This window comes from Vipera ursinii, assembly GCF_947247035.1.
Source record: "Vipera ursinii genome assembly, chromosome: 4".
Classification (NCBI taxonomy): Eukaryota; Metazoa; Chordata; class Lepidosauria; order Squamata; family Viperidae; genus Vipera; species Vipera ursinii.
This window is the reverse complement of record NC_139514.1, coordinates 104,508,453-104,580,541: the sequence shown is the minus strand read 5'-3', so window position 1 is coordinate 104,580,541 and position 72,089 is coordinate 104,508,453. Positions and strand designations below refer to the sequence as shown.

General features: G+C 38.3%; 1 protein-coding gene across 1 annotated transcript; it reads right to left on the bottom strand.

Moving 5' to 3' along the window:
* Positions 1-43,753: 43,753 nt before the first annotated feature.
* Positions 43,754-46,354, bottom strand: SLITRK1 (SLIT and NTRK like family member 1; the record flags this gene model as incomplete). Its single annotated transcript, XM_083363082.1, has 1 exon — positions 43,754-46,354. The coding sequence occupies exon 1, from the start codon at positions 45,827-45,829 to the stop codon at positions 43,754-43,756; it is 2,076 nt and encodes a 691-aa protein (XP_083219208.1). The 5' UTR covers positions 45,830-46,354.
* Positions 46,355-72,089: the final 25,735 nt, after the last annotated feature.

Below are 72,089 nucleotides of genomic sequence, written 5' to 3'. Positions count from 1 at the left end.
TATAAATTGGGAAATATTTTTTTTTAATATATTGTATTCGGATATTGCCTTCTGGATGAGTCCAGAGCCAATTTTTTGAAGCAGCTTAATAACATCTTTAGCTGCTCCACTTTTACCATAGGTATATATATTTTTGCAATGGATATGATCTAGCATGCTTCATTGATAATGTGGTTAATAATATGATCAGAGATTGGAATCATGTCAACTCCATTTTAGCTTGCTAAAAGCATGTATCTCCCCTATGAAAGCTGGATATTACCCTCCATCTCAGCATTTTAGTTTGTCTTCTCCAGAGGTTCTGCAGACAGCGAAATGCTGTGAACATAGTATACTTAGACTTCAGCAAGGCCTTTGATAAAGTAGACCATAACCTACTACTTGGTAAACTAGAAAAATGTGGGATAGATAGCATCACCACCAGATGGATTTGTAACTGGTTGACAAACCATACTCAATGAGTTGTCCTATATTTACGTAGATGAAGTAAGCAGTGGGGTACCACAAGGTTCTGTCTTAGGCCCGGTACTCTTCAATATCTTCATAAATAACTTTGATGAGGGAATAGAAGGGGGACTCATCAAATTTGCAGATAACACTAAGATGGCAGAAATAGCCTAAACCCCAGAAGACAAGCTCAGGATCCAAATAGATATTGACAGACATGAACAATGGGCCCTATCCAATAACATGAAATTTAATGTGGAGAAAAGCAAGGTTTTATACTTAGCCAAGTACAAGTACAGATTAGGTGAAACCTGGCTCAAAAACAGTAACTTGGAAGTCCTAGTGGATGATCACTTAAATATGAGCCAGCAGTGTGTGGCAGCAGCCCAAAAAGCTAATGCAATCCTTGGTTGCATAAACAGAGGCATAGAATCAAAATAACATGAAGTATTAGTACCACTTTATAAAGCCTTGGTAAGACCACACCTGGAATACTGCATCCAGTTTTGGTTACCACGTTACAAAAAAGATGTTGAGACTTTGGAAAAAGTGCAAAGAAGACCAACTAGGATTATTAAATGTCTGGAGACTAAAACATATGAAGAATGGCTGCACGATTTGGCTAGTCTAGAGAAAAATAAGGACTAGGGGAACAGTATATAGCAGTATTCCAGTCTTTGAGAGGCTGCCACAAATAGGAGAGGGGCAACTTATTTTTCCAAAGCACCAGAGGGCAGGACAAGAAACAATAGATGGAAACTAATCAAGGAGAGAAGATTTCTCCTGGAATTAAGGAGAAAATTCCTAACAGTGAGGACAATTAAGTAGTGGAATAGCTTGGCTTCAGAAGTTGTGGGTGCTTCATTAGTTTTTAAGAAGACAGTAGACAGTCACTTGTCTGAAATGGTATAGAGTCTCCTGCTTGAGCAAGGGGTTGGATTAGAAGACCTCCAAGACCCCTTCCAGCTCTATTCTGATTGATGATTGATTCATAACATTTCTTGTGAGGTGTCCTTGGTGCTCTCTGAACCTGGTGGTTTTCTTGCAGATGCTTCATTATCAAACAGTGCTCTGATTATGTTAACCTAGTTTGGGTAATGAAACATCTTCAAGAAAACAAGAGAGAACCAAGGACTCCTCATCTCAACCCTGAGCTACAAATATTCTCCTTTATTGAATTTGTGGTACATATATTAAGATGGTGTTTTATTTATTTTTTTTATTTTTTTCCCTGCTGGCCTATACTCAGAGAAGAAAAAGGTTGAGAATTTACAAATCACTCTCCTTAATTGTATCTTACTTCCAAGGAAATATATTTAGGTTATGATGTAGTAGCTGAAATATTAATATAGTGTTATCTAGTTAACAGTAAAGTAAGATCATCTTTGAGTGTATCAAAAATGCATGCTTATGGTCCATATTTTGGCACTCATATACTGATTTTACACATCTATTTTTCCTGTCTATTCATCCAAACAGGATTCACAGTTTAACAGCTACTGCTGCTCAGTGCTAACTTTGTCTGGATTTCTGGTCTTCTCTACTGTTGCTTCTCACTCAGGGGGTGTCTTTTAGAAGTGAGTATCAACAGGAACAAGAAAAAACAACAACAGTTTCCAGTCAACCCAATTTTTCAGCAGTGCTGTATATTACATCCAAAGGATTGATAGCCAAGGCCTCCTTCTTATGGGCTTTACAACATATGAGATGGGCCTACTATTTAGTTGTAGCCTTGAAATGAGACCTCTGTGTCATTTTAATTTTTGTTATTTGTTATGAATCATCTTGGGAAATCAGTTCTATTCATTACTTGCACAAAGGAGATATGTGGTGATTGCTGGAATCTCCTTGCCAGGGCATTCACATAGTCTTGTCACTTCTATGCAACCAAATATTATTAGCATTGTCTTTTTAGTTTAGGCTTCAAGTGAGCCCAATCACTTGGTATCCCTGTGAAGCCACTTTTCATGCTACTAACACCTGATAAGGGGCTATTTTATTCCTAATTTAGAAAATGATATAATACCAATGTAGGACAGTAGTTAATGTGACCAATAAAACTGCCATAGTTGGCAGGATCATTTTGAGCTAATCTCTCTCTCCCAGTCCATCCTATCTTGCAGTTTTCTTGATGGGGTTTATAATGAAAGGATGTTATAACTGCTGGTTAAACATTCAAAGGAGCACTATATGCTCATTGATTCCATTAACAATTGTATAACTGTAATTGTGCATATTATTTTTAGGAAAAATTGAGAGCGTCCAAACTTTGTGAAATCAATTTTAAACTAACCTAAATCATCTTCCCAGTATTCAAATAGGAATGTAATTTCCCTGTTTTCATCATTCTTTTTTAATGTAACTTTATTATATTAAAAAAAATGGTAATGAGCAGGGAAAAAAGGTTTGTGGGGAAAAAAGGAAAAGTCAAGAAAAAAAACAAGATAATGTTGAATAGAATTATATAGGATTATAGGAATTGTAGAGATAGAGGTCATATAAAGGTTACGTAGGGGCCGTGTGCAGCAAACTGCCTTGCCTTCAGTACCTGTTTACCTCATGTCTATGAGCTCACCCTAATTAGCACCACCAGGCACTGCCAGGAACCATCAAGATATGTGAGACTCTACCCTGGCTGGGATGTTCTTAAAGATTGACAAGGAGAATACACCAATAATGATGCTGTTGCTTCATGCTTTTTGCTGCTTGTTAAAACTGTATAAAAGTAATAAACTGGTTTCTGAATCCCACAGCTGGCACCCAAACAGGGACATCCCTCCGGGGGAGCAACTCCCAAAATACTTACCTTCATCTGGAATAGACCCCAAGGTGCACCTTCATCCTACGGGACCCCTCAAAGGTAAGTATGGGTTGCAATCTATCTCACCAAACAGCAACAGCATGTACAGGAACTTCAATTCCTGCTGCAAAAGTCAGGGCTTACAGCACCTGAGGCAGAAATAAGGAAGCTGGTTGGAGAGATAGGGAAACATTGTCCCTGGTATCTGGAGCGCAGGACACTCTGTTTACAGGACTGGGCAAAGATAGGGCATACTTTACATCTTGAACCCAGGGGTCCAGTTCAGATATCACATCTATGGTTTCAATGCCGTCTTACAGTGGAGAAATTTGGCTCTGATGCTTTGGCGGGACAACAATTGACCACAAAACTTCCACCTGATTACGATCAAATAATTTTTTCCCCCAAAATCATCTTCAATTGAACCTTCAGTTCCTCATGAAGAGGTTAATTCTTCTGCTTCTTCATGGCCATTGTATACCCCCATGAGGCAAATTTTAGAGGAACAATTAGCAAAAGGGGGAGGAATGTAGAAGAAATTGCTGACGGGTATGGTCGCTTTCCTCCAGTTGATGCTCAGATTGTTTTACCAGCTGCCACTTTACAGGTTTCTTCTGAATGCGCTTACCGAGCATTTTGAAAAGTGCATGTTTCTGGCAAGCCTCATCAAGCCTTTTCTAACATTAGGCAGAAGGCTACTGAGCTGTATCCTGATTTTGTTAACAGATTACAGGATATAGGAACAGCCTCTTATCAAACCAATTTATTGGCAGCCACTTTATCGCAAGGTAGCAAGCATCAAGGAAAGTGTTATAACTGTGGTAAACCTGGTCATTATAAAAGGGATTGTCGAAATCCAGGGGTGGGGGGGTATGTCTGCAGCATCCCGCAGCCCTTTCTATCAGAGGTTGAAACCAAAAGCAAGTTATTTTTTTCTGTCTTTTTCTTTTAATCTGGCTCTTTGGACTATTCGATTCCTTTTGTCGGAGGTGAGGACACTTCCCACTTAACACCTGCAAAAGACCCCAGGTTCAATATTCTTTTTAGTCTTTCCCCACTGTCTTTTGAAGTTGGTGGGATAAATTGTAAGTAACCATAAATGTTCCCCTCCTTTTAATTAAAAGGGGAGGCCTGTTTTGGCTTCAAACTCCATATTGATGTATGTTTTGTTTTGTTATATACATATATTTGGACATTTGGAACATTAAGCTTGGACTTGGAATGGTGAGAAAAATGGGAGATGGTTAAAGGACCCTATAAAACCATGTTTGGTTGGAATCACCTCCTGATTTTTCTCGCTTCTTGCAGATCAAGCCGTATGTCTAAATGAATGTTGTTTTACTAGTATTTGTGTATATATGTCTGTCTATGTTGTTCTGTGTTTTTCCAAGACTTGGAAAAGGGTTAAAAACCCCTCTAATAACAATAAAAAGGCCTTATTTAAAAACAAACAAACAAAAAGAGATTTGGAACAAGGAGCTCATTGGCTTGTGAACAGCTCCCTGAAATTATAATAGTGATTGGTTTGCCTGGAGAAAGTATGAAATGAAATTTTTGTATGTGAAATTGTTTATGCCAGCAGTTGGAATGGACGTGAATGAGTCAATTTGCTGATGTGTAAATGTGTGTGTGTGTTATCCCTCAAACCCACCTACCACCCCCACCTCTGTCCCAGGCTGTCAAAGGAACAGTAAATTGCTGGTTTTATTGTTGTAAAAGAAAAAGAAAACAGATGGCAAGTGTTTGCATATGAAGAGTTATATGGGGGATCTGTGAGTGAATTTATGGAAATTGCATGTGAAGGAGAGCAAGCTATTTTTTTTAGTAGTGAGATTTTTGTACAATTCCTTTTACCTTTTCTTTTCCCCTCCAGTCTCTTTCTCCCCCCCCCCTCCCGGCTTTAAGAGAGAGAGAGAGAGAAGAAGGGGGGCTGGTTGTTTTAACTGTTTTTTTTTTCTCTGCTTCGAATTCTGGTCTGAGGAAGGGGGGTGGAAGTGAAATTTAATACCCACTCTTGCAGTTTCAGCTTGCAGGTTTTTTTTTCTGGAAAGAGGAGACAGTACTTGTTGGACAATTCTTTTTTGAAATCTTTGAGTTTTAAAAGAAATTACTCTGTGTTGTTTTGTTTAGATTTGTAAATTTTAACCTACTTGACGGAAGTTTGTTTCCATCTGATTGGAATCTGATTAAATTGGAATTTGATTAACTATATTGAAAGCAATACTAAAGTTTAATATAAAACTGTTTCAGTAACTCAGAATATCTCATTCAGGATTTTTTTTGTCGAGTTGTTTTTTGTTTTCTTTTTTCTTTTAATGTTTTAAATGTTTTAATGTTTCTTCAGTCACTCTTTTTTCCATCAAAATGCTAGGGGGCTGGCAGAAGCTTGCCATATTCCACTTGACCAAGCCAAGCAAATTGTTTCATCCTTTCTTTTAATGTTTTTGTGTCTGGGCAGGACACATTGATGGATGATGATATCTGGAAGGTGTCCTACACTGCAATACAGTCATCCCCGTAACGCTCAGAATTGTCTGCTTCTATTTTAGCTTTTCATACCTTTTCTCGACAGCCTTTTAATTTAATTTCTGACTCTCATTATGTGTGTCAACTTATTTTTAATCTTCCAGGTGCTTACATCACACCCAGGATTGACCCCAATCTCATGGCTCTGTTTTTAACTTTGCAGCAACTGCTACAAGACGGAAAGCATTTATACTTTGTTTCTCACATACACAGTCATTCGTCTCTTCCTGGACCTCTTTCTGAAAGCAACAGTCATGCTGATGCTGCTGTTCATGTTTTACCCACCTTGTTTTCAGATCCTTTCTTCAGTCACTCTTTTTTCCATCAAAATGCTAGGGGGCTGGCAGAAGCTTGCCATATTCCACTTGACCAAGCCAAGCAAATTGTTTCATCCTGTCCCCAATGTTCTGGGGCATCCCCCTCGGGGGACATGGGATTTAATCGCCATGGTTTTGCCTCTAATCAACTATGGCAAATGGATGTCACCCATGTTCCCTCTTTGGCTCCCTGGAAGTATATTCATTTATCTATTGATACCTATTTAGGAGCACTTTGGGCCACACCTCAATGAGGGGAAAGAGCTAATCATGTTATTTCTCATCTTTTTAAAGCCATTACTGCCTTGGGCAAACCCTCCTCTCTAAAAACTGATAACGGTCTGGCCTATTCTTCATTGGCCTTTTTGCAATTTTGTACAACCTGGAATATTGTTCTTACTCATGGGCTACCCTACAATTCCACAGGTCAAGCCATCATGGAACATGTTAATTAGTCCTTTAAGGACTGTCTTCACAAACAAATAGAAAAGAAGGGCTCTCGGGTCTCCATTCATAATTTGACTGCTTATCAGAGACACTTTCAACAGAAAACAAGCTTGCCTCCCCCTCTAGTATATTATCAGGCATTACCAGACAAAACATGGTTAGGGCCGGTCCCTCTGATTCCTTGGGAAGGAAGATATGCTGCTGTGCTTGCTCCTACAGGACCCTTGTGGATTCCAGCACATTGCCTCTGCCTAGCTAAGGATGTTGTTGTACCAGTCCCCGAATCCAGTTCCAGAAATGGCCAAGATGACTCTACAGATGGCGCAGCGGCCAATACTGTCTCACAGGACCAGCCGTCCAGTAATGTGGGGAGATGTGAAAAACCTGACCACCTAAGAGCAGGCAGTGCTGCAACAGCAACATGTGGAGCAAACCCCCGAGAATTTATGCGCTGCCATTTTTGCGGTTTTAACTGCCAATTCCTTAGCCATTATTTGTTTATGTTTGATTATTAATTGCTGCCCTTTAGTGACAGCAGCTGTCATCTCACCCAAACACTCACTTGAGCAGCAAATGAAGCAAAACCTATGGGTGCAGCTAGCTAACATCACACAAAATGAAGTTTTTTGCTTATCTGAATCATATGACATGGAAAATTTGCTTTCTACATGTCTGGTCCCTGTTTGTACCCCTTCTGCAGCAATTCAAAACTTCATTGGCTTGAGCAAATTTCTATTGAATAAAATTTTTAACTATGGGACTATATCTAGTTAGGGGTTGACTGCCTATGATCCACCCCCTGATGAAATTGCTTTGCACACACCGATAGTAGCAGTCCCTGAGAATATAACGTGCGCAAAAATAGTTAATTGTACAGTACATCTTCAAGTAAAAAACCTCACTGTTTTTGTATTAGTTCACCTGTTTTAAACTGTACAGCTTTTGAGGAGACTTCCTTTAATTTTGCTCATGTTTGGCTCCCGCAAGAATGGTTTTTTACATGTGGTCAAGAAACTTTTAATTACATTCCTGCTAATATTAGTGAAGCACAGTGTTGTCTCAGCCACTTGATTCCTGTTTTGCTTTCCAAACAGCAAATTCACTCAAACCGTTCTCAATGTGGAGTCACTCTAGATAGCACTTGTGACTCTGAAACAGCTTTACTTAATAAAGCAGAATACATAGCATTGGCTATATCTATAGTGGGTGTGCCAGCGCTTGCTGCTCATGCTCATCTTAACATTAATGCTGTTGCATGTAATTTGGCAAAAACAATGCTATATCTACAGCTATTTCAGCAATCAACCACGAGCTGCAAGCTTTGCAAAAGGCTATTTTACAAAATTGTGCTGCTATTGATTATTTGCTTCTGCGCCAGCATTTGGGTTGTGAAAGTTTTGAAGGAATGTGTTGTTTCAACATTTCAGATGAATCACGAACCATCCAGCACCAGCTCAATATTTTTCACAATTTGGCCTCTGATTTTAAAATTGATACTTTAGGATCTTGGTGGGAAAACCTTTGGGCTTGGCTGCCCACAGGATTATTGGGAAAGGTCCTACGTTATTTAGTCATTGCTATTTTGATTGGTGGGTGCTGTTTTGTTCAGTGTCGTCCTTCCTTTTGCAACATATATATCACAGCTTTTTGCCCTAAACCCCCTCCCACACTGCCTCAGGGTCAGGTATATGCCCTGTATAAGCAATTGCAAGGATGTTCCTCTCCTGATTATGACCCTTTCACTAATCCCTTTTACAAATACCTTGTCTAACAAAAAAGAAAAGAGTGAGATGTAGAGATAGAGGTCATACAAAGGTTACGTAGGGGCCATGTGCAGCAAACTGCCATGCCTTCAGTACCTGTTTACCTCATGTCTATGAGCTCACCCTAATTAGCACCACCAGGCACTGCCAGGAACCATCAAGATATGTGAGACTCTACCCTGGCTGTGATGTTTTTAAAGATTGACAAGGAGAATACACCAATAACGATGCTGTTGCTTTATGCTTTTTGTTGCTTGTTAAAACTGTACAAAAGTAATAAACTCTGCGTAAGCAGACAGAAATTTTGGGACACCTTGCTATGTCTGGTTTCTGAATCCCACAAGGAATATTGTAGATTAATGTTAACTTTAGAGAAAGAGTATGATGTATTTTTTAATGTTTATCTGTCATTATTTTTTTCCATTTTCTTTCCTTTTTTCAGTTTCATAATACTGATTAAGAAGATAAACAATCTGGATCAAAACTGATCACAATAAGCATTTGGAGATAAATACGCTTTGAAGAGCATGGCTATATACTTTTGTGTAAATGGATTTATATGCTGGCCATATGCAAAACTAGTAGTAATATGTTGAAAGATACATATATTGTAATCTCAACCACAGTTATTTTGGAATGATACTTCTTATATCTGATAATGATGTGTAGGAATGCACTGATTTACCTATACCTATTGTTTTAGAATAAGGGACGCGGTGGCTCAGTGGGTTAGGATGCTGAGCTTGTCGATCAGAAGGTCGGCAGTTTGGTGGGTCAAATCCCGAGTGCCGCATAACAGAGTGAGCACCTGTTACTTGTCCCAGCTTCTGCCAACCTAGAAGTTCGAAAGCACGTAAAAATGCAAGTAGAAAAATAGGGACCACTAACAGCGTTCTGTGCACCTTTGGTGTCTAGTCATGCCAGCCACACGACCACGGAGACGTCCTCAGACAAGTGCTGGCTCTTTGGCTTTGAAACAGAGATGAGCACCAGCCCCTAGAGTTGGAAATGATTAGCACGCATGTGTGGGGGAACCTTTACCTTTACCTTATTGTTTTAGAACAGACCTGGACATGTTATGGCCTGTGGACCACAAATGGCCTTTTGACTGTCCTTTTCTAGCCCATGATGTCAGGAGCATCAGTCGGGGAGGGCTTTGGTGGTGTCAGCCACAGAGCATTGGTGTGGCAGGGCATTGGTGGGGAAGGCAATGGGATGGCAAGGCAGTGGAAGTAGTCCTTCACCACAGTCCTAGTTTCTCATGTGACCCCTTGGAAAAATTAATTGCCCCCTTTTGTTTTAGACATTCTCTACTAAGGGTACCATTTTCTGGAATTCATTCAGAATCGGCTACCTATTTAACAGATGGTTGGTTCTGAATAATCCCATATTCAGTTTAATTGGATTTCATGTCAACTCATTGATCCAGGTCACTAAATGCATGATTGCATATATCATCACAAAGGACAGCCAGCCAGTATCCTGACTTGTAACTGGATGTGATCTATTTTGTGCAAACTATGTTCATCTTGTTATCTATATTTCCTATTACTCATCAAACCAGGCTGTTGACATTGCCCCATTAATTTGGTGGCTTAATTCATTCTTGTCTCAGGACCTCAGGGTTGTATTTTTTACTACAGTATTATAATATATAATATTCTTCAGGTAGCAGGAAATATATTTGCATTTCAATTTTAATTGCAGTCTGCTTTTCCCTCTCCTTTCTGGTGATTTATTTTGCATTTTGTTAACAAGACACTGTTAAAAATTCTTGACATTAATAAACATTCATTTTGCATAACCTGCCTGCATGTGCTTGAAAATATGAAGTGCACCAGTTAGTTTTTTAAAGTAGGTAGAGCAGGTTAAGGTGGATAAGAGATAAGAAATACCAGTATGGTACAATAAAAAAAATAAGTCCATAGAATCCAGCAGACATTATTCACAAATATCATCCAGCTTGGCTCACTACTCTATTGGAAATAATTGTTGGAAATTTTTGTTTTCTTTTCATGCCTCTAAGGCTTAAATAAGTTCTCCTCACTTAGGCACGTTGAATCTTCTCTACCGTGTTTATTACTCTGTTCAAGTGAAGTTGACTATTTGGTTTAGATAATTTTAACAATGTTACTAAAGGAACTTCATAAGTAGATGCATTCAGAATAATTTGTCTAGGTGGAGACACAAAAGTCTAGTTGCCTCCTGAAAAAGCACCTTTACTTGACATTAAAGGTCAGTGTGATGTACTGGTTAAAGGTTTTGGGGATTCCAAGTCTTCAAGATCACCCTAAAACATGATACTTACAGACTGACTTTGAGTACTCACATTCTGTCAGTCCAGCTTACCCCAATGGTTGCTATTGTGTGGACAAAATGCAGGGAGATTGTCGTGCAAATTGCTAGGAGTTGCCCTGGGCTTCTAGACAGAAACACTACACAATACAACTATGTTACGTTTAAAATAAATCTAATATGCCAGATTCTATTAAGCTTCTCTCTCTCTCTCTCTCTCTCTCTCTCTCTCTCTCTCTCTCTCTCTCTCTCTCTCTCTCTCTCTCTCTCTTTCTCTCTCTCTCTCCCTCTCCCTCTCCCTCTCTCCTTCTCCCTCTCTCCCTCTCCCTCTCCCTCTCCCTCTCCCTCTCTCCCTCTCCCTCTCCCTCTCCCTCTCCCTCTCTCCCTCTCCCTCTCCCTCTCCCTCTCCCTCTCCCTCTCTCCCTCCCTCCCTCCCTCCCTCCCTCCCTCCCTCCCTCTCTCTCTCTCTCTCTCTCTCTCTCTCTCTCTCTCTTAGGATGTTATATACATTTTAGCAGCTATGACTAAATTTTCAAGTATCCTGGCATATGTTTCTCTGTGGTTTCTCCCCCTCCACCCTCTTGCATAGTAGGGACAATTTCTGCTTCTATTTCTTTCAACTCTATTTCTTTGTGATCTAGATCAGGATATGAGTTCACTATGGTGTTTTATGAGTTTTGCAATATTGAGGGGGAAAATAGATGAAGAAAACCAGCATATCAAGAAGATGACTATACCCTTACTTTTTACATTGGTATCTACCTTATTAAATTGAGAAAATGTTAAATCATTTGATGTATTCCTTCAATCTACAATGTTATTAAAAATTCACAGCTTCTATGAGACTATGTGCTTTGGACACATTAACTAAGAATTCCATCTTGTTTGATGTACATCAATTGAGCAATCACAATAAAAGAAATGTTACTCAGCTTTGTTTAAACACTGCTTTAACCTTTCTAAAATGTTATGTTAACTTACACCTTGACTATGTAAACAGTATGTATACCTTTTAAGTTTAAAGTTTAGAATTAATCAATTTAGTGAAATAAACCTGCAATATATCTGTATTTTGATCATATAAATTAATAGCAATATGCATTTTGTTCATTAAATGGGCATAATGCATATTCACAAAATCTCAGAACCCAGCACAAACTGAAAATCTCCAAAATTGGAGATACAATTAAAACAATGTTAATTCTGGAGAAAAAAAGGTAGACAGCAGTATTTTTATGGAGGAGGAGGAGGAGGAGGAGGAGGAGGAGGAGGAGGAGGAGGAGGAGGAGGAGGAGGAGGAGTTCTACACTCTGGCTGATGTCATCTTTGATGGTGTCCAGCCACTGTGTTCTTTGACAACCTGTTAACTCTTCCAAACATAATTGCTTTCTTCAATGAATTCCCCTGCATGACATGGCCAAAATAAGTGAGACTGTCAGGACCCACCCCAAACCACATCTTAGGAAGGCAAAACTCTTGGAGCCAATTCTAGTCCAAAAAGAAATCTTTACTATGACATGCTTGGCTGTGGGAAAACAAGACAGGGTCTAATATTGTTCTACAAATTGAAACCTTATAAAGAGTTCCCTGTTCAACCCCCCTTCCCTAACCCCATTTGGTCAACCCCCCATCATTTACCTCATGTCATCCCTTTCGTGGGAAAAGGAACTTTGGATTTTATAGTTATTGCTTTTTTTTTTCCTTCAAAAGGAGACACAAGCCAGATGCCACCTATCCTAGCCCTCCCTTTTGTTCCCTCAGTTCAAAAAGCTTCTCTGAATCTTTGAAATGCCTAAGGCAGGCTGAATCCACATTCGTTCCTTCCTCCTCGGGAGATGGCAGAATCCATGGAATAATGTTTTAAACATACATTTATGAATATGATATAAATGGATTCTGACAGTGACACTGTTTTGTGATTTTGCCTTCCAGTGATAGTCTGGTGTTATAAACTCCAGTATTTGCTTGTTAGGTACTTTTGTTGTCCAAGGAATATACAACATAGATAAGTTTTGGATGTGTTCAACTCATTATTAATTAGACTTACTGTATAGCAATAGAAATAGCACTTACACTTATACACTGTTTCATAGTGTTTTACAGCTGTCTTTAAGTGGTTTATAGAGTCAGCATATTGTCCCCAACAGTCTGGGTCCTCATTTTACCAATCTTGGAAAGATGGAAGGCTGAGTCAATCTTGAGCCAGTGAGAATCGAACTTCTGGCAGTCAGCATAACTAGCCTTCAATAATGCATTTTAACCACTGCACCACCACAGCTCAGCATGGAAGTATGAACTCTTCTTACACAGAGATTATAACCAAATTACTGTAAGATTGTACAGAAGAACCTTAGCCTGTTTCAAACAGGTGGAGATTGAATAGACTACTATTATTGCAGGAAAATTTTAAATGGAAGTACCAACATAAGTCAAAGAATTTTCAAACCAATTAAACAGCTGATGCTACTTCTATACACAGAAAGTGATTCTAGCAGAACAATTGTTTGTATCTTTGACAGCAAATAGAAAGAAAATTGTATAAGAACCAAATAATGTACTGATGAATGAATTGAAGCAATTACAATTAAGACATAAACAGAACTTCGGTTTAATTTAAAGCATAGATTAAAGCAATTGGCATTCAGTTACATTTAATGAAAGTAAATGAAATTTATGAAAGTATGGATTCTGGCAAAAATAAATACTTTGAGAAATATTTGAAAAAGTGTTGACTTATCAGTTGTAAAAAGAACATCAGAAAAGAAGTATTACTTTAATTTTGGATAGTTTCCACTCCAGAAGAGATGATGAGCTTATTTGTTTTGCCTTATTTATAAATCTATATTTTTTTATCCTGCTTTATTAATTTTACAAATATTCGTCTTTGAAAAAAGTCACTTAGCTGACTTTCATGCCTAAGGCAGGACTAGAACTCAGTCTCCAGATTTGTAGCTTTGTGCCTTAACTATTAGGCAAATAGACATCAGGTGTGGAAAAGATCTAAGTATTCTTGAATAGAGAAGACAGATAAAATGATATACAAATCAATGAAAGGCAGAGGATGGAACGAAAGAAGCAATGGGGAAAAACATAAAATTGAATAAATCCCATAAGACTAGACGGTTTTTATGCAATGTAAGATTTTAAAAGATATCTTAATGAGAGCATTCACTTAGGTAATGAATGAGATACATCATCAAGTACTACTGCCATCTTGGCAAGAGGCTTTTATCTCTTTGATTTACAAATGGGAGAATGATCCTATACAGTAGGCCTAAAACTTTTAGAGCTTTACTTGAAAGAGGTTAAATGTCTGCTTAGCTGATCTAATATGTCCAGATCAGAATCAGTTTGACCTGAACAGATACATGAGAGACAGCATTAAATATATATTTTAAATGCTGCTGATATTTTTTTTCAAAAGAATTACTATTTTATTTCATTTTTTTTTTACATAGAGACAAGTTAAGATAAATGTGGAATGGCCTTTCCTTATCATGATTCTGAAGAAGATGGATTGCGGCTTGAATTTTCTTACAGGGATACTTAAAAGTATATTATAATAAGCAAGAAGCCAAGATAATGCTAAATAGAATTTTATCAGAAAAAAAGTATTATAACAAAAGTGACAAGGTTTCTTCTTTTCTCTTTCCTTTACAGGTATTTGAGCTATTAGCTATTGTGATACAGGAAATAAAATAATAATTGTCCAGGCATTACAATTGCAAAACCCAATATAAATTGAAATTATATAATAATAATGAACTTAGATTTTCTCACCCCCCAAAATTTTTTTCTAAAAATAAATAAGAGAACAGATATAGCAGTAAGGTTCAGGATCAGAATCTCAAATTAGAAGAATGAGATACAAATAATCACTTGGAATTTATCAGAAGAGAAACATCAACAGCAAATAATGTACAATATGTAAGATAAGGAAAGAAAATTTTCAAGAAAAAGAAAAAAGAAAGGAAAAGAAACTTGAGAGGAAGGAAAATTGGGAAGAAGAAGGTAAGAGTTGATTTCATATATTTGTTATGCTATCCTGTGCATACATAGAAACACATACTGGCTTTATAAATTGTATTTTCACATTCTCATAGTATAAGTTCACATTAGATATCATAATGTAGTGTCCAGAATAAAATAAAATTCCTCCTTAATTTAACTACTGGTTGTGTAGTTTATAGCTCCTATAAATATAGAAGGGTGGCCACCTTCCTATATTTATATATAGTAATGTTTAACAGGAAGTTTTATTCTTGATATGGAAATCACACCTAATTCTTTCTATAGAATGCAAAGTTGTAGAAGTATGCATGCATGTCAAAAATAACTGCATTTTAATAGTGTCTGATCTCAATTAGTCATTGTTTGTTTTTTGTATATATTTTATTGGTATTTTTTAACATAACATAAATCATTCAGTAATTTGTAAACAGTATGTTGTCTGGGTAACATTTATAAGACAATCTTTAACAATTGATTTCTATAATCTATATTCCATATGTTAATTTCAGTTGATTTCCCCTTTCCCCAAAGTAATCTTTCTTTGCAAAACATTAGATTAAAACAATTCTCATTATTTTGATAAACAATTAAGTATATAGTTTTTCCAATAATCCTATTTGTCATTTTAGTTGCCTTATCGTAAATCCTGTTACCGTGCTTATTTCAACTTATTTCTCCCCCCAAATTCTAAATATTCTTACTAGTGACAATTTTCTCAACAATTAACTACATTTACCTTGGTGGATTTAATTCTATTTTTTCCATATAAGCCCTCTCATACTTTTATATTTCTTAATCAATAAGTAAAAAAGTAGAAAGAGAAAAGAAAAGAGGAGAGAGACAAAAAAAGAGGAAAAAAGAAGAAAGAAAAAAGACAAAAAGACAAAAGCACTGAGATACAAAAAATAACATACAATGTAAAATATATATCCCTCCTAAATTAATATATATTTATTCCCTCAATTTCTTATTCTTTTTGACCATAGCTGAGAATGTATTTAATCTATTTAAACTTTAAGCATTCCATTCAGTAGATCTAATCATTTAATCCTTTAACTGTCATTCAAAACACATTTTTATGCTTTTCTTATCATATTTAAATAACTAAAATGTTTGCTTTGTTTAAATCATTTCATTTTTTTACAGAAAGGAAAAATAAAAAAAAACATATTGTATTAATTATAAAAAATATATTAAAAAATTCTTCCCTCTAAGAGTAATATATTCCAAAGTTTTTCCATTTCTTTAGCCATATTCAAACAAATGTTTCTTATTGTATTAGTTAACAACAAAAAAAATCATCTCTCTACGAGTAATATATTCCACAGTTTTTCCATTTTTAGCCATATTCAAACAAATGTTTCTTTTTTAAGTATTCTCTCTGATAAGTTCCATCATCTATTTTCTTGATTTTCATTTTAATGTTTTTTCTCTGGCTATTGCCTTTCTTAATCAGTATGTTTTGCTGCATCATTCATTTCCCTGTAAAGTATTTTTTTCTCATTCTTTTCCTTATCTTCAAAGTTGCTTGGATGTGTTGAAATATTTCCCATTTGAATTAAATCATGATTTTCTTTTATTTTATACAGTTCCATCTTTAAGTCTCTATCCTCAGACTTATGTTCAGTCATCTCTACTGCATTTTTCTGGGAAATTTCTTGGAGTGAAATTAAGTTGGAGATAAGTTGATTCATACTCTCAAGGTTGTTCTGTATTTCTTTGTAGTTTAAAATCATTGTCCTTTGAAATTGTTGCTGCTTACCATATGTTTCCTTTTGTAAAGTATTCATTGCTTCAGATTTGTTACTCTCACTTTGTTTACACAGCTGCATTTCTAAAGAACTTTGAGGGTCAGAGAAAAAAAATCCTCACCCACCAGTAGGTGTCAGCGTTTGCTCATTTTTCAGGTCTTTCTAGTCTTTTTTTCTCTCTCTAAAGGGTAAGTTTTGCCGATTCTGGTAACCAAAAGGAGGGAGTAGAATCCCCCTCCCTTTTTTTCTGGAGATCTCTTATTTTTGGGACTTTCTTCTTTAGGAAAATAGGTAGGATAGAGAAAATCATTATTCTTACCCAGATTCAAGCATGCTGTTTAAAATCCCCTTAGTTTAAAAGCTTATGACTTCCATTGTTTTCAGCTGTGACTGGACATGGAGTTAGCCAGCCTTTTCTTCTGTTGATTTCTGGGAGGCTTCTCCTGGACCGTTCGGGGAGACCGTCATCTCTCTTAAGTCCCTGGGATTTCCTTCCTTCATTCCACCTCTTCAGGGTGGGTTCTGGCCCCTTAGGGTCCCCAACAAAAAGAAATTTCAGCCAAAGAGTTCGGCATTCAGAACCTTCCGACTGCTCCGCTGGAAAACAGGAACCGGAAGCCCTCAATTAGTCATTGTTAGTATAATGCTGCACATGCACTTGTACTATAACAAAATTCTGGGCTCTATTAACATAAGGCTTTAAAATATCCAATCTTGTTGCTTTGTCATAAGGATAGATATTTAAATTTTGCAGGAGTTGCATTCTGATTGATGATTCTTACCATATTGACTATTTTTGCCAATTAATGAATGATAATGAATAATTGTCAAAATGTTTTGATAAAGAAATTAAAATTATAGTGTTGATATAACATTACTTTGAAAATTCTTCTCAGTTTTATAAAATATGTAAACTTCTATTTATTCCTTTTTGTTTCTCTTATTTCTTCATGCTTGTGATAGAAAGTATCTCTTTACAATAAAGTGAAACTAAAGAAAACTTTTAAAAGAAAATGTGTTCAGTGGTCTAATACTTTCCTTGTGTGATGAAGTTGCCAGTTCACTCCATGAAGATCTCTGAAAATCTGTCATTGAATAAGTTGAAGAATTGTTGCCCATCAATAATGAACTATGTCCAGAACAACCACAGATATATGATTTGTATTGTTTTCTATCAGCACCATACTATGGTGTTCCCACAATTTTGCCTTCTGGGGTTCCAGTCATTCTCTTGTAGATTCACTATGCATCCATTTTGCAATTTATGATGTTGAAATTCTTCAAGGCTGTAGAATGGATCATTTTATCTTTCACAGTAACTCTTAACTTACTCAGACTCCCATCAACTCATCTCAGAGTCTCCAGCAGATTTCCGAGGCAACCTTGAAAATGACACCAACCTTAATCCCTTCCAGTCAGTTTCTACTCATTGTAATAATCCTTGCAAAATTGCCCAGTTTTCTCTGCTGATATTTATTTATTTATTTATTTAGTTATATTTATATACCGCCCTATTCCCTGAGGACTCAGGGCGGTTTACAGGGAATTAAAAATCCAAAATACAAAAATTAAGAACCAAATTAAAAAATATTAAATTGACCCTGTACTCAATTAAAAAGAACCCCAAATTAAAAATTTCTCCTCAGTCTGGGCCCGAGAGCTCGAAGAGCCAGGTCTTCAGGCCCCGGCGGAATGATCGGAGGTCGGGGGCAGTTCTCAGCTCCACCGGCAGCTGGTTCCAGAGGGCAGGCACTCCCACCGAGAAGGCCCTATCCCTGGGTGTCACCCGCCGGCAATCTCTTACCGGCAGGACCCTGAGCAGACCCTCCCTGTGGGAGCGCATTGGGCGAAGGGCGTTTGATGCCGGCAGCAGGTGTTCCCTCAGATATCCCGGACCCAGGCCATGTAGGGCTTTATAGGTGATAACCAGCACCTTGAATTTCACCCGGAGGGCAACCGGAAGCCAATGCAGCTCACGGAGTAGAGGTGTTACATGGGAGTATTGGGAAACCCCCATTACAACTCGCGCGGCCGCATTCTGCACCAGTTGAAGCCTCCGAGTGGTCTTCAAGGGCAGCCCCATGTAGAGAGCGTTACAGTAGTCCAAACGGGAGGTCACAAGCGCGTGAGTAACTGTGCGTAGGGCGTCTCGGTCCAGATAGGGATGCAACTGGCGCACCAGGCGAACCTGAGCAAAAGCCCCCCTGGTCACGGCTCCTATATGGTCTTCGAAATTGAGCCGTGAATCCAGGAGGACGCCCAAGTTGCGAGCCCTATCGACGGGGGGTAACACCTCACCCCCCATCATTAAGGATGGAATAACTTGGTTAACCCGAGATGCCGATATGCACAGCCACTCAGTCTTGGCGGGATTGAGACGAAGCCTGTTTCTCCCCATCCAGACCTGAACCGCCTCCAGGCACCGGGACATCACGGAGAGGGCATCACTGGGTTGGTTCGGGGTGGAAAGAAAAAGTTGGGTATCATCAGCGTACTGATGATACCCCACCCCAAAACCACGAATGATCTCGCCCAGCGGCTTCATATAGATGTTGAACAGGAGAGGCGAGAGAACCGACCCCTGAGGAACTCCACAAATGAGAGACCTCGGGGCAGATCTCTGCCCTCCTGTCAACACCGACTGCGAGCGGCCCTGGAGGTAGGAGGAGAACCACCGTAGAACGGTGCCTCCCACTCCCAGCCCCCTGAGATGCCGCAGTAGGATACCATGGTCGATGGTATCGAACGCCGCTGAGATCTAATAGGACCAGGACAGAGGAGCAACCCCTGTCCCTAGCCCTCCAGAGATCATTCACCAGCGCGACCAATGCTGTCTCTGTGCTGTGTCCGGGCCTGAAGCCCGATTGGTACGGGTCCAGATAATCAGTTTCCTCCAGGAACAGAGGGAGCTGATGCGCCACCACGCTCTCAACAACCTTTGCCAGAAAGCGAAGGTTGGAGACTGGACGGTAGTTGTTTAAAACAGCCGGGTCCAAAGCAGGCTTCTTGAGAAGGGGTCTCACCACCGCCTCCTTCAAGGCGGCAGGAAAGACACCCTCCTTCAAGGAAGCAGTTATTACTGCATGGAACCAGCCTCGTGTTCCTTCCCGAGCCGCATAAGATAGCCAGGAGGGGCACGGATCCAACAAACAGGTGGTGGTGCTCAGTCTCCCCATGATCCTGTCCACATCATCAGGGGAAACAGGGTCGAACTCATTCCAGATAACGTGCTCAAGACCGCCTGATTCCTCCACATTAGACTCTGCCCAGTCAGAGTCCAAGCCGGTCCGGATCCGAGCGATTTTGTCCGCCAGATGATATCCAATGAGCCCTGAATCTTGGCTTCACCCACCATTCAAGTTCTGGACTTTAGATAGACATTACTATGTCTCTATCTTCCCCAATCCCATGTATGAACATACATGGAAAGGTTATGCAAACAATTATAATCATAGTAAAACCTTCTAAGTAAAGTATGTAGCCAACTGTGCAGCTTTCAATAGGAATTTATATGGAATGATATTTGAAACCCCAAACAACTTTCTCTTTGTACAAGTAGTTCAGAATGTTTGGTTTGTTTTTCAAACAAATAGATAAATGCACTTAGAGAATCAAGGACTGGGAATATGGGGGGAGAAATATTTTATTTTTTCTCCTTTCTTTCTGGAGTAGAGGCAAGAGGATTTTGTCAGTGAACTGTCCTAAAGCATCAACTAAATTATTATTTTTGCACTCTTCTGTTGACCATCGCCAGAGAGCATTAAATATCCTACCTGTTCTCAGCATTCCAAAGTCGGCAGGAAGACAATTGCACAACTGACTTTAAAACGCTTTAATGGAATTGGTGAATGGAAATGGTGCCATAGAGAAGTGTCATTAATCATTATCCTCATTAAACCAAAATAGCAAGTATATATGATGCACCTTGCTGGTTTGTTTTTATCCTTTTCAATTGCACCCAACTAATGTATACATGTATGTAGTGAAGACAAGGTAAGATTCTTGCATTTACTGCAAGTTAAAGTAGGAAAATATCATTAATGCAGTTCTCTGGCAGACGTGAAATACTGACTCATACTGAAATACTGCCAAGCAGCACTAAATTCTTATTAGCATTTCTCTCTGGGTTTCCCTATCCTCGATATTATTTTTCTTCTTGGCAACTAACATTCTACCATTTCTTCTCTTTATAAATGCAAAGCTAGCCTCTGGCACTGAACCCCTTCTTCTGTAGAATGTCTCCATTCATCCCTCTATGCCAAAGTTTTGTTTAAAATTTTAAAGTTGTCACTGAAGTCAATCTTGCTCAATCATTGTCAACCATTACTTGTTAATCAACTTCCAAAGTTCAGAGAAGATGGGATTGGTTCATCACTGTGATATTAGTTTCACAATATCAGATGTGCTTCTGATAGCCTAACCAATTATAATTTTTTTTTTAAAAAAATGCAATGTTAAACCCATAAATATTTCAAGATAGTTTTGAACCAGTTTTAGGTTCACAGAGATAGTTGATGATCCCTGACTCTCGGGGGGAAAAAGGTACAAAATGAGGAGGGAAAATATAATTAAGACTTACCTGAAATACAAAGATGAATGTTTATGTAGTGCATGCTTCCCACGATAGATATGTGACAACTATAATGTTCATTGTATCAACATCTCAAAAATGGATTGTCATAATTAATCACATTTCCACACATGAACACAAAAAGAGAAAAACTTGGTATGGTTACATGATGGAGTTTCACCATTTGTATGAATGTTGTTGTTGTTGTTGTTGCACTTTAAGCTAGTGTTGTCTTCTGGGGCCTGCATGGACTAGTCCCTGAAGTTTTCTTAGCAAGATTTTCAGAAAAGTGTTGATATTGTCTTCCTCCTATGGCTGAGAGACAATGACTGCTCCAAGGTCATCCAGCTGGATTCATGCCTAAAATAGGACTAGAATTCCCAGTCTCCCAGTTTCTAAACTGATGCCTTAATCTGCTATATTAAACTGAGTGTTATCTGTGTGAATTGGAGAAGTATATTTAATATATGATTACTTTTTCTCCTACTTATATATCGTCATAAAGCAATCAGACTGAAGTGACAATGACAAATTCTCTTTGTCTTTATGAATTAAATGAAATAGTGATATGTCATTTAATTCATGTATTTTTTATAATATATATTCACATATCTTTTATGATTTAAGGAGGAGATCACTTTGGTAGTGAGCTGCAGTGTAGCCTTTTTAGATTAAAAAAAAATCTAATTCAATATTTGATTCTGATCATATTTTTCAGTCCATATATTTGGTGGGTATTTTAAAGGGGTGGCATTCATGGAAAGGGATGTCAGAAGGCAGCTGAATGCATTCCTCCATTAAAATGAACAGGTATGGAAACAGCACTGCTGAAATTCAGCCATTTTGTCACCAAATGTTTGTGGTGCAATCTACAGAGGCCATATTCAGCCAATGATCTGAATGCTGCTTCTGTGCTCTGCCTTCTCCCTAACCCAGGGGTCCTCAACCTTGGCAACTTTAAGACTTGTGGACTTCAACTCCAAGAATTCCTTCAGCTGGGAGTTGAAGTCCACGAGTCTTACAGTTGCCAAGGTTGAGGACCCCTGCCCTAACTGATGGAAATGTTCAATAATTTTAAACTATTTAAAAGATTTCACAGACAACCTTAACCTCGCCCCTTCTACTACTTTCTAATCAGTTTCACAATCCCCGTTTATACAAAGAACAAAAATCTGTCTGGCCTGATTTTTCTTTTTAATTTAAGCAGCATGCAGAGAACTTCTGCCTCACCCTGCCTTCCAGCCTCTGAGCTCAAATGAGTCATTTGTCCACTCACGCACAGGTACAGATACAAGTAGGAGTCCTGACCTGCAACTTGCTACTTTGGTTGCAGAATTTGCTGCCTTCAGTATGAATTCATTTTCCATGAAAAGCCTGCAGCATATATTGAATAATGAAGGAGTACGGTCTCAGTTCATTTTCCCCTTTCTGTATATGGGATAAGGGGATTTCTATCTCTTCCGAAGTCCCTCTTTAGTTGTTCAGCTGGAAAAATACAGAGCCCACGCTGATGTCTATTAGTGTTCCAAGGTCACAGAAATGAATAGTTTGGAGAAAGTGGGGAATGAAAGTGATATTGTGTGCCCAGTCCCTATTACCCTAAAAGCTCCAAAGAGTTCTACAACACCTTCCTTACTTATATTTAAGATGGTGTGAGCCTTTTCACTCTTTGTACGATATAAAGGATTATTCCTCAGACAAACAACCGAAAGTCAATTTCTCCTCCTCTTTCTCTTCATGTAATGCACTATAAGCCATTTCCTAAACAGACACAAACACTTACTGCTTTCCTCATTTTGTTCCATGTGGGTAAGTGCAAGCAGGCAAAAAAAGAGAAAGCACTTGTCCTTTTTTCCTTTCCTGTCCATAAAATTCAAATAAGGCGAATTTCTACAGAGCTTACAGATTCAATCCTCAAAAGAAGAACTGTGAGTTTATGAACAGATGCCCTTCTTCAACTGACAATTGCTCCTTGCAGATATATACTATCTAATGTATACATGACATGCTTTGGGAGCTTCTCATTCCTATTCTATTTACTTTAATGGAACTGCGTGAACACAATGCTACCCAATCAATGTCAACATTGACATTGTCAGTAGAAGGATTCTTATTTCTTTCTTCTCTTTTGAAACATTTGAAAAACTTTACTTTAGAAGATGGCTGAACTTTATGTACTTAAGATAACCTGGCTCCTACTTTTCTAATAAAACAGATAATCAATCATTTGATATTTTTTTTAAAAAAACTACAAAGAAATAAAATCACAAGAAAAATAAAAAAAATGTCTTTCTTTGAGGAAAAAATAAATTTAACCTAGGATTTTTAACCTATGCATCTCAGCGATATGAGATGTTCATAGATGGGGGCTCAATAAAGACCATATTTAGTTTATGCTAAACTAACAATCATTTGATATTTAAAAAAAACTACAAAGAAATAAAATCACTAGAAAAATAAAAAAATAATGTCTTTCTTTGAGGAAAAAATAAATTTAACCTAGGATTTTTAACCTATGCATCTCAGCGATATGAGATGTTCATAGATGGGGGCTCAATAAAGACCATATTTAGTTTATGCTAAACTAACAATCATTTGATATTTAAAAAAAACTACAAAGAAATAAAATCACTAGAAAAATAAAAAAATAATGTCTTTCTTTGAGGAAAAAATAAATTTAACCTAGGATTTTTAACCTATGCATCTCAGCGATATGAGATGTTCATAGATGGGGGCTCAATAAAGACCATATTTAGTTTATGCTAAACTAACAATCATTTGATATTTAAAAAAAAAAACTACAAAGAAATAAAATCACTAGAAAAATAAAAAAAAATAATGTCTTTCTTTGAGGAAAAAATAAATTTAACCTAGGATTTTTAACCTATGCATCTCAGCGATATGAGATGTTCATAGATGGGGGCTCAATAAATACCATATTTAGTTTATGCTAAACTAACAATCATTTGATATTAAAAAAAAAACTACAAAGAAATAAAATCACTAGAAAAATAAAAAAAATAATGTCTTTCTTTGAGGAAAAAATAAATTTAACCTAGGATTTTTAACCTATGCATCTCAGCGATATGAGATGTTCATAGATGGGGGCTCAATAAAGACCATATTTAGTTTATGCTAAACTAAATATTCAGTCACAGTTTTGTTCCATACAGTATTAACCTTGTGAACTCTAAAGCTTCCTCCTTCCATGGTGTATTCAAGATGGGCAGTGATTAATATTTATATGTTACTTATATACAAGGGTGTGGGTCTATACATATGTTGCATATGGTATGTTTAAATGTGTGTTATGTATGTGTACACTTTGAGAGCAAACAACAAAATTTCATTTTTAATGTGTGCCATTGTGCCCACAGTAAAAGATGACAATAAAGGTTATCTATCAAAATAATGTAAAAATGTCAGCAATTTATGGCCTGTGGTAGCTGACAGCAAGTAGAATTTTCCACAGCTCTGTGCTGTTATCTGGTGGTTCTTTTTTTTTCCTTTCAATCCAAATATGAAATCAGTTAAATTAATCAAATCAAATTAATCAAATATAGCCTTAGTGAAATGAGCATCAAAAAGTATCCTGGAGTATGAACAGTCATGCTAAGATGTCTTAAAATTAAAATCCCTAAATATTTCAGATTTAGCATGTGTTCAAACAAACTTGTTTCCTCTTGAGAGAAAAGAAGAATTATTCTTTGGAGTTAGCATTTACAGCAGGTTGGCCTGAAAATAAGTTCCCAAAGTTCATGTTTTCCATTTATTCTAATCCTTTTATCCTTTCAATTCAAGTCACTGAGTTTGAAAAAGCACAATTCAGCCTTTTGTAAAATCTGGTAATCCTGTATAAACCAAAATCTCAGCTTGCATGGCATGCTTCCAAAATATATTGAGTTGCATTAATTCTTCTAAAACTTTTTAAAATAAATTTTAACATACCCACTCAGGCACAGAAGCAAACCTTGCAGTTTTTTTGGTTTTTTTTTTAGTCTCAATGAATAGCATTCATATTTCAATAGTTTGCAAGAGAGAGTTTAAAAAGGCTGAAGTAATTCTGTGTTTAAGAGCTTAGAGACAAAAGAGCTTCTTTTCTTGTCAATTATAATATTTGAAAAGAAAATGATGTTAATTTCTTTAACAATTTAAACACAATTCTTTTTGACAGCTGGTTACTTTGCTACCCAACAGAGACAACAACAGTTAGGGATGATGGACTGTTATAAAACCAATCCATTTTACTACATCCTCAACAGCATGGATTTTTCTTCTTCTTTGGCAACACTTGCTCAGATTTAATATTTTACATATCCAGGTAGAATGTAAAATTATGTCAGGGGACTACACATCCTATCCAGTCTCAGAGACTAAGTAGGGTTGAACCAAGTTATAACTTCAGTGAGATATTGCCAGAAAATTTCACATCTTCTACACTAAACAGGGATGCATTTTCTTTTTTTTTCCCCTTTTTCTTAAGGCTGTGTAGAATGCAAATTACATCCATGTTGTTGTCATAGATGTCTCCAGGAGTCATGTTCAGCCTAGTAGCAATGTTATGCCCTTAGCATCAAATTGTGATTTGATCTTTGCACCATCACGTTTTGAAGCATCCAAGTAAATGTGTATCAATGGACTGGGAAATTTAACTTTATTTTACCAGTGTTAGTCTATTATTGATCCACAGGAAGCTAAAAAAAAAAATCTCAGATTCATTCTCCTACAATTCAGTGTAGAATTTCTTTGCAATGCTATTGGTAGTAAAGTATTCTAGATCTCTGATTGCTTCAGTAAATATTAATAAGCCATAAGGCTATAACAAATTTACCAATCTCTGTTTTGTCATAGTACAAAGGCACTTGGGCAATTTACCTTATTCACAGTTCTAAGTTCAAAGAATTTGAATTTGTCCCAGTAAGTGAGAATAAAGAATGAGAGCCATTTGAATTTATTGTACGTTTGTAATTAGGACTACATATAAACCAGAATAGCAAGAGGAGAATCTGGCAAGGAACATCTAATTGGTTGCAGATTAAGATAAATTCTAAACTTTCATGGGCAAAACATGGCAGAATCTGATGATTATTGGGGATTTTAGATTGCTAACTACAGTGTTTAGGCTTTATGAATTTTAGAGGAGGCCTGGATTTCTTTGAAAGCTGGAAGGTGGAGATACTTTAGCTAAACGTTGAGGGGGAGGAAAAAATAAGAGATGGGATTTACAATTTTTGTGAAGAGTTCTTCCATTCTCCCTATAATTCAAGCACTGGCATGTATCAGCAAAACACTGCCTGGATGATTTTACGAGGAAGACACCATTCATTATTCAGGATTTGTTTTGTACAATGGGCTACAGTATTTGAAATAGATTTAAAAAATGAAGAGAGGGACAAAAGAGAGAAACCCAGTCAGGCAATCTCTTCCTTTTTTTTATCCCATTGGCTTTACAAAAAAGAAGAGTATAATAATATGCTATTAAAGAGTTGTTTCTCCAAATAGGAACGCTACCTGGCAATTTATTTGGGGATGGTGACAATTATAATCCAACATACTTGGAGTGTGTTGGGGTGGAATGGTGGCTTAGTAGTTAAGACACTGGGCTTGTCAGCCTGAAAGTTGGCAGCCCAGGTTCAAGACCTGAATGCCATACAACGGGGTGTCCTCACCACAGGTCCTGCCAACCTAGCAGTTTAAAAGTACTCTGAGATGTTGTGGTGGCCATATGACCTTGGAAATGTCTTGAAACATTTCAATGACCTTGAAATGGAGGTTAGCACTCCCCCCTATAGTCAGCAATGACTAGCAGAATTAAAAGATGTTTATCACTGTCTACTCTGTTTATCCCAAAACTTATAATTTATGTAACAACATATTAGCATGTCCAGGAACTTGATAGATATAAGGAAATCAGAATGATACATAGCCCCCTTATTAGATCAATTGATTGGAACTATATTTTTACTGGATTAGAAAAATCCAGTATAACCATTATGTCTATAGGAGATTCAAATAATTCAAAATCAGCAAATACTTTAGAAAATATTCAGGGCAATGAGGAAAAAAAAGTCATACACTTTTTTCCCACTGCACCATAAACAGGCAGATGGTTTTTGGTGAATTGTGAGGATTTGCGTTCTTCCTTTCCAATAACTGTAAACCTGCTTGGGAAAAAAATGAGATGCTGTCTAAAATCATATATACTGTACTGTATGTATTCAGTATTTGCAAATATGCAAAAATATATCTCAGTGATGTTAATATGTTTTCTTCCAATTCCATATAGACTTGGGTTATTCAGTATTAAGGAATGAAATAGCAATTACACTGTGAAGAACTTGATTATTGATAATTGGCATATAATCAACAACCACTGGCAATGAAACATGGAACAACATACTAGTAATATTGCAATCTATCTTCTAAATTGACAGTTATGCTGCTGTCCTATCATTCACCCAAAATATTTCTTCTTCCTGAAATAAAGTAGACCATGATGTTTCTTCTTATTCCATAGACAGAAGGTAGTTTATAACTTGATATGATTAAGGCCTCAAACAATAAAAAATAGCATATATATGTCCCTGCTCAAAGTGGTGGAGAGAATTGAATATAGCAGCTGGATCATCATCTTCATGCTACAGGATAAAAGTTAATATAAAAAGGAAGAGGCTGATTGAGGACAGTGAATACCCTGCATGGTGTTTGAAAGACAACCTTCAAGATAACCCCCCCAAAAAAAAGAGGGAGGGGAGATACTAATGCAAAGAAGGTAAAAACCCAAAATAATTTAAATAAGAAGGAAGTGCTTTCAACAGAGGAGGGTATAAGTTGACTTAATGAGGAAAGGACCCTTGGAATGACAAAACAATCCCATTTAGAATTATAAATGGGGTAGTGCAGACATGTCAAACACAAGGCCCGGGGGCCGGATCCGGCCCGCAAAGTGGTTTCATGCGGCCCGCGAAGCCATCCTGGAAACAGTGAGGGAACGGCCCCCACTGCCTTGGCCCTGACCCAGAGACCCTCCTTCTGCCAGAGACCCTCAGATTGTCCCACTCTTGCCCAGGCCCCCATAGGCACCCTTGATGCGAACAATATAGAGCTGGCCACGCCCACCCAATAGGTCATACGCACTCTAGCCACACCTACCCAGTAGGCCACGCCCACCCAGGCCACACCCACCCGGCCCCCTGAGGGCAACCGCAATGCTGATGTGGCCCTCAATGAAATTGAGTTTGACACCCCTGGGGTAGTGGGTTGAATCTCCTTTGATAAGGACAGTAGTAGTTGCAGCGGCATTTAACAACAGAAAAAAAAATATCAATCAATAAAACCAGCAAGAGCCATGGCATGGAAATAAGAAATATTTTGTGGACACATATCCAGGTTGCAAAAACACATGATCTTCTGACTAAATAGCTCCATATGGTAGAAACATCTTTCCAGACATCCTCCGGTTGATTATACGTGTTCCAAGCTGGATGTATGCCTTGAAACCTTATCCAATATCCTGGAAAAGCAAAAACCACTATCTCGCTATGCCAAGCTGAGCTGCATTTCAGCCAATGTTCAAAATGTTTGCACATGTATGCACATACCCTAATAGAATAAAGTATATTAATGTTAGATTTGTTTCCTAAACTAAAATATTCAGAGCAACAAGAACAGCTAATCATAATCATTATATATGATCATGGAAGAGAATTGGTCCCAGAAAAGAAGCTAGGGGAGGTATATTGAGATAAACTTAAAATAAAAAATAAAAACCAAAGAGTTCTAACTATGGTTCACTTGAATTACTGCTTATTACCTTAATATGCCAACTAATCTTCAAGATTTACTTGATTATGTTGGTCCATGGTGCTACCCTTGATGCGAACAATGTAGAGCTGGCCACCCTCACCCAGTAGGCCATACGCACTCTAACCACGCCCACCCAGTAGGCCACGCCCACCCTGGCCATACCCACCCGGCTGATGCGGCCCTCAATGAAATTGAGTTTGACACCCCTGCCTTAGCCATTCATCATAGAGTTTAACCTGGGGACTCTTTACAATCTTTGTTGCTGTTCTCTGCACTCTTTCTAGGGACCTCAGCATCTTTCTTTCTTTCTTTCTTTCTTTCTTTCTTTCTTTCTTTCTTTCTTTCTTTCTTTCTTTCTTTCTTTCTTTCTTTCTTTTTTGCATCATGGTGACCAGAACTAGAATATTTGACTTTTTGAAGCCTTACACTGCTGATTTCATCATATGCCCCAAAAATTTAATTTCACATTTTACAAAACAAGAGTGGGGAAAATAGATACAAGGCTTCCTTTTTTGTTGTTCTTCTCCCTTTTCTTAATGAAAGTCTAAGACACAATTACCTATAGACGTATTAGGATTTCAGCTTCTAGAATAAGCAAGAAGCCTTCAGCGTGATCTGTGCATTAAAATTCTAACATTCTAAGAAGACAAAGGAAAATTAGTAACTTTGTTAACAGATAATTCTCACATCCCTCTAACCATGTTAATTATTTTTTAAAAGACATATGCTACTGATATTACCCTCTCATTTCTGGCCCACAGATTGAAATTCTTTAAAAATAGAGTTTTCTTCCTTTTCCTATTATAGTTCGATGGTGACTGATGGCTCTGAAGGTAGAGACTGGGAACCAGCTGCTCCAGATGCTCTGTTTTTTTTTTCCTGGTCACTAACACTGTTCCCATGGCACTATTCTCATAACCACTTAGAACCAAAGCTCAGGAAAGATAAGGCACTTGGCTTCCACAGAGGCATTTGTCCACATAATGTCTACCCAGCACTTTTGAAAGTCCCATTCACCCATTACATACCTGGAGTAGAAAGTTCTTTTTGAAGAGCACTAGATATGTGATTATAAAAGTATGACCAGCATTTGTATTCTCATATGAGTATGAAAAAGAGAGGCAGAAGCAGACAATAAGAAAAACAGACACACAAACCTTGATCGACATACCTGGGAAAGATTTGGAGATTCCCATGGGAATAGTTAATTTGACTGATATAAGATACGAAAGATTCTAAAGATCTTTCTTTAGAAAGATAAAGTAGCTATTCTCAGGATGCTAGAGGATAGGAAAAAAACCAATTAAGGGCATTATCGATACCATGTTGTATGTGGCTAGAAATAGAATTGCTCAGTTAAAAGCTTGAGGATATTAGGAAGTACGTTTAGAATTCATCAAAGGATGTAAAAAAATTTCTGGTGGAAAAAGAAATATCTCTGAATTTTCACTTTCACTAGGCCAATTTACATGTGAAAGAAACTCTGAAAGAAACCAAAGAAGTCATTTTGCTTAATGAAAGTTTTAATTTGGAAACCGCTGGCTTTGTCCAAAGGTTGTCAAGTGTATATTGAGATGGCTTGCATATTCCTGTTTCATTTCTTCATAGAGCTGATAAACCTCAGCCATCTATTTTGAAGCTCTTTAAATTTGCCATCAGAAATGACATTTTACAAAAGACCTGAGTGATTTGAGTAATTAAATAGGTAAAAGGTAAAGGTAAAATCTTGATGTTATGCATTTTTCCCCAGATTACATATAAAACACGTTCAAGACAGCAAGAAATGTTGGTGGAGAGGTGGGTTTTCAATATTTCATGAGGTTGTAAGATGTCTGTTTGCAAAAATAAAATAAAAAATAAAAAATGAAAATATAATCATGTGGAGGCTGTAAAATACTAGTTGATGAACTAATTAATCAGCTAAGTTCATATTGAAGAAGAAAAGTTTTTTTTTAAAAAAAACATATTGTACAGTAACGATTAAATTTATATTCATCCCTTAAATACACAATTATTTATTACATCTGTCTGTCCATGATGATAGAAAAAGATTATAAATTGCTCATTTTGTATGTTGTTTTTTTCCTTCTCCTATTTTGTTTTTGCAGGTTTTTTTTTCCTGTAAATCTGCTTTTCATGTAAAATGTATATACTTCAATAGATAGAAATGTAATACAAAATAATTAATGTAATATCTTCCATTAACATTTTAGCACGACATTAATGCAATTATCAAAAGACAAATTCAAATGCTTTAAGGAAAGGTTACAATTCAGTTTCTGAAATTGGAGTAGATTTCTGTCCAGATGGTTCTAAAGTGGATTGTTAACAAACATTTACTGTATGTTAATGAAAGTATAAGCATGAAATGGGATTTTCCCCCTTCAAATTATTATTATTTTTTGTTCTTTTAATTCTAAGGACGCTTAGATTTTTCACCCCCTGCATTCACTCTGCATTTTAAAGATCATTTTATTTGTAAAATATATAATTATGGAAGAATCTCTATCTCTTATATTCTTTTTACAAACTTTTAATTCTTTAATTCGGGATAGAACTGGAGTGACTGAATGGAGTTGAGAATTTACTGACTGGATGCCCTTCTGACACCTACATGGAGTTTACAGCAGATATTTCAACTTTGTGCCCTATAGAGAAACATCTGCCACTGCCTAGGATTGCACTCTCAACCCTCTGAGTGGAAGGTAAGCATTGTCACCTCTAAGCCACATGTGTTGTACATTCTACTCAGCTTGGATTTAAAATTATCATGCTTCTAGCCATATGAAATGTTCTTTTTGTTACTTCAGAGATGCTGAAAAGGCATTCGACATGGTTTACTGAAAATCTTTCAAGTACATTTTATATTTTGTTGATATTTTAGATTTTTATGGTACTATCTGAATAATGATTAATAATAGGATATATTGTCTTTGGTTAATATATTTCCCAAAGTGCCTATCAAAAATGGTGTTTTTGGCCCTTTATCAGGAGGGGCAGAGTTTACAATTTTAATGTAAGTAGATGGCGTGTTTTATAGAAATCCAGAAATTTCTATTTCTATCTTACAGACAGAGAGACAGAACATTTTCATCAATCTAAATTCTGGTTGAAAGCTGCAAAATTATGTGTCTGTAGAGTTCCTCATGTACATTTCACCTGTGGGAAATTTTCTGAATTCTGCATCTCAGGCAAGGAAACACTTTCTTAATATGAAGAGGAAGGATGTGATGTTTTGATTAAAAGCTGAATTAAAGCAGTGCAACAAAAAAAACAGTTGACAAAAAGGACAACATTTTAATCAGTATCTTGACTGAAGTTTGCTGTATTTGAAGACTGACTGTTGATCTGCCTAGTCTGCTAATTATGTAATAAAAGATTGATCTGACCTCTCTGATAGGAGCCAAACCATTCCATATATCAAAGGTAGAAGATTTCTACATACTTGGAATATGTTATTCTGTCTTCTGAGTTAGCAGGCCTTAACAGAATGCATTATCCAAGACATTGGCCATTTGTGGTAAGTTGAAACCCTCTTCTGAAATATTTACAACCATCTATTAATTATCAAACAACCATGTGTAAATTTTACACCTGATCCTCAGGGGTTTTAACCACTGGGAAAACTAATTTTACTTCTTGCTCCATTTTACACATCAGACAAAATAATATCTCATGGGGATTCTTACTTATCTCATTCCCCATGAAGGATTAACTCCATGAAGGTATTTGACTGCATTATGAAACAGCCTAAGCAAAAGATGGGCAATATTTACATGCTTCTGTGTGTATGTTCAGATGTGAAAATAAATATGATGTTGCAAAGCAATATCCTACCTTTTTAATTAAAAAGTTTTTAAAGATTTTTAAGATTGTTTTTTTTAAAAAAAAGAGGCACGAAATATAATAAGCTCCTTGATAGAAGATTAGCATATACAGGAACCTACATGTAGCCACTTTGTTTAACCTGGCGTGAACTGTAATGATGACTATACTTATTAAGGAAAGCTCCACTAATAAACTCAAATACTAAGTTGCTTATCCAGATGGATGCATAGTTACTTACTTCAGAATTTAACATTATACAGGTATAATCAAATTAAGATCAACACAGATATTTGCATCAAACATTTCAAAGTATTAGAGATAACTGAGCGTGTGGGAACATGAGAAAATGACTTGTAGTCATGATATTCAGCATAGATTAGGTTGAGCTATCTGCCAGCAATATGGTTTTGATCATTTCAACGTTGTTCCTTGCATAAGTTCCATGCAATAGAGAATTACACTTCTCTCTAGAGAGTAATTCATCTGAAGATCTTACAGTAGATGGACTGAAGCATTCTGATATTCAGTATTTCTCTTTGGCTTACTCAATTGTACTAGGAGCAATGACAAATAGTGCATTTCTTATAATGAAGACCCTTAGCGTATTTTATGCCAACTTGACACTGTCTTATTGAGGCTTTTAACATATTGCACACCAAAATGTTCAGCTTTTCCATGGAGTTTATCCTCAGTAGTAAACTGCCCATGACATATGGATTTCTTTAATAAGTATTTTCTGCATGTGAACATATGTATTGCTAATTGGCTATAAGTGCGGTCTTATGTAACAGTATTTAAATTGAAAAGGTCTAATCTATTGAAAAGGAGACTCGAAGGGAAAGGAAAGTATATAAAGACACTTCAGGGATGAAGGAAAAGCAATGTGGAAGTAATAGAGAAATGAACTAATTTTTCTTCTACAATTCAAATGAAAGTTAATGCCAGCAATATCTCTTTTCACCAATCCAATTTCAAATGCAGATCAATCCTTGGTAATTAAATATAATTAATAATAATAATAATGGCTTAAATTCAGAGAAGAAGAGAGAGTAGGCCAAGCTTGAATTGGATTCTGACTTTGTCTAGGTCAAATCAAATTCATTGTGTATTATAGTACTTTAAGTTTCCACAGACCACAAGGGTGAGGTGGGGTGGAGGAAGCATACTATAGCAGCAAAACAATGTGAGAAACAATTAGTAGCAAGTCTATATAACTCATTACAAGTCAAACTGAACAGCCAGTCAGGGATGGATGGCTAGGAATAATTTTAAAAAATTGGAAGCATTTTGTTTAGCACTCCTTACCACTCCATTTGCTTAAAATCCAGTTCCAGCACAATTTATTCTGTTTAAAGTTGCTGTTGTTTTTTAAATAACAGTCCAGTAATCCATTTTGGTAAATGCAAATGGAGCACTTCAGAACTAAAAAAAAAACCCTCAATGCCACTCTTTCCTCATTCCCAGAAATATAAAACAAATAGGAATCCCAAATACTCTGTGCCAGAGAAAAGATATGTTAGCATCTACTGTGCAAATCGTATTGACAAAGAAAGCACCCTTGCATTATCTAACACTGCATTCCTATTGGCACTTCAAATGCAATGGTGTGACTCTTCAATGTGTAATGAATAGTTACTACAAGGGAGCTGTAGGATATAGCTCAGGGGTAGGCAACCTTGGCTCTTTTATGACTTGTGGACTTCAATTCCCAGAATTCCTGGCTGGCTCAGGAATTCTGGGAGTTGAAGTCCACGAGTCATAAAAGAGCCAAGGTTGCCTACCTCTGATATAGGTAGACAGTTAAGTGTTTGTGGATTTTAGGAGGAGTCCTCCTATTCTACCCTTATGATATTAGACAACTCAGTATCAACAGTAGAGACCTTCAAACCTTTGCGTTCTATAATCTCACAGGACTTGTAATAGACCCCTAACATCAAAAACATCATAAACAAGGAACAAAGAATGTACTTCCTGCATCAACTCAGAAAGCTCAGATTGACCAAGGAGCTGGTGATACAGCTCTACAGAGGAAGTACTGTATTTCTATAACTATCTGGTTTGGTACAACAACCAAACAGGACAGGTACAGACTTCAATGGATAGTTAGGACTGCAGAAAAAACCAATGCAACCAGACTGCCTTCCATTGAAGACCTCTATACTGCACAGGTCAGAAGGAGGGCTGAAAAAATATCTACAGACCCCATACATCCTGGACATAAACTGTTTCAACTTCTCCCCACAGGATGCCACTACAGGGCATTGCATGCCAAAACAACTAGACACAGGGACATTTTTTCCCCTCATGCCATCTGCTGAACACCTAATTACCACAGTACTGTCTTATATCTAAGAATATTTACCCATGTAGTATTTATTTATTTATTATTGGGACTTATATGCCGCCCTATCTCCCAAGGACTCAGGGCGGCTAACAACAGTAACATATAATAAATACAGAAGTTAAGTATGGCTGTATTGCTATTATCCTTCACATTTTTTTTCTACTACCCTCTCCTATTAGTATTTTAGGATTATATTACCGTATTGTTTGTATGTAGATGTTGTTTGTACGTACCTTGTTGTGTGTATGTACACTGAGAGGTTACAACTGAGACAATATCCTTGTGTGCCTAATGACATTTGGTCAATAAACTATTCCATTCCATTCCATTCCACTCTATTCTGTGTTTGTTTTGTGTGTCCCTTTTTTGTATATAATTCTGCTAGTTCTTTATCTAAGAAATTACTATTCAGTGGCCATTTCTTTCTGTTTTTCCTTTTGCACAGACAGAATACATGCTTGTGGACAATCCTTCCAGTAGGAAGCAGCAATCTAGGTGTTAGACTTTGATTTTTTTTGCCTATAAATGAATCTCCTTTTCTGCTATTATTATAAAATGCTCACCCATACTGTTAGAACATTTCAACCTCCAACAATTCCAAATAGAATTTCTGTGCCTCCACACAATAATTCAAACAATAAAATGAAAAGGGAGAACTATCCATTCGTAGAAGGTTTTACATTACGTAGTTTAAGACAAAAACAGAATGAGGGTGATAGTGCATGCAAACAGTTAAAATTGTATCTAGAGTACTGATCAGGGGGAAAATTAATCAGGATAAATTCTGATATAATCCATTCATGTCTCAGAGATAGGCCTCGGTGCTGTAAGAAACATACATATACAAATATATAACATATCCTCAAGATTATCTATATTTGCCCATTGGAACTGGCATTTTTAGTTCTGATTAACAGATGTTTATTTAACAGATGTTGCTGTAACTGTTTTAATAAGATTTAGCTTTAAAAAATGACTGCAAAGTAGATGAATCCTGGAAAATATAGAATAATAAGAAGAATTATTTTCAAGATTTCTACAGCATCCTCTCATCCCGCTTGGTTAACAGAACTCTTGAATTTGATGGAGTGATCAGAGTAGACTGAGATGGAAGCTATGTATTTTAAACAATCCCATATAAATGAACCACTCTGTTTCTTTTCTCTTTTTCAGCTTGTGAAATTGGTGTTACTATGCTCCTCACCAAGTCCAGAATATAATATAGAGATCAATAGATGAGATAGATAGATAGATAGATAGATAGATAGATAGATAGATAGATAGATAGATAGATAGATAGATAGACAGACAGACAGATAGATAGATGAGAGATAGACAGACGATTTATAATGCCAATTAATTTCACCCTTCAGGCTACTTTTACTAAAGAAGCTGGATGTATGGCCATCCTCTGTTTCTAAGTCCACATTTAAGTATTTTCTCTACAATAAAATATAGTTTAGGGCAGACACACAAGGCATATGACAACCAAACCAATTCACACTAACCTGCCAGGTATTGGAAAGAAACACTGCTTTCTTAATAACCCCACCTCCTTTTACTTTTATCTGATCCATTTGGTAAGAGAAACAATGAGCTATTTGAAACAATGTGTAATACAAGCCAGTCTAAGGCACTGCTTTAGTGTCTCTAGATAATACCCTTTGAACAAAAATCACCAGAGTATACAGTATGTACGTAACTGCTCTGCAGCATATTTTATAACACTGAAAATTGGGGGTGGGGATGGAGGGGGATGATGCAAGATAAATCCACTACAAATACTTTTCATTGAAGCTGAAATGACTAAAAACTGCAAAAATGGAAAAGATAAGATAAGCAAGCAGGGAGCCTATGGAACTAAACCATTGCAAACTGAAATATCTTCAGGCATGCTGATGTTCCTTAATACAACAACAGCATTAATTCTTTCATCTGTTCATAAATATCTGCAGCTGTACATAGCACTCATAGACCAGCACTGACGCCAATTTATAAATTTAAGCAGTAATACAATCTAATAAAAAAAGCTGAAGTGGATTTTTAAACTTGGACCCTTGCAATGATAGAACCAACACAATTTCCAGTTGATTTTTTTTAATATTAATCTTCATATAACTGATTTGTTTAACCTTTGAACTCTCTGGTTTGCTTCCATTCATTCTCATAGGTAATGCTCTATACTGTAGATGGGAAAACTATATGAAAAGAAGGACTAGGGATGACATGATAGCACTGTTTCAAAATTTGAGGAGCTGCTACAAAGATGAGGAGGTCAAACTGTTTTCCAAAGAACCAAAAGGCAAGACAAGAAACAATGGTTGGAAACTAATCAAGGAGAGAAGCAACCTAGAACTAAGGAGAAACTTCCTAATGGTGAAAGCCATCAGCCAATGGAACAGCTTGCCTTCAGAAGTTTTGGGTGCTCCATTGCTGGAGGTTTTCAACAAGAAACTGGATAACTATTTGTCTGAAATGGAATAGAGTCTCCTGCTCAAGCACAGGACTTGACTAAAAGACCACAGAGGTCCTTTCCAACTCTCTTATTCTACGTTCTGTGTTTCATGTGTTGTATTGTACATTCAGTCCCTGAGTTACCACAGTCAGACAACTTTAGATATAGAAACAATCGCTGTTGGCAAAAAGTTTCATTTCATCAAGTAAATCCTAAAACTTTGAGAAAATTATCCCAATACGTAAGTCCAAAGAAATCAGATTAATTTTAGTAGGTATTGACCTTGAATGGGGCCAATAGTGACTCATACATACACTCAAACACAGAGATGAGTGAAAGAATGCATTTATACTAAAGTGGAAAATCCTTTCGTCAATAGAGGTAGAGGCCTCAGACACAACCTGTCCAGTTGCCATGATTCAACTACCAAACAACTTTATCTGGATAACTGAGAATCTTCATCAACATACAAACACAAGCACACAAAGACAGCAAATGTTTTAATTTGATTTAATTTAATTTGAGACAGAGGGGAATATACAGTGATGGGATTCAGCCAGTTTGCACCACTTTGGCAGAAACGGTAGCTAATTTTTTGTTGCCCAGGTCCAGAATGAACTTCCGGAAACTGCATCCACACAGAGAACTGGTTGTTCACATATTTGAATCCCACCACTGGGAATATAGGAAATGACCTTTTAGATTTGCCTCTGACCTCAAGTCAGATGAGAGAAGTCAGCTTAATGCCACTACTGCTGATACTATCATCTCACATACCAATGCAATATTGGTATCAATATAAAATAAAGTTATTTCTGACCTTACTGGCGGGCTCAAGGTTGATCCAGTTTTCTATCCTTCTGAGGTCAGTAAAAGGGGTACTCTAATTTCTGGGGGGCAACAATCTGAGATTGTAAATATATATATTTGACTAAGCATATTTTGAGACATGATTGGAACTTGAGAATTCCTTTGTTGCAATAAGATCAAAGTATCTATATTCAGGCATCCAACAGCTTGCATAAACATTCATTCAATACCATGCTAAAGGCTGAAGCTATCTTAGAAATATTTGTTTTACACTAGTTAAATTTATACTCCAAGATAATTAAAATACTACTAAGGTTTGACTTGAAATGGTATTTTTACATCAACTCAAGTAGGTCTTCCCTGTGACCAGATATAAATATGACAATGGTATTCTAGCTGTCCCTGCTGTCCAAAACAAGTGGGAATCTCTCTGAACATTTCACTGGTTATATTACGAAGTAGCTACGTGATCCAAGCTCAGTTCAAATAAATTAGGTAAAATCTTTGAAAACAGTGAGGATCGTGGACAAGATTGGTAAAAACAAAAACTACAACAAAAATAGTATAGCAGTCTCAGAAAAGAGGGATTACATTGTAACTGAACACCATCTTTAACTTTTTAGGGCCCTTCATTTATCAATAATGGGGAAGAAGGAAGAATTTCCTAAAATTAGTCTGAAGTTTCAGGAAGTTAAAAGATGGCAATATCTTTGCAGGTATTGCTTAGGTCAAGGCACACTTAACATTTAGATGCTGAGAGAACACTGATCTTCCTGTACTTTGATTTGAAAGTGCAAATTCTTACTTTATTTTCTGACATGGATGCAAAATGAGGCTATTGTTATCAAAAACCACAAAGGTGTTTTTCCAACCCAACAAAGTATAATTTTGGTTTGTGTTTTTTTTTTTTGTTTTGGCAAAAGGTACAACAACAGAACTAGATTCAGTTTAGTTAGGAGTTCTGAGATATTTTTGCAGAGGTGGTTGAAGAGATAAAATGCTCTTTGGGGGACTTCAAAGGAAGCTTTAGATCAAAGCTGTTTAACTCACTCTGTCTCACATACATATAAAAGAATATTATAATAAACATTTACCTGTATATTAAATAGAATACAGGTAGTCCTAGACTTACAATCACAATTGAGTCCAAAACTTTTGTTGCCAAGCGAGAAAGTTGTTAAGTGAATTTTGCCCTATTTTATGATCTTTCATGACACCATTGTTAAGTGAATTACTGCTGTTGTTAAATTAGTAACACCACTGTAATGTGAATCTGTCTTTCTCATTGACTTTTCTTGTCAGAAGGTGGCAAAAAGTGATCACATGACCCGGGACATTGCAACCGTCATAAGTATGAGTCAGTTGCCAAATGTTTAGATTTTGGTCATATGACTATGGGGATACTGCAACAGTCATAAGTGTGAAAAACAGTCATATGTCATTTTTTTCACTGCCATTGTAACTCTGAATGGTCATTAAATGAACTGTTGTAAGTCAAGGACTACCTGTATAAAATATTGATATCACAGGTGCTGCTCTGGCAATTCACCCAATTCCATGTTTTATCTCTGTCTCTGCTTTCAGTTATATCTTACTGCTTTGTGTCATATTGTTTCAACTCACAACCAAGAACTGCTTTAGGAAGACATGTCAACCTGCCTTGAAATTAATAGCCCATAGCTTCTCAAAAGACAGCATTTAATTCATTTCCTATTCTATCCAGTGCCTGATATGATATAAAATCCGTGCAAGTTTCTAATAAATAACCATGTTAGATGCTCATATATATTCAAGCACATAGTCCTTATAGCAGCAAAGCAAGTTATGACTTATCCTGGCCTCCCAGGAAATCATCTGTCTCAAACTATACACACACACAAATAAGCCGTCCTTTCCCCCCCCTGTAACTATCATACCTGATATTATTGAAATCCCTTTTTGAGTTTGATGAATTGAATGCTGATTCAACCAGAACCAGCATCCTTCACCAGCACACATTTTTAGAGCACACAATGTTTCTTAATATTTGAAACGTGGAATAGGATGCATGTGTATTGATAGCTACATACAGTACATAAAACCATAACAGTAAAAGCATTTATGCTTCCAGTTGCATAAATATTATGGAAGCTGTTCTACTTTGTCAGGATGAATAAAACATTTATGCAGTTTAATAATAGATAAGACTGAGATAAATTGAAATATCTCTCCACATTACTCATTCACTGCTATTATCCCTTGTATCTATTTCTTTTTATAATGTATAATTTCTTTATGAAAATCCATGAATATACTGAGCAGACATGCAAAGATCCTTACATGATAGAAATCTTTACATGATAGAAACAATATTTATACTGTTTTGCATGCTACTGATCCATTAATTCTGCTTCAGTTAAAGCTAAGTTGCCTTCTAAAAAAGTAAAAGAACTTCAAAAAGCAATTTGAGGATGAATACATTTTGAGAATTGTACTTCCCACTTTGCAAAAGGGACTTCATTTACTTCTTTTACTTAAAATATATGCTTGTGGCAACAATACATCATTGTCTATATTTTGTCACTAAAAAAAGAAAATATCAAAATAAAATTCAATTCATTTGATTTTTTTTAAAGAAAGAAATATCAAGTACTATTGTAATCTGCAAAGCAATTGTCATTTTGTTAAATTTCAGACAGGATCTGTGTTCATAAAGTAGTCCGAATGAACTACACCTCTGTGTTTTGATAGTTTCTGTCAGTTCTTTACAGATTTAACCAGCCATACTTTTATCAGCAGCTTGTGAATAAAACAAGCTTGTTCTTAGATGGTCCTGAAAACTAATTGACTGACTAATCAGAATTTTCTTTTAAAATTGAAAACAGTTTGGGCTAAATAACTATTCTCTCTCCCTTCTTCACTTTATTCACATAATATTCTGGTTGGTGGGGGGAATAACTGAAACAAGGTCATGGAGGGTAAAGGAAAAAAATGATAAAGCATCTTTCTAAATAGCTATAGCTTGTTCAGAGAAGCAGAGAATTGTATCATCATCACCATCACCACCATCAACATGTTATACCAAGAGAATGAAATACCAAGACAAGGTTTAGGAAATCTTCCCATGCTTGAGTCACATAGCATTGCTATCTCCACAAAGGTCCTATTATGTTACAGCTTCCTTCCCCCTCCCTTTTTAATTTTAGCCAACTGGTTTTGGGTACCTTATTTGGTCATTCCTTCCTCTCTCTTCTTCTCTTTCTCCTCTTAAGCACCTGTCCTGGAGCAGAAAAGGAGACACTCCATCCTCATATATGTATTTATTTGGTGAGTTAGCCCAGGCTTCTCCCCACCCCCACACATCCCCCAGTCGGTTTTCTGAAGTTGAGCTTAGTTATCCCATCCCAGTCTTTTCCTCTTTAAAAGGATTTCTCTGCCTGCAAGAAAGCCAGAAGCAACGTGACTGAAATCCTTCATTTCTCCCCCTGGGATTTCGGTTCGGAATCTCCAATTGATTGGTGGGGTACTCTCTGCCTCCTCCGCATGTATTCTTTAGTTAAGGGCCAGCCCACTGTGCAAGGAAAATCAAAGGAGATGCTACTGAAAAGTTGGACAGCAGGAACAAGACGGAGGCAGAATTCAGAGGGAGTGGGGAGAGAGGCTAGGAAATTCCATTGTTAATTATTTTTTGAGGGGGAGAGTTTCTCTCTCTCTCTCTCTCTCTCCCTGTATCCCCCTCTCTCTCCCCCCTTCCCTCTCCCTCTCTTTCAGAGATACGGAAGCCCTATCACCAATAGTCTCACTTGTCAATCATCACGGTTAAAAGAATTGCTGCCCAATGAAGTCAGATCCTCCTATCACTCAGAGGGATCTAAGACCTAGTCGATTAAATCAAATTCCCATCCAGCTCTCTAGTTTATCTGCAGTGTGCAGCCACAGCAGTCTTGGCACCAAAGGCATTTTCCAGTATTAATAAAGGATTTCAGTGCTGCATTGATGGCAATAGAGGAAAGGAGTAGCCACTGACTTCCGAAACATGACTTTAAGATCACAAGGAATAAAAATAAAAGACTTCACCGCCGCCATCATCCTCAACATAAATTAAAGTGAAGCAATCCCGTGGTGGCAGTCAAAAAGTGACATGAGGGAGAGGGTGGGGGGGAGGGTGCATCAAAATGAATGACCCAAGCCTTGAAAACATTTTTACTTTAATACTGAAAAAATATGCCATTATAAAATCCTTGAATAGAATTAGTAAGTCTTGCTTGCTTCTTTTTTTCTTTCACTTCAGCTCATATATATTTTTTTTCTCTCCAGATAGAATTATATATATATTTTTTCAGAGTCTGATTTACAAGAGCACAAAAACCTTCTTTCATTCATCTTTGCCGCTTAAGCATTCAAGTGGCATTCACTGCTCATGCTGAACTGCTCCAGGCTCTTGGTTTTGTTTGGTTGTGTTGTTTTTGTTTTTATATGAAAAACAAACAAACAAACAAACAAAACAAAACAAGACAAAGCCCAAGGAACGGATATTTTAAACATATTGATCAACAGAGAAAACCCCAAGGATACTTGCTTAACATTCAGATGAAAAGGGATTCTGGAAATGTCGGTTTCCAAAAGAAGCTCGAAAATAACTAGAAGCAAATCCATCCCTTCCTCCCTCCCCAAAGAGAAAAAAAAATCCCCATGAAAGTAAATTTTCCCCACTGAAAATTAAAAAAAAAACCATGCAAACATGTCTTAAATAAAACCTTTACATTTTTCCTCATTTTTTTTTCTTTTTTTCACAGTAAATGGATGATCTCTACTGCCTAGCAATCACACAAAAATAATGGCGAAATGGCACTTTTTTTTATTCTTATTATACTGTATCTGTATATAGAAAGTTTGATACGATGGAACTTATCAGGGAAGAGGGAGGACGAAGTGAACTGGACGCTGCTTCCTTTTGGGGCCAAAGCGTCCCTGGGTGGTTTTGTATCCATGCGAACCATGCAGCAACTTGGGTTGGTTTGTTCTAGATCACAGTTATTTATTTACAATACATTCATGCCTTCGTGCAACTGGACTCTCCTGCCTTATTCACAATGGGGAGGGCCCAAGCAAGAGCTTCCGCTTCCCCATCACATATAGGGCCAATAAATTCACATCGGTTAGGAATCAACCTGCAGGAGAGTGCATTCACCCTTTCTCTTGCTGCAATATGAAGCCAATCTTGGCCTTTTGATTGGATCTTTTATTTCTTCCCCACTGGTTATACAGTGCAGAGTTACACAACCTCAGGTTGAGGCTAGGCAAATCATAATAATTAAAAAAATTAAAATAATAATAATAATAATAATAAAAAGGCAGGCCTCCACTCATAGTGCTGACCCAGGTTTGGTGAGCGGGTAGGTATTTTTCACCAGAAGGTAGCTTTAAGTGGGCTAAGCCCCATCCCTTCCTGTGGTCCAATTCACATCAGCGGACAAGACAGTGATGCACAGATCAGGAAAAATAAGCTTTGAACCACTGGAGGGAAGTTGAGGTTGCTAGCTGCTGAAGTTGAACTGATTGCCCATACACGGTGTAAATTTTTTAACTTTAAATTTTGCAGTCTCAGTCTGATAGGGAGTGAGAACCGCAGTCATACACTCTATGGGCTCCATCTGTACTGTAGGGTCCATTGTGCCAGTAGGAGGAGTCACATACTGTCTGTAAAGAGTTGATCTCCGAGGCAGAAGAGTTGGCATCCCTCCTTTTGGAGCGTTTCCGGTTCCTCAGGATGAAGACAAGCATGCCAACCACTGTGAAGGCAGAGGTGACAAACACCAACAAAAGGCCAGGCACCAGCACCGAGATGGAGACCCTACTAGTCTCCAAGTAAGAATTAGAGCGAGTCCCAGTCTCTGCCAAGCCAGTACTATTCTTATGGGTGGAAGTCAAAGTGGGCATGATTTTGAGTTGAGGGCAAATGGCCTCATTGGAGAGAGATTCAAAGTCCTCTTTAAAGAACTCTTCTGGAGTCTCACACCTTAAGTCACTCATCATCACCTTTGGCCTCAGCATCTCGACCCACTGTTTGAAAGGGACAATTGGACATTTGCAGTCCCATGGGTTGTCATGCAGATCTATTTGGGTAATGGAGGTGAGTTGATCCAGCACTCCTGCCACTGGCAGATAAAGGAAGTAATTGTTGTGGATGCTGAGCTTAGAGAGAGAAACTCCAGCAAAAACATCAACTGGGAGAGACCTCAGAAGATTGTTGTTCAAAATTAGTACTCTCAGTTTAGGCATGGCATTAAAGGTCCCTGGCATGATGAGTTGGATGACATTAAATTCCATATTTAGGTACTCTAGGTTTTGCAAACCATTGAACTTCTCTCGAGATAGTATGTCTAAATAATTATTGTCCATGTAGAGCCACACCAGTTCCAGCAGGTTTTTGAAAGTATTGTTTTCCATAGTGGCAATGTTGTTGTTGCCCAAGTCCAATAGGTTGAGTTTCTGATAATCCACAAAATGTGATTTGCGAATGGTGTGAATCTTGTTGCCCCTCAGGAAGAGTTCATGGACATTGGATGGCTTAGGCTTCAGGTCCACCAGGCTGCTGATGTTGCCATCATTGCAGTTTACCTTGAAGCCTCCAGGAATCTGGTGGCAAGTGCAGGTGGCAGGGCAGGGTGTGTTGCTGGAAGACTTGCCTTTCATGGTGTGGATTGAACTAGCGACTGTAGGTCTGGACTTGATCTGCCAATTGACTGGGATCTTGGTACCCCCATGAGGGGCAGAACCTGCTGTAGCAGAATCTTCCTTGCCATGGATCTTAAAAGGAGTGGGAATAGGGCCAGGATCACAAGTCTCCTCTTCTGCAGGGGGAGCTGCCAAGCTGGAGTCCACACGGGTTTTCCTGCACAACTCCTGTTCAGTTGTCTCATTTAAATCCTTCCCTTGCAAACGTGTGGGAGCTTCACAAATCACCCGGCCAATCAAAGCATTCTTGGGGATGTTCTCCAGCCATTCTTTCAAGGAGAGTAGATCACAGGTACAGTCCCATGGGTTGTCCTCCAGAAGGATCTCAGCAATGCCTGGGATCTGTTCCAAAACATCTTCATAAGGCAAGGTTTTCAGGCGGTTACCTCGTAGATCCAAATGGGTAATTGGCACATACTGGAACACGTTGGCCGGTAAGATGCTGATCAGATTGTCATTTAAAATCAGCACCTCCAACTTGTTTAAGTCCCGGAAGGCCCCTTGGTCAATATCCCTCAATAAATTAAAATCAGCCTGGAGATATTCCAGATCATCCAGCCCCAGGAAAGTCTGCTTGCGAAAAGATTTCAGTTTGTTGTTGTTGATGTGCAACCTCTTCACCAGCTGCAGCCCCAGGAAAGCTCCGGGCACAATTTCGTGCAAACCGTTGTTTTCCATGTGCAAGCTGACCGCATTGTAAAAGTTAGCGAACTCATTGGGGAAAAGGCGCGTGAGGGAATTGCCGTGCAGGAACAAATGGTAGAACTGGGAAGTGGGGGCCGAGAAACGTTGCAGGCTGGTGAAGCCCTTCTTCTCGCAGTCGACGTGCAAGTCGCCTTCGATCTCGGGGCACGAGCAGATCTTCTCTTTGCAAACGTCCCCCGTAACATTCCCGGCAGCCAAACAAAGAGACGTCTCCAACAAGAGAATCCAAAGCAGCATTTTTACACCCAGCCAGTCATTCCCGAGCTGAAACACAGAGGAAAACTACAAGGCAAAAAAAAAAAAAGAAGAACAAGAACAAGAAGAAAAAAGAAAGGCTTCTTTTCAAGCTGGAGCCCAGTCAAGTTCCTTCCAGGCAGGCATGGAATGTCCGAACCATCGTCAAAAATGGGGGGTGGGGGTGGGGGAAGAGGTTTGGGGGTGGGGGGAGGCAAAAAAGAAAAATAATATATTAAAAAAAAACCAGTTGTCTTGGCTAAAGGGGAATGCAAGGAGACCGAGAGGTTGAGATGTTCCGGCTTGCTCTCTCTCTCTCTCTCTCTCTCTCTTTAAGCTCTGTCTACACCCCCCCCCCCGCAAACACTGCAACAGTCCGGACTCCAGTCAGCGATAAATATCCACAAAGTCTCCAGATACGCACAGGGAAGCAGAAGAAAAAGAAGAAGAAAAGTTGAATTCCTCCTCTCCCCGCTTCATCAACTCCCCCCCCCTCAGTGGCTTCTCCTTCTTCTTCTTCTCCCCCCCACCCCCCCCAACCCTCCCACCCACCCAAGCAAAGTCGATCTCCGGCTGCCTCGGCTAAGGGACGATCTCGCTAGGAATCGGCAGGAGAGGCCGCTGCATCTGCAGGAGGGTGGCAGGGCTGGAGGGACGGAGGTGGGAGAAGGCTGCTGGCCGGGCGCATGGCTTGACTTCGCGGACTGACCTTGCCTTTCGGGCGCGCGAAGCCGGCCTCCGCTGCTGTTGTTGTTGCCGCCGCTGCAGTCGAAGCCGGGTGCCCGGAAAGAAAAAGGAAAAAAAAAAGCCCTTTGGGTGCTGTCCAGTTCCCCTTGGTGCTGAAATCACGCCCCAGCCGAACGGCGGGCTGCCCGAACCAATGGCGCTGCAAAAATTCTGCAATCGCTGCGGTTTCGCTCTGTCCGCCGCTTTTCCTCTCTTGCGTTCGCTCTCCCCCTCTCGCCTGTCTCTCTCTCTCTCTTACTGTCTTTCGGTAATTGCTCTCCGCCTTTCCCCGTTTTCCATCGCTTTCTTCTTCTTCTTTTTTTCTTTTTTCTTCTTCTTCTTCTTTACTCACTTCCTCACTCCTTCACGCGTCGAAGGCAGGAGTTGTGAGGAGGGTTGTGCTCTTTCAAGCCTGGCGCACTCCGAAAGATCTGACACCCTCTGCTGAGCCGCAGTGGCAAAAATCCATCTGCTGAGGGAATGTTGGAGAAAGGGAGGGTTTGGAGGGGAGGCGGGGGAGGGGAGGGAGGTGGAGAGAATCCCAGGCGAGCGAGCGAATTAGAAAGGAGCGGAGAAGAAGGCGATCAATTCAGAGCAAGTTTGGAAGGAGAAACGGGAACCCGAATCGTCCATCTCCCCGATCCGCCTTCCCTTTCCTCTTCCCGGAACGAAAAGTTGAGCCTGCCTTGCTCCTTCCACCACTCCGGCAGACGTCGCGCGTGGAGCCGAGCTCGTTCGCCAGAGGAAAGGGGAAGAAGAAGAAGAAAAAAAAAAGAGCGAAGGAGTGCGCCTGCGGAATCCCGGTGGGGCTTGACTCGAATTAGTGTCAGGAGTCAAGCGACTAGCGATCGGAGGTAATTAAGAGCCCACACCGTTTCCCACGTCTTGCTTCCTCCCGCCTTGCAGGAGAGAATGTCTCTCTCGCGCTGCGTTTGGCGTTTCCTGGCCGTTGCTAGCTAGCTAGCTGGCTGGCTCGTCCCTTTTGCGGAGCCAGTCCTAGGGTTGGGTGCACGAAGGCGCAGTTTCGGGTGGCATCCTGGCCCGGGAGGCAATCCAGAGCTAAGCATCCAGTCACTGCGCTTCCAATTCGCCACCCTGGAAATGGCTCGGAACGGTTGCCGCCTGCTCAGCTGACTGCCTGCTGGGAATCGATCCGAGTTGGGTCCTCAGAATGAAGCCTTGTGAGGATCGGGGGAGGAGGGGGCGAGGGGGAGGGGGAGGGAGGGGAGAAACGTCGGGCGACGCTAAGGGGCAGCAGCTGGAGGCCAGAGGGTGAGTGGCAGCGGAACTGCAGCCAGAGGAAGGGTGTGAGAATGGCAGATGGGTGGGTGAGCGAGATTCCGCGTGAAGCAAATCGCGCTGCAAAAGGGGGGGACCTGTGCGCTGAGCGGAGGAATGCACGATCTTTCCCCCCGCTAGGATCCACATTCCCAATGCGGAAACCAACCCAACCCATCAAACTTCCTCTACATCTTCACCATGCCCTGCTCCGTCCCCACGACTCCCCTTTCCCAGATTTGTCACGGATTCTGCCGACCCTTCTAGCGGGGGAGGGGAGGGGAGGGGGGGAAAGCGAGGGAGCTTCCTCACATCCCTGGCAGTACGAAGAGCTACTTATACCCGAATCAGCGGGTGCAAAGCTTCCTCTGCATAGATTTGGATGAAACCGCTTGGTTAGTTTTTGGTCTAGTCTAGTCGGTTTGGGGAACATCCAGCCCAGAAGCTGGTGGCGGCGAGATACTGTAGTTCTAAAGTGTCTCAATAATATGTCTCTCTTCTCTTCTCTCCTTTCCTGGCATTTCAAAAAAGCAAAGCTGAGCAGAACACTTCTCACTGGCTGCCGAGAGTGCTATTTAGAGATGTGTGTATCTGTCTTCTGTCTGTGTCTCTGTGTGTGTGTGGGTCTGTGTCTCTGTGTTAAAAGAATTGGGGCATGTTCTTTAAACATTAAAAAAATGTATTCATATCCCCCCTTCTCGTTCCCAAGCAAAGAACCAGTTGCATCTGATGCAAAGAATCTCGGTCCTTGAATCATTTCATAGTCCAGCAGGCTGTCCCCATCTTCTCATCGAAGAGCTCGTGTTTTACATGTTCTCTCATCAGGGGCTGGATTTGCTGCTAGTTCAAAGATGTTCCATCCAATAATTATTTGGTTTTACTAGTGAACTTCACATCCAGCTAGCCAGCTAGTAGGAGAGAAGAAGGTGAATGAACTTCATCTGGCTTGTGGCTACAGAGCCAAACAAGTAAAATTAGGAAGTGCTGGATTCATACAAATTTATTTTGATGAGCATTTCACAGCCTCCAGCTGCAACACTTCCTGATCATTTCGAATAGTGCCTGGTGTCTCTGTCCCGCCTCCTCAACAATTGGTAAATATATCCTTTACCTGCTTTTTTTTTTTAAAAAAAAATCCTGATTAGAAGGTAAAACAGGATATTTGTCTGCTTCCTGCACCTGACTGAAAGATTTAGGTTATTATTATTATTTTTTCTCAAAGAGAAAAGAATGAAACTGGAAAATGCAAATATTTTTTTTCCTAAATAAAATGGTAGAATCAATAGAAAAATTAGAACAGGACAACCCCCCTCAAAACAAACAAAAACACAACAACACAACCACCTCTAAAACAATGCCCCAAAGCAAGAAAGACAGAGAAGGGAAGACACCCACAACTTCCTTAGGATTTGAAATTTGTTGAAATTATTTCATCTTCAGAAAAAAAAAGATATGAGCCTAGAACCAAAGAAAATAGGAATTTAAATGGATTTTTTTGATAGGGGAATTGGTATCAAAGCTCCTGTACTTATGGGAGAAGGAATGTTTGAAAAACTGAATAGGGAAAGTAAAATGTTTTTTTTTCCTTTCTCTCTCTCTCTTTCTGTCTTTGTTTCTTGCTTGCTGGAAAAATGAGACTGCATCCTTCTCTGGCCAGGCAAGGCCAAGCTTTGTTGTTTTACACTGTGTGACAGGGAGGGATGGAAAGAAAAAGAAAAACAAAAACAAAAACCCAACAATCTATGCTTCCCAGGATAGGATTCTGTGGTTTTTAAAGTTACCTTGATGGGAAGTAGTCACTTTCTTAGTTACCCCTTGAGGGAATGAATTGAATGGCAGAATTAACTCTGATTATTATTATTATTTTGTTCATTTCCTCATTGTTGGAATCGTGCACGGAGAAGTTCAAGAAGCTGATTTTTTATTATTATTATTTTGGTTGAAATTTAAAAAGCAATTGCCACCAACCTCTCAAGAGAAGTAGAATCAGTGAAACAATTTCCCTTCCCATTTGCAAGGCAAATACCCATTTCCTTTCATCCTTGAGTTAGCAAAAAAATACAGTATTATGTGGCTATAAGTTGCAACGTCCTGATACCTACTTTTTATTCTGCTTTGGGAATGAGGTTGAAAACAGGTGTCTTTACCTAAATTAGGCAGGACAAGTTAAGGGAAGAGATTGGAGAATGGCATCACCTCTTCCTCCCACTTATTCTCCAGCTGGGGAAACATCCATCAATCACTGGTAAAATGTAACTTTTGACATCTTCACAATTCACTTTGGTTTTACACTGGAATTTTACATAAGGGTATTCAAAGGAATACGCGGTGGCTCAGTGGGTTAGGATGCTGAGCCTGTTGATCAGAAGGTCGGCAGTTTGGCGGGTCAAATCCCGAGTGCCGCGTAACAGAGTGAGCACCTGTTACTCGTCCCAGCTTCTGCCAACCTAGCAGTTCGAAAGCATGTAAAAATGCAAGTAGAAAAATAGGGACCACTCCGGTGGGAAGGTAACAGTGCTCCGTGCGCCTTTGGTGTCTAGTCATGCCGGCCACAAGCGCTGGCTCTTTGGCTTTGAAACGGAGATGAGCACCGGCCCCTAGAGTTGGAAACGACTAGCACACATGTGCGGGGGAACCTTTACCTTTACCTTATTCAAAGGAAGCCAGACTATCAATTGCAAATTGGGGTTACTTTTTAAAATAGGTTTAAACATTCTGGAAAGATTCGATCTTCTGGAAAGATTGCTATTGTATTCCGGCTTAGATTATTATTGAAGAGCATTAAAATTGTGTTTGGAAGTAGCCTTCAAACAAACTGATGGATGTAGAGTCGAAGTCTGCAACATGAGGGGGGAAGATTTTGGTTGTTGTTGTTTTGTTTTTCATTGTAGTGAGAACTCTTCATTATTCCATGACTGTCAGGACTTTTTAGAGTAGTAAATCAGCAATAAATAAATAAATAAAATAAGACACATTTTGAAAAAAGCAAAAAAAGAGGAAGATTCTGAAATTGCTTTGGATTAAACAGGATGAATGTCAGTCCCAGTTGTATGGTTAATATTATTGTGTGTTTGTATACCCATATACATATATACACATGCATTTATGACTCCTTTCCCTCACATTAATGAAAATTTTATTAATGCTGAATTACCTATAGAAAGCAAAGGAACCCATCATCCCAAATGGCTGTATTTAAAGGCATTTCCTTGAACAGATTTCAAGGAAACATCTTGGACCCAGGTGGAGAAGATTAGGATTATTTTTTGTTTCAAGTTTTAAAGTAAATTCCCTGTATTTTGTGATCCAAATTTTTCTGAAGCTGTTCACATGTTGAATTTAATTAATTGGCATTCAGAGAGAAGGATTTTTTTAAAAAAAATTCCTATTTAGATACAACATCAGTTTCACTTTTCTGTGGTAAATTTCATGTCTGTGTGTGTGTCTCTCTGTGTGTGTGTGTGTGCTCTTTTGCTGATTGAAGAGGGAAGAAGACAGAAACAAGCCATGAGGTTTTAGCAGGCTAATTGATAAAGACTGACTTTATTTGAAGCCTTCTACAACTTGCCTGCAGGAAAATATAGGGTTGCTACTAATGACATCTGCATACAAACAGACATCTGCATACACATCCATCTTTTTTTTGTAAAACAATTCTATCACTCTTTCAATGAATGCTAAACCTGTATTTGTAATGTATCCCCATAACACTTAAACAATGGTTCATACAACACCATCCACCATTCTGCAAGTAGATCCTCTGTAGGATCTCACTCCAACATCTCACCATCATCTCTCCAGTAACCCAAGTCAAGTGGTCATGGAAAATAACATTGAGTGGCCATGAGGGAGGAGGTAAGCCTGTAGCAATCTAAAATCATAAATAAAAACTACACAGATTCTTGACCTTGATCACGTGCCACAATATCAGTGAGACATTTTAGATCATTCATATGGCAAGACTTGTGCCAACATTAAAAAGAAAAAAAAAGGACTCATTAAAAATGAGAACATTGAAGAATAAATTTAGGATTACTATGTGGTAGGCTGAGGACAAGACAATGCGGCTTCATGAGGATATACCTTTCATGTACAGATGTATTTTCAGCAAGATATGAACCCAAAGCAGATTATTTCAACTACCTGGACAAATATTAATGCTCTTCTGAAAGGCCAAAAGAGTGGGGGCCACCCTCACGTCTGGAGCAAGATGTTCCATAGGGCAGGAGCAACAACAGAGAACTTCTTTTCCTAAATCCTGCCACTCAGAATTCCTTAACTGATAGGGTCCATAACATATCTTCTTTGTCTGACTAGGTGGGATGGGTCAATGTCATTGGGTCAAGATGGTTCTTAGGTACCCTGGCCCCATGCCATAAAGGCACAGCCCCAAACCTTTTGGACACCAGGGTCCAGTTCCATGAACAGAGATTTTTCCATGGACCAGAGGGGGCATGGTTTTGTGTGCTGCCTGCATCCCACAGATGGGGCTTGTTTGAGCTGTCCAGTTTCTGGCATGCTGCAGTCGAGGGCTGGTCCATAGAAGGGAATTGGGGACGCTGTCATAAAGGGCTTTAAATGTGTTAATCATCACTTTGAATTGGACCTGGAAGCAAACTGGCCCCCAATTCAGCTCACATAGTAGAGGTGCTATATGAACAACTCTAAGGTTAAAGCATATTGCAATAGGAAACAGGAAATGACCAGGCTATGACCAGGAGTTGTGAGTCCAGAAGAACCACCAGGTTATGCAACAGGTCCATGTGGGACAGTGCAGTCTCACCCAAGACCATTGACGGTAAACCCTGAGATACAGATAAGCTTTCCCCATCCAAAGTACCCTGTCTTACCAGGGTTCATAGAAACCTGTTATTCCCTATTCACACCCCCACAACATCCAAACACCTGCATTAAAGAACATATACAGCATCATTTAGTTCCTGGGATGGAGATAGAAAATCAGGAGGTGTTAAAGTAGAATGGAGAGAGCACTGAGCTGTACAGCACCCAATCATGCTACACCACAAAGCAGGTATCATGGGCTGGGCCTCTCACTCCATATGAACACCCGAGGAAGGAAGTGAACCAGCACAAAACATGGTCCTTCACCTGCAACTCAAGAAACCAACCCAAAAGGATACCATGGTTGATGGTATCAAAAGCTGCCAAGAAACCAAGAAGAGCCAGGATGATGCACTGCCCCTATCCTGCTCCATCAGAGGTCATTTAAAATTGTGACCAATCCACTTTTGCTCCATATCCTGGTTTGAAATATGACTGGAAGAGTCCAGATAATCAGTTTCATCCAGGATCCTCTGGAGTTGCAATGCCACCTCCTTTTTAAAAGGGATAAGTGGGAGACTGGATGAAAATTATCCAGAATGGTAGGGTTCAGTGACAATTTCTTAAGAAGAAGGCATACCAATGCCTCTTTAAATGGTGTTGTAAATACTTCTTCCCTCAAGGATGAATTAACCATGATTAGATCCCATCCACATGTCAAGACCTCCTTGGTAGTCTTGACCAGACAAGAAGATCTCAGCAGGAGCATGCAGCAGGTAGCATCTCTACTGGGTCCATCAATCATTGGGAGGCAGAATGATCAAATAGGTGCTACTACCTCCCTGCTGAAGGGGAGAACATAAGAGAATCTCAAAGTCACCAGGACCTGATCTGACCATGACAAAGGGGACATAAATAATTCCCCCCTCAGACCACATTGCCACTGCCACTTCACCAGAAAACCATATCCAGTGTGTTTCAAATCAGGCCACAAATGTCCTGGAATAGACCTATCTCCAACATGTTGGCCATAAACTCCTGAGATGCTTCTGAGGTCTACCCTAGGGATGGCAAATTAAAATTTCCCAAGACCATAAGCCTGGATAATTCCACAGCCAATGCCGAGAGGGCACCCAACAGATCAGGCATTTTGTGGAGGATCAGCTCAAGAAGATTGCCACACAGCTTGAAGGTGGGTACAGTAGCAACAAGCCCAACTGATGCCATTGCCTTTTTCAGAAACATGATCTCAACTTGTGTAGTAACATCTCTGAAGACCAACAGAGACTCCCGAGTGATGACTGCTAGCCCCTCCCCTGCCATGGAGTCTAATTGATGCCATACCCTAAACCCCAGCAGGCACATTTCAGAAAGCAGTACTCCCCCTTTGGGTCCCAGCCAGATCTCAATAATACATGCCAGATTGATGTGCTCCTCACTAATCAGATCACAAATAAGAGAAGCTTTATTATTAACAGACTAGCAGCCATTCTTGAGAACTCCACACCTTGCATCCTCTTGTATCCAATCCCAAACTACCATCCTGCTAACACAGAGGTCTTCAAACTTGGCCCTTTTATAACTTGTGGACTTCAACTCCCAGAATTCCTCAGCCAGGCATGCTGGCCAAAACTGAAGGCCAAAACTGAAGACCCCTGAGCTAGCACAACAGATTCCTGATAACACACACTGTTGAGGCGTAGTTGAATTAGACCCAAATTCAGAATCATTTCTAATAATTTTTATTGCTTTTAGAATAATAACCAAAAAAAGAGAAAAAGAAACCAGAAACACCTAATAAAAATACATAACAAAAGTTTAAAAAAGAGTGAAAAAATACAATGCAAAAATATGAAGTATGACAAGTTGTTATAGTAAGCATTTACAATATAATTTTCTAATGTAAACATACATTATTTATTTCAACATACTTAGATAACTATTATCATGTTTTAACATACTCTGTTTTGTAGAAATGAGTTCCATATTTCATTATATTTATCTATATACAAAGTCTATGTCTATAGGCTATCCGGTCATACATAGCAAGCGTAATCAAGTCTTCAATCCATTGAATAAATGAGGGTACATCTCTCTGTCTCCAATGCTACAATATCAATCTTTTAGCTAAACTAATGGTACAAAGAATCCATTTATGTCAACTTCCATGTACTTGGTGTGTAATTTAAGAGAATATTATCCTCTGAAAAACTGAGCTTTTGTCACACAGACACATTAATATAGTCCATTATTTTATCCCAAAACATATTAAGTATAGGACATTATAACAACATATGGAAACATTGTCTTTCTTACAGTACATCTCAAATAAAAGGTTGTCCTGAACAGTCCTTTTCTATACAGACATAATGGAGTCCAATAAATTCCAAATATTATTTTTTAAGGTCCATTGACAGTCTTGCTACAGAAGTTAAGAACTCTTCCTTTGCCCAGGCAATATAATAACCTCTAATTCTGAATCATTTTAACATTACTTGAAAACATGAGAAGTAACTGTTTGCCTCAAGCTGTAGGCATTTTCTCATCATGGAAGAATAATAGTTGTTTCTGTGCAAAAGATTAGGAAGGGGACTGTCTCCTAGAAGTGCCTAAGATTTAACATATTTTATTTTAGATATCATTACTTATCACTAAAAGACAACAACTCAATTTCTTACTTTTCTAATGGGAATTAAACAAGAAATACCTGGCAACTAGTAATGCATAGCTGATTTCAAAAGACTAAGCAGAGTCTAACCAGATTAGTATTTTGATGGAATGTTGCCCAAAACTTATAGTCTAGAGCAGGGGTAGGCAACCCTGGCTCAGGAATTCTGGGAGTTGAAGTCCACGAGTCATAAAAGAGCCAAGGTTGCCTACCCCTGGTCTAGAGAGAGACAATTGGTTGATTGGAGAAGGTGACAACAGATTTCTTCTCTGTTCCAACTTTACTTTGATTTTTCTACTGTAAAGTTTGTAAAATTAAGAATTTTATTAATACAGCGACAACGTTGTTAAGTTTTTAAGCTTTGGGGAGAAAGTTCCTACCACTTTATGAAAAGGCTAATACATATCATACCAAATTGTGGGACTAAACAAGTTTTGAGAAATTGAATCATACAGCCAGTAATATTTGTAGTGCATCTACAAAACCTTTTGATTAACTTCTATATACTGTATATCTCCATACTAGATTGTAAGAAGGATGTTATACATTCATATCTGAAGAGATATTAATACCTTTTAAGGGAGGTGACCTTGACATAAATATGCAAGAACTGTTACAAAGGCAAAAAGGACTGACATCTTTTTAAGTCCTGGGAAAGAAAATAGGTAAGGGGCCCCTAATTCACTTAGGGTATAAGAAGAATTGGAAGTAGAGCACAATCAGACTTGCAAGATTCTGTTATTATAACTTTTCTCAATAAAGTATAGTTCTAATCTTCTTATGAAGTTGATTTTCTTTGAAGTTGTTTTGCTTCTCATCCAAGAAGCTTCTTCAGCTCTGATTGGATGGTGGGGAATGGAAGGATTTATACTCCTTGCTGATATCTAGTCATTTGAGTTCTTGTAGAGAGTTGTTGGGGCCACTGGAGGTTTATCTGTATCCTTGGGGGTCACCTGAGTAGTGTAAATGGGTGTGGAGCCTTCTTGGAACTGTTGAAAGGACTGTGTTGTAGACTGGAGATAGATGATGTTGTATCCTTCCCCTTCTGTTGAGAGAAGGCTGTTGAGTTTTGACATAGATGGCCATCTTCAAAGAAAAATAAGAAAGTCAAGTTGCCTAGTGAAAAAGCATCTTAGGGACAACTATGACCTGGATGACTGAGTATCTCCATAGACATATAGTGGACTTGAGAATACTCTGCTTAAGAATCAGGCTGTCTGCTGTTAGAAACAAAAGACTTGAAACTGACTACATGCCAGTTCCAAATGACATGAGATGGTGCAAGTCAAGGGTGAGCAATTAATTTTCCCAAAGGGCCACATGAGAAACTGGAACTATTGTGGAGAGCCAAACCAATGTAACCTGATTTGATAACCTCAAATTCTGTCATCTCAACTCCTCAGGTTGCTACAGGTGAAGGGCGAGTACTATGCAGGTGCAGAAAAAAGTGCTTTCTCCCCTTGCCCTCCAGTGAATGTCAGATGATTGAAGGGGAGTGCAGGACCAATACTGAGAGCTGGACTTGGCTCGGCTTCTTCTCCTACCCCTTGAAGGTGTGCTTATTTACAAATGATTCCTAATTTCTGATTGACCTCATATTGAATGGATAGCCGAAGGGTTGTAAAATGCCCAGATCTGATACAAGCTAAGTCAATTGCATTTAGGTCTCACTGAAAACATTATAGTTAAAATGCTTTTAGCTATCTTACCTCTGAGCTCTTTCCAGCATAGGGCCAGATATAGTAGGTCTCATACAGTAACTACTTCATACAAGCGATGGCATGTAACCTACTCATAGATCTGAGTGTGCTACTCTGTTCATTATTTGTCCTCTTTCTTAGTCTTCCAAAAAGCCAATATAACTAAGCATGAGTGTTGCTCAGGCAAATGCTTGTTTAATAGCATCTGCAATTGCCATCAGCTGGTTCTAGCCAGACTTGCATTTGGCCCACACAGAAATAATTTGCATATTGGATGAGCAAAGTTAGATTTCGTGGCATGACTCTGTGCATAAAACTAAATTTGTACCCTTCACCCATAGAAATCTGAATGTAGTAACATGTTCCATTTGATAACGTAGAGGCTTTTATACAAAGTTCTTCATGTATGCAACAGCATTTTGGGGACTCTGCTTAGGATCATTGTTATATGATAGTGAGCAAATCTGATCAAAATGTTGTTCGGCTTGGCATCCAGTCTAGAATAAATCTGCTACCAGAACAAATTTCAGGTGCTGCATTACAACAATTCTAGGCTGTGGGAAAATTAGAGGTTTATGATCAATATATATTGTAATATAGTTCTGCAGTTTTACTAACTTGATCTTTTTGTTCTTTAAATTTCAATTCCCACCTTGACGTATTTGAAACTACAAAGCACGAATGCAGTGAAGCAACCAGCAAGTTATAAAGCAGAATATTAAATTGATCAAGGTAGAATGGCCTTATGATGCATGTGACTATTAAAATGGTATGCTGCCCTTTTCTGAAATAAGTAATTATGTAATGAGAACAGTTTTGGTTATTTTAAAAGTCACTGCAATAAAACTGAACTGTACACATACAATCTTTTTTTTTTAAATAAAATTTCAGAGGAACAATGAGTATGACATCCAGTTTAATTGTAGGTATTCCTATTACAATACCAGATCAGCGCCCTATTTTTTTATTCTAAAGGCATACAGGTAGTCCTCAACTTAAACCAGTTCATTTAGTGACTGCTCAAAGTTCCAACAGCCTGAAAAAAGTGACTTATGACTGTTTTTTCACACTTACAACTGTGGCAGTATCCCCATAGTTACAGGATAAAAATTCAGATACAAGGCAACTGACTCATAATTATGACAGTCGCAGTGTCCCGTGGTCATGTGATCACCTTCTTTGTGACCTCCTTACAAGCAAAATCAATGGGGAAGCTAGATTCACTTAACAACTGTGTTACTAACTTAACAACTGCGGTGATTCACTTAACAATTGGTGGTGGGATTCAAATATGTGAACAACTGGTTCTCTGTGTGGATGCCGCTTCTGGAAGTCCATTCTGGGCCTGGGCAACAAAAAAAAAAAAAAATAGCTACTGGTTCTGCTCAAGTGGTGTGAACCAGCTGAATCCCACCACTGGTCTCAAGGCTTTGCCACCCATTGATTTGGAGAAAATTTAAATGGCTTCACTGAGTTGAAATGAGCAGTTGAGTCACAATGTATATCAGCAATGGTGAAAATATATTTCATGTGGGTATCATTTGATGCCAAGTCAAAAATAGGTAGAGTTGATTGTTACTCAACAATGGCTAAAATGCTAAAAAAAATTGTAATAAATTTACAAGTGAAGAATGATTTTACTGTGCCAACAAAATTCTGATTTTGTTTTACTAGTAGAACATCAAACCAAGATTGTTTGACAATGCTGCTTGTTTACCATTGTAATTAATAGATATTTTTTACCTTCAAGAAGTGGTAAGTTTTACCTTCTCCAACTGTTTCATTACCAGTAAGAGTGTAGCAGAGATTCCAGCCTTTCACAGTTACAGGCACACTTGTAAAGCTCCTTTCCTGGTGAAGCTGTATCTTGCCTCAACCACCATCACATTTTTTTTTACTTTTAGGCTACGCTGTCACAGCATAGACTATATGCAGCTACATCTATCCAATTAATTGAAAACAATGACTGACTAGACTACTGGAAGTAGAAAGGGCCCAACTTTGAGTCAAATTCCATAAAAACAAGACCATCTTCACTATTTTTTATAAGCATCTATTCAGTGTGTTGATACTACTACTAATAATAATCCATCAATTGTACAGCTGCTACCACATTGTGAATCTGCTTGCTGTTGTTAAATGACAAAATATTTTAAGGAATGAATTTGAAACTGCTTGTTGAATCCTTGCAGAGCACCCGTGATCCCTAGCTGCTGCTCTATAGCAGGGCTTTTCAACCAGTGGTACGGGTACCACCTGTGGTACATTGGCACCTGACAGGTGGTACGCAACCATCCTAGAAAAGTGGTAGCGGGGGAGGGGAATGAGCTGAACCGGTGGCAGCACCGCACAAGCCTAAGCGAGAGATAGCTGGAGCTAGGCAAATGGTGGTACTCAGATGTTGCCATATCCTAAAAGTGGTACAGTGGGTGAAAAGGTTGAAAAGCCCTGCTCTATAGTATGTGTTAGTGATAAAAAATAAGCCAATGTGGTGTAGTGGCTAAAGTATTAGACTAAAATCATGAAGTGTAACAGAATAACAGAGTTGGAAGAGAGCTTTCGAGGTCATCTAGTCAAACCCCTTGCTCAAGCAGAAGACCCTATACTATTTCAGACAAGTGACTGTCCAGTTTCTTCTTAAAAGCCTCCAGTGATGGTGCACCCACAACTTCTGGAGGCAAATCAGTCCACTGGTTAATTGTTGTCACTGTTAGGAAATTTCTTCTCAGTTCAAATCAGTTCTGAACCATAAAAGCCCAAGAATTGTTCTTAGATCTAAGCATTTTTCTTTGCCCAACAGATCTCTAAGGTTTGTTGTGATACTGGGGGGGGGGGGGAAAGAAGGGAAGGTAGAATCTAAATCTAATAATAAATAAACACAGAGAGAAGATTAATTTTAAAAAGTTCCCATACAATTCTACCTCCAATGAACTGTTCCACAGATAACATACAATCCTCTCAGAATTTAAATCAGATCTGACCTTTGGTTCCAGTAATGAGCAGGACCTATCATCACTCACCCTTGCAGAGTTCAAACTCTGTGAGGAAAAAAAAAATGTTGCAAGAGAAATCATAACGCCTGCTACAAAGAGAAAAAGGAGTGAGGTAAAGAAAAGCTTCTATTACTAAGAATGAACACGTGCCTCATAATTCTGAAATTCAAATCCACAGAGATTTATAATTTTCCAAGTATAGCTGATGCTGGATAACTATCATCTAACATGGATGGAAGATTTCCATTTTTAAAGACTCTGTTTGATAAGAGAAATCTGCAGGCTTCATGTTCATTGAGCAGCATAAAATCTTAGTGTCTGATTTCATATCATGATGCAACATCATAACAGGAATTACCTGGATAATGACATAATCAGATGGCTTTTGTTGGGTAAGAAAATCCATAGTTTTGAACCTGACATATTCTCTCTTTTTAGAAATATTGTGAAATGTTAAATTAGTACATGCATCAAAGTTATTTTTTTAGAGTAAGAATTGTCTTCTAAGTTTTTATTAGACACAGCATGGGTTTATTTTTATTTTTTTAAAAATTGTCATGTGTCAAATGTGAAACCTCTTAAAATGTTACAGAGCAAACTATCCCCTTGTTGTTTCAGTAATGCATGTGTGTATCTTATGACCAATGTGTTTAATGTTTCAGTTACAACTAATAGAATCTGTGGAAGTATTGTTCCATTTCAATTCTATTGCCAAAGGAAGTAGAGCAACATATGCAACAGCTCTGATTACCGTATTTGGAAATGGAGAAGCAGTCTTGAACAAGAGTAGCACTATGGTGAGTCTGTTCACATGACTTCTTTACACTGGTTACTGGATTAATTAATTATATTGTCTCACAGACTGTGAGCAGCATGGTGGTCTAGTAGTGAAGATGTTCATTTCTCAGTTGGATGACTGAGAGTTCGATCCTAGGTAGTGGCAGATATTTTTCTCTCAGGAGAAAATAAGAGAGAAAATATCTGATGTGAAGTCCCTGTAGGCATCAGGAAGGGCATCCAGCCAGTAAATGCTCAGCTCCACCCAGTAGCCCTGACCCCACTCCAAATCAAGGGACATTAATAAAAAAAATGGTTCATAGAATGCACTAGGTAAACAACCTAACTGACTGGGTTCTCACAACATACACCGAGTACAAGCACAAATTTAACTAAGGTGCAAACTAGTCAAATCATTCTATTGCGCCTGTGCAGCTCCCAGGTATTTACATAGTCCAATTAAAAATAATGTGTAAACACTTCATTGAGTTCACTGGAGCTTCAGATGCTTGCCCAAATGTTCTTATTTTTAGGAGTGGTTTTTTTTAAAAAAACTATCTGATTGAATTACACCTTCACTTTTAAATTGAGTCTTCAAATAAATTGATTGGGTAATTTAATAAGTATTTATGCATATGCCAATAGACATTATCAGTGATTAATATTGAACTGAGTTAATTACTTGAATCAATTATTGGAATTGATCTGTTATTCAGATTAGAACTTAGGTAGTCCACATACTTCTAAAAATATTATGTGTGGCTACTCTGAGGCTCAGTTTGCTATAGGATTTGAGTTTATATAGGGATGTGTTGAATGTCCACTTTTTGGAGACTTTAGCAGACATTTTAAGCCCTGATGTTTAATGTGAAAGTACATTTTCTTAGTAAAAGGTTGTGTTATTAAACGACATTCACCTTGAGAAAGCGTCGGCAGTTTTTGCAAAGAGAAACTTCAAAGAACTTCCCGCATTTTCAAAAAGTGCAGATGTTCCATTTGAGTAGTAAATTTTAGTTCTGACATTAGAGTTTACAGAGGTCAGGCACAGGAAAAAGCATACAATCTGAAAAAGAAAAAAGAGTTGTCCTGTTTGAAATGTCACCAGAATTATTGCTAACTTTAACTGTATGGAACACACCAGACAATGTGGAAAGGTTTTATTTTCCTTCTCTGCCACCACTCACCCTCCCAGAATACACACACACACACACACACACACACACACACATATCTGGCAAGCAACCTCTCCTGGTAATGAATTTGTCTTTCTAAAAGAAATGCAATATGATAGCTTGGAATATTTCCAGCCTTTCACATACAGTATTTAATCCCCCAAAGCCAAACAAATAGCATTCTTTCATGGAGGTATTCTAAAGGGAGTTCAAAAACTCTTGAATTTAGTATTTGATTATTATTATTATTATTATTATTATTATTATTATTATTATTATTATTATTATTATTATTATTATTATTATTATTATTATTTAAAAATAACACATATACTAAACAAATACCAGGATGCTTATTTTGAAATGCAAATTACAAAGCATTTGAGTTCTGGTTGCCCAGGCCTGTTGTTGTGCTATAAATTTATCATAAAGGCACTTGGTTTTTATGAGTTAGGAATTCTTAGTTCTTTCAATCCCTTTTCTGAGAAAAGTGTTTTATTTTGATTTTTTTTTCTGGTGGTAGCCACTTGGTTTATATGCCTATCAAGATCACATGAAGTTCTAGAACCATCTTACAAAGCTTTAGTAAGATCACACTTGGAATACTGCATCCAGTTTTTTGGATATAAAAAAAGATGTTGAGACTCTGGAAGGAGTACAGAGAAGAGCAATAAAAATGATTAGGGAGTGGGAGGCTAAAACATATGAAGAATGGTTACAGGAATTAGGTATGTCTAGTCCAAGGGTAGGCAACCTTGGCTCTTTTATGACTTGTGGACTTCAACTCCCAGAATTCCTGAGTCAACATGTTGACTCAGGATTTCTGGGAGTTGAAGTCCACAAGTCATAAGAGAGCCAAGGTTGCTTACCCCTGGTCTAGTCTAATGAAAAGAAGGATTAGGTGAGACTTTATAACAGTGTTCCAATATTTGAGGGACTCCTACAAAGACGAGAGGATAAAACTATTTTCCAAAACACCAAAAGGCGAGACAAGAAACAATGGTTGGAAACTAATCAAGGAGAGAGGCAACCTAGAACTAAGGAGGAATTTCCTAATGATGAGAGCAATGAACCAATGGAATAGCTTGCCTTCAGAAGTTGTGGGTATTTCATCAGTGGAGGCTTTCAAAAAGAGACAGGACAAACATTTGTCCTACATGGTATAGGGCAGGGGTAGGCAACCTCAGCTCTTTTATGACTCATGGACTTCAACTCCCAGAATTCCTGAGCTAGCTTGGCTGGCTCAGGAATTCTGGGAGTTGAAGTCCATGAGTCATAAAAGAGCCGAGGTTGCCTACCCCTGGTATAGGGTCTCCTGCTTGAGCAGGTGGATGGACTAGAAGACTCCCGAGATCCCTTCCAACTCAATTATTCTATGTTATCTGTGTTAAATATATTTATTGCAGATTTCCAAGTGAATAATTTTTGGGCAGCATATATTTAAACGGTTTAATCATTGTATAAATATAATTGTTATTATTGATGTCATACTCAATTCTCTTAGACCGTGAGTGTCAAACCGCCATGTCATGTGAAGTGTTGCAACATATTGCAACTTTTTTTTGCATCGCCGGAGCTGGGGTGGGCGCGGTCTCCATATGATGCAAACAGCCCATGGGCCAGCAGTTTGACACCCCTGTCTTAGACAATGTAACTGCTCCCATCCACCTTGCAACAAGAGCAGAGTGTAATAGGGAAGAAAGTAAATTACTCAAAATTAGGGAGGCACTACTTTGTAAAAGACGGTCTCTTTTGCTCCCAAGCAAGGATAACATTAAATTAAGTGCAATATTCATTCTGCTTGCCTTTATCGAAACTAGTTTGTCAACTTTATTTTGAGTTTCTGAGAGTATTCTTGAGGAAAGGGAAGGAGACAAGTAACTGAATCTTTCAAAAATCTAGAAAACTGAATATCATTTTAATTATTTTAATTATTCATAAATGGATGGCATTTTCAGTTTTTCACTTTTTTTAAATTTAAGGATAATTTTTGCTCAGTGAGAAAACAGAGGCAAGACCAAGGTTGCTAGGAAACCTAACATCTGTATTCATTTCCCCACCATGACAACCACTACAACAAAGGAGCTTCCTACTAAAGTTATTTCTCCAAATTTGATATGTCTTTTGTTTTGGAATGATGGAAATTTAGCCTATTCCAGAAATTTCATGAGACTAAGCCATAGAATTCTGGAAATAATTTTGCTCTGCATAGATATAGATTTAAGCTTTTTCAGAATAGATTTATTTATTTCTTCACAAAAATACAAACAACATTAAACTATTTTGTGTATAGGAAATGTTTACTTAATGATCCTGAATGGATAAAGATGCAGCCAGTTCTGTTTTGAGATTCAGTGTAGTGTGTTATCACTTAATAGTAACAAGTAAAATTATTCCTGGAAGCAAAAAGATAGAAAGAAATTACTTATTAATAATAAAATACTGAATTGCAAAGCATTCATCTGGGGAACTTAGACTAAAATTTAGATTAAAGAAATTATATCACATTAGTAAGGATTATTCAGAACTGACAAACATTAATGAAGATCCAAATTGTGATTATATCATGATTTTACTTAGAAGCTTTGTCTCAAAAGGATAGACTAGCAGGCATAAGAAACATATTGGTCCCTTACCATGTGTCATCATACATATTCATCTTACCTTATTAGCATTTTTAATAAGAATCCTTGAAGAAAACTTCTTTTCTCACATACTTCCATGACAATAGGTTTCCTTATTTAAGAAGGATTATTTTTTTTTAAGTAATAGAATATTTTTAAAAGTTTTTATCAGAGCTGATAATTTAGGAGATCAAAGATGATTATTAAGAATTTGGAGTGCAAATTGGTGTGCATGCTTGCCTCTCCTGTTCAACATCTATATAAAGCTGCTGGGTGAGATCATTCGTGCTTTTGGAGTGGGGTATCATCAGTTCGCTGATGATACCCAGCTTTTCATCTCTACCCCAAACCACCCCAGTGATGCTCTCAATGTGATGCCCCGTTGCCTAGAGGCGGTTCGGGTCTGGATGGGGAGGAACAGGCTTCGGCTCAATCCCGACAAGACTGAGTGGTTGTACGTTTCGGCATCTCAGGAAATTCATTTTATTCCATCTTTAACCATGGGGGGTGAGGTGTTACCCCCCGTAGATAGGGCTTGCAACTTGGGTGTCCTCCTGGATTCACAGCTCAGTTTGGAAGACCATGTAGGAGCTGTGACCAGGGGGGCTTTTGCCCAGGTTCGCCTGGTGCGCCAGTTGCGACCCTATCTGGACTGGGATGCCTTGCATACAGTCACTCATGTACTCATGACCTATCGTATAGACTACTACAATGCTCTGTACATGGGGCTGCCCTTGAGGACCACACAGAGGCTTCAGCTGGTGCAGAATGCAGCCGTGCAAGTTGTGATGGGGGTCTCCCATTACTCCCATGTAACACCTCTTCTCTGCGAGCTGCATTGGCTTCCAGTTGCCCTCCGGGTGAGATTCAAGGTGCTGGTGATTACCTATAAAGCCCTAAATGGCATGGGTCCGGACTACTTACGGGATCACCTGCTGCCGGCATCATCTTCCCTTCGTCCTGTGCGCTCCCACAGAGAGGGCCTCCTCAGGGTGCCGTTGGCCAGAGAGTGTCAGCTTGCGGCCCCCAGGGGGACAGCATTCTCTGTGGGCATGCCAGCCCTTTGGAATCAACTACCGGTTGACCTCTGGATGGCTCCCGACCTTCGCTCTTTCCGCCGGGATCTGAAAACCTATTTATTTGAACAGGCCGGCCTGGTTTAAGGGTTTGGGGTATTTTTAATTATTTATTGTTAGGGCTTAATTAATTTAATTTCATTTTAACTTTTGTATGTAAAGCTTTTATTGCCCTGTACACTGCCCTGAGTCTTTCGGGAGAAGGGCGGTATAAAAATTCAATTATAAATAAATAAATAAATAAATAAAGAAAGAAAGAAAGAAAGAAAGAAAGAAAGAAATATCATTTACAAGCATTTTCTACCCTATTCAAGTATAATGAATAAATATCTTAGTAGATTAAGACTACAAGCCTTTACTAATTTACCTAGGAATAAATTCCACTTAACTTTATAAAGCTTACTTTATGCCTGAATAGGAAAAAAATAATAATAACTTTCTACAACAAATACGGAATATATGAAACTGAGTCATAAAATTTACTTATGCTGCATTTATTCATTTGATCAATCATGCCTAAGAACTCAATTAGAGATCGATTATAATTCATACTAATTGATGCACATCAGTTTTAATCATGAAACAATTATGCTGACACTATCATATATAGTAACAATTTCACCAACAATGTTATTGTATCCTCCTGGAGAATAAGAAGTTTATTAAGGGTGTGTAGAAGAAGGACTGGAAGAGCCAGGGAGAGGAGGTAAAAGAGGCATCAGTTGATAATCATTACATAGTCACAAATAAATTAAGTCTAACATCCCTTGAAAATTGTTGATTCTTTTTTAGTTCTAACCAGATGCTAACCAAAGATTCCTGTGCGTAGGCTTAACAATAAATTGGTAATCTGAAACCTCTGCATGTGGACCAAGTTTTTCATGTCTGATATGGTGGCATGGAGGCCTGGTGGATCACGCTGAATTTGGTGTGCTCCACTTACCAGTTTCCTCCAGCCTCTGTGCATTAGTCTATTGCTTTTATGGAACTGAAAATTTTAGTACAAAGTTATACTTCTAGAGTTATTAATTCTTTCTGTAAAAAAAAAGAATCAAGCTTTTGGTTTGGACAGCTGTGATTCTGGTTTACTGATTTGGAAAATGGCTACTGATATCTGTCATGTAAAAAGGTGTCAAAACATATGAAACTGGATTTTTCCTCCTTGTCCCAACTCTGTTTACAAATGAGACTTCAGTGTCATTTACCAATGAAGAACATTTCAAAGGAGCTACAGTAGCATTAGCATTGGGAATGGGGAGAATTTTCATCAGGAACACAAAAGAGTTCAGCTTATCCAATAGCTAGTGAAGCATTAAAGACACTCACACAACAGTGTAATATTGATTCAAAACCATGATGGCAGGAATTGCTTTAAATGTACACAGGCAACATGTTTAGTAGGCTAATTGAAATTTTACAAAATCCTTCCAAGTTTACTTATTTGGATCAAAATCATTCTGTTGAAAAAGAATACCCCAAAAAAGAAGTTATATAGGACAATCAATAGTCAATAAAAACAGGATTTCTTTTTGAGAGCTATTGCTGGTCAAATATATCCAGAGGTTTTGCCTAAATAGTATCCATGATAGAATAACATCTAGCCTTTCTAGAAAGGAGAGAGTATAATCAGAAATGAGGTTCACTAGCAAGGGCAGCTTTAAAATAAATTCCATTCCTCAATATTTGTTATTGCTTTCACATACTGCGTATAGAAATAATCACTATTCACAGCTAGACAAAACCTCCTCTGTTCTGAACCAGCATGAAACATCACATTATTATGACATTTGAGATGAAACAAAATTAAAGCAAACAATTCTTTCATCAGCTGCTAAGGAAGAGATCAGGAAAACTTTGAGATATAAACATCTCAATATGTATGTCTATTGTCTTAGTTATACTTGTGCAGCTCACTATGTATTTATATTGTCTTAATTACACTTGTGCATTTTTAAGAACTTAAAGAGTTTTGTTGGCCATATTGGTTGCCCATCCACCTAGTATGAAGAGATTCTTCAAGAGCTCTTCACCATCATTTTTGTTTTTACCACTTGGTATAGTTCACGCGGTGGCTCAGTGGGTTAGGACGCTGAGCTTGTCGATCAGAAGGTCAGCAGTTTGGCGGGTCGAATCCCGAGTGCCGCGTAGCAGTGTGAGCGCCTGTTACTCGTCCCAGCTTCTGCCAACATAGCAGTTCGAAAGCACGTAAAAATGCAAGTAGAAAAATAGGGACCACTACGGTGGGAAGGTAACAGCGTTCCGTGCGCCTTTGGTGTCTGGTCATGCCGGCCACATGACCATGGAGACGTCCTTGGACAAGCGCTGGCTCTTCGGCTTTGAAACGGAAATGAGCACCGGCCCCTAGAGTCGGAAACAAGTAGCACGCATGTGCGGGGGAACCTTTACCTTTACCTTTATAGTTCAGTATCACTAATAAAGTTGGACAGCTCACTGGTCAATGATGTACCAACTTCACTTATGACTCAGTTAGAAATTACCAGTCCCAATAGAGTTCCATATGGGAATTCACCTCTCATACTTCCTGTGAGATTGTATGGAAGCAGGAAAAGGAATGAAGAGAAAGTAGACATAAACATCAAACTAAAGCAGGTAGATTCTTTGACAGATTTTCTCATAAAAAATAATTTTTCCCCACTTGGAAAGAAGCATTTCAAGTTATTCAGTGACTCTCCATCTCATTAACTCACTGTAAACAAGGACAGGAAACTTTTCTTACTGCTTTTAAGTTTCTGTATGTGTCCCAGACTAACATTAAAGATGTCTTATCAGTATCTTTGTAATTGTTCTTTCTTGACCTTTCCAAGCAGTATGTGGCCTGACACTTTCCTTCATTTAGAAAATTAGCCATTTATTTTCCCTCATTGCTTTCTGTTTTTAATTGGTCATCAAAGCCTCTTATCCCATTAGTGCTAAGTTAACTCAAGGAACTTTCATAAGGAACTTTGTCAAAGCCTTTTTGAAAACCCTAGTATATGTGTGGATAAATTTAACTTCTTCCATGTATCTTCTAAATTCTTAGAAACTATTGGTGAGGCAAGACTTTCACAGAATCCATACTACCCAGTGGTGGGATTCAGCAGGTTCACACCAGTTCAGCAGAACCAGTAGCTAATTTTTTGTTGCCCAGGCCCAGAACAGACTTCTGGAAGTGGCATCCACACAGACAACAAGTTGTTCACATATTTGAATCCCACCACTGATACTAACTATCCTTCATTGAGGTTGTTCCTCTTTTTTTTTTAATGACCCTGGAATTCCAGGGTGGGGTGGGGGTGACTGAACAGAGCTCGAGTGTTTACCAGCCAGATGCCCTTCCTGATGCCTATGCAAAATTCACAGTAGACAATTACTCATTGCGCCCAAAGAGAAAAATATCTGCCACCACTTAGGATCAAAATCACAGCCTCCTGATTGTGAAACAAGAGCTCCACCTCTAAAACCCCATGCTGCTCAAGGGTGTTCCTCTATATTCCCAGTTATTTCTTTTCTTTTCATTTTTACCAATTTGCTTAGAAGATACATGACTGGACAGCCTATCATTTCTAAGATATCTTTTGAGTCCCTTTTTAAAACTTGGTGTCATGTAGGCTGCAGTCTAGTGCTCTGGCACTGAACCTTATATGAGAGAGGACTTACAAATGTTTGGCTAGGTCAGCAGTTTCACGTGAATTATTTAAGAACTTTTGGGAATGAGCCATCAGGACTCAGTGATTTGTTGAGGTTTCTTGAGATGTTTAAAATATTACCTCCCGTTACCTCTATTTGCTTTAGTTGCTCCATTTCCTTCACTGAGGAGATCAGATCAGGTTCCAGTATCTGTTCTACATGCTCTGTAATAAAGACATTATGCAAATGATGCCTTCAGCTTTGCTAGGATGTCCATGTCTTTGTTGAGAACATATCCTACACATGCCAAATCCAGTCTAAACACATGGGTGATCATGTGGCCATAATAATACCTAATCAGGGCAGACTACCAGGAAGTAGCATGGGATAGTCAAATGAACATTCCAAAATAAAGCAGTTGCAAGCCATTTTTCCAACAGATTCACTTAAACTCAAAACAGCAACTGAAAAAACTGGGTTGTTGTTGATCAATGCAAAGGAAAACACATACATGAAACTGAGTGAAATGAGTGGAAGTTGTCATGCCTTTTGCAGTTGAACTGTTACTGAACTTTGCTGAACTCCAACTCTTTGGAAAAAAGAACATGGACAATCAGTCATGTCCCCATTGTATTACTTCAGCTGGTTAGAGGTGATCTGGCAAAGGACAATTCAGAGTTTAGTGGCATTAAGGAACAAACAGCTCAAGTGCTATGGCGTTTGACTCTATTTAGATAACCATAATCTGAGCATGGGCTGCAGGATTCTAACCAAAATTATCTCAAAATCTTCCCTCTACATTCATATCTTTGTTGTCCAGTTGATGCCCAATGGGCTCATGCCACTGGGTAGTTGTGAAATTTGGCAGCATTCAGTAATGGTCATAATATACTCCATAGGATTCAAACAGCTTTCTCAGAAAATCATTATATGCCTCTCCAGAAGGTATCATAACTATCCAGGAGATTTCCAAAGTCAAGCTGCAGCTGCTGGTCAAACATAAAATTTTTGAATTCCATTTTCAGAAACAGCAGTCATGTAGAAGAAATAAAGGTAAAGGTAAAGTTTCCCCCACACATGCATGCTAGTCATTTCCGACTCTAGGGGCTGGTGCTCATCTCCGTTTTAAATCTGAAGAGCCAGTGCTTGTCCAAGGACGTCTCCATGGTCATGTGGCTGGCATGACTAGATGCCAAAGGTGCACGGAATGCTGTTACCTTCCCACCGTAGAGGTCCCTATTTTTCTAATTGCATTTTTACGTGCTTTCAAACTGCTAGGTTGGCAGAAGCTGGGACGAGTAACAGGCGCTCACTCTGCTACGCGGCACTCAGGATTCGACCCGCCAAACTGTCAACCTTCTCATTGAGAAGCTCAGCGTCCTAACCCACTGAGCCACCGCATCCCTTGTAGAAGAAATATATTGTCATAATTTCATTTAAAGTATACATAGGAACTTTCACTAGCATTTTAAGTAGTGTACACCCATACTGCCAGTGAATGAATATACATACTGTATGTGTGGGTATCTATCATATGGGCTAGTCTGAATGAATGGGGTTAATTCATCTCAACAAATAGTTTTAATTTTATAACCATCTCCATCTCCATCTTCCTAAGCCATTCACCTTCTGTCACTTTCTCTCTCTATCCCGCTAGCAATACATAACTATATAATTAACTATTTCCTGAACCCAAATTCAGCTAAAAAACCTTCAGTTTATTAGAATTGTTATCTAAACAAACAATTTCTAATTTTATCCAGCTTTGGGCCAATATATGTCTTTGCAGCCCAACCCTTTGTATTTTACTAACAGTTTGTGTGAGCATGCGCGCACGCACACACACACACACACACACACACACACACACATCATAGGGCAAGCAGCATGATCCAAACAACATCTTCAGTTCTTTATAATTTTCCTTCAGTAAGAGCAGGGGTTTCTAAATGAAAACAGATATTTATTTGTCATGTAGCATCTATATTGTTTTAGTAGTCTTTTTTTCCTTATACATAATAGTGCTTTGCATCCCAGATTAATTTTAGATTATTTGAAACAGAATATAGAAGAAAGCCAATAAACTATCTGATTTGGCATGTTGAATGTTTTGCTGCCCTCAACAGGATACCTCAGCACATACAAATTTCTATCTCATAAAAAAAGGAATAAAATGAAAAAAGACCATAAAGCAAATAGCTCTGGAAATACTCCCCATTGATTTGTTGTATTTTAGATAAAAAAGAAAGAGAAAATTATTTATATATACAAAGTGTTCTTCTCATATGCAATAAGAACTTGGCTGAAATTGTAATAAAATAGTTTTAAACAACGTTGTTTATTATTAAGCAATTCATAAAATAAAAACAAACTTTCTGCTTTTTAAAATGCAAAAAAAGCCCTCTTAGTCATACTGTTGCAGTGAGTAAGGTACAAAGGTGACTTTAAGAAAAATCTATAAAGAAATTTTAACAAGAGTACAATAATATATAATGCAAACCTGACAAGACATTAAAAGTGGAGATCAGCATACCGAAATGCCCCTCCTTAATAATAATAAATACAAATAAATAAGTAATATTTTTTTTTTAAAAAAAAACCTTGTCTCTATAAAACTAGCATTTGGGAGAGTCTCGTGGAAGCCTTGGGTTGAATATGAAGCCTTGAACAACAATGATGTTAGCAAATTATTTATAAATTATTGCTTTCCCTATATACTATATACCTCTTCTAAATTGGAATACCTTCCCCATTTTTCTGTGCCATGTGAAAAGGGCATAATGGAGGTGGGTCATAGTTTAAAAGAGTAGGCTAGACTCTTATAATTCTTTGTATTATAA